At 37.3% G+C, this 51897-nt stretch overlaps 2 protein-coding genes across 2 annotated transcripts; one reads left to right on the top strand and one right to left on the bottom strand.

Annotated features, from left to right (window-relative positions):
- Nucleotides 1–1981: 1981 nt before the first annotated feature.
- Nucleotides 1982–41452, top strand: PFKL (phosphofructokinase, liver type). Its single transcript, XM_026701386.2, has 22 exons — nucleotides 1982–2212; nucleotides 11819–11892; nucleotides 13148–13225; nucleotides 16570–16759; nucleotides 18665–18830; nucleotides 19079–19123; nucleotides 20448–20556; nucleotides 21968–22063; nucleotides 22372–22464; nucleotides 25050–25175; nucleotides 26406–26470; nucleotides 28598–28661; nucleotides 29839–29985; nucleotides 30267–30337; nucleotides 30721–30808; nucleotides 31161–31313; nucleotides 33432–33596; nucleotides 34870–34931; nucleotides 38162–38273; nucleotides 38971–39070; nucleotides 39953–40058; nucleotides 40446–41452. The coding sequence occupies exons 1-22, from the start codon at nucleotides 2107–2109 to the stop codon at nucleotides 40591–40593; spliced, it is 2364 nt and encodes a 787-aa protein (XP_026557171.1). The 5' UTR covers nucleotides 1982–2106; the 3' UTR covers nucleotides 40594–41452.
- Nucleotides 41453–43413: 1961 nt separating this feature from the next.
- On the bottom strand, nucleotides 43414–51493 carry CFAP410 (cilia and flagella associated protein 410). Its single transcript, XM_026701385.2, has 7 exons — nucleotides 51272–51493; nucleotides 49624–49642; nucleotides 48683–48729; nucleotides 47373–47602; nucleotides 46004–46178; nucleotides 45632–45719; nucleotides 43414–44121 (listed from the first exon to the last, which is right to left on the bottom strand). The coding sequence occupies exons 1-7, from the start codon at nucleotides 51454–51456 to the stop codon at nucleotides 43996–43998; spliced, it is 870 nt and encodes a 289-aa protein (XP_026557170.2). The 5' UTR covers nucleotides 51457–51493; the 3' UTR covers nucleotides 43414–43995.
- Between the last annotated feature and the right edge of the window lie 404 nt (nucleotides 51494–51897).

Genomic DNA, 51897 nt, shown 5'->3' with positions numbered 1-51897 from the left:
GGTATGTGGCTGTAGTGTAAGGGTCATATGGAATAAGAGAGTATGAAAGCTGCCATGATGTTATTATGCTTGATCCTGGTAGTTAGCAGGTGTGAGTTGTTTTGATAAAAGTAAGTTGGTAAGGTCAAGGATGCAGTTATGAGGAAGGAGTGAAATAATGTTTAGGCAAGAAGGCCATAATTTAGGAAAGATGATTTTAAAAAAACAAGAGGCTATCATGATGGGAGTTTGAGGAATGTATTTATATTGTCAAAGATTTTTAGAAGTCTGATATCAGCATAAGGAATGTGCTAACTTCTACTTATCGTGTACTATATATATGCAATATATCTTGTTTTACTTTATTGTCCTTCCATCAGGAATAGCATTTTTTTTAGACTATAAGAAAAAAAACTTTTGGGCAGTGTTGAGCTTCAGAATTTAATGACTGTGGTATAAGCAATTATCCCTTGATGCTTTGCTGGCAACTATGGTTAGTATCCTGAGAGGCAAGGTGAGCAGGGTCTAACTGAGCTCCTGTCTTTAAAACCAGGTGACCTAAGTGTGTAGGGTAAAACAGTGGTGGGATTGAAATAATTTAACAACCGGTTTCTGCCCTAATGATTTCTTCCAACAAGAAGTTCACCAAACTGCTCAGAAACTTAACAACCAGTTCTCCCGAAGTGGTGCGAACTGACTGAATCCCACCACTGGGCTAAATACCAATCAAAAGTCAAAAATACTGTTGAAGCTGACTGTTTTGTAGCATACAGAAATAGCCTAATATTGATATCATTTCTAAATACACTCTTCCCTCCAGTGGATTTCAAGCACTATTTTGGTTTACCAAGGAACTGAGGGTGTTGCTGGAGAGCTTTAGCAGAAGTGGAAAATGTAGCAGTAGATATTGTGAAGAGGGCATAAACCCCAAGGACAAGGACTGCATAGTTTCCCCCAAAGTAAATCAGATTCTAATTCTGTCTTCATTGTGTTTGCACAAGACTGACTCACATGTTTTTCCTTATTGTGAGTCCTTCAAGATAATGAAGGAAAAGAGCCAAAACAGAAAAGATTCAGCATAAACAATTTTCACTGGGTTTTTTGTTTGTTTTTTTATAGACAAGGTTAATGAATACTTTTTCAGACTCCAAAGGTCACTGAAGGTCTCATCATTCTAAATAACTTTAAATGGTTAACAGGCAACTTCCAAAAATTTCACACTGTCAACATCTTCACTGATGAACTGCTTATCTTTATTCCAGTCTCTTTCCTCATCACTTACTGCTAGCTCTGAGCCTAGTGGTTTGTGTAAGCAGTTAGGATATTTGACATCAATGTCCATCATGCTTCACTTGCTCACATTATCATCCATTTTGATGCCTATTTTCTAATGTGCAGCTATCTCTTTGAGGCTCTTTGCAGGCCCTTACCATTTACTAAGTTCTTTTTCTCAAAGTCAAATATAACTGTGAGGGATTTGGTATGTGGGTTATCACTTCTTTGACTATTGAATTTTATTGCATTAAGGTCATTGTTCCTTATCAGTTCAACTATATATTTATTAAATTCTGGATAGTAGTCAAAAGCAGATCTAGCATTGTAGAGCGTATCAACCTAGATCACAATAAACACTACAATAAACAACCCTGGCACAACAAACAGCAAACTCACTTGTGTATATGATGTGAGTAGATCAGAGTAGGACAAGAAATGTATTGGGTAATGTTAAGAAGAAAATTTGAAAGCAACTTAAGAGAGGTGTACAATAGCAAGCATTTGAGGGCCATTCTTGGAAGAACTTGAGATTCCATGTCTTCTCCATCGCACCTACATTATTCCATTTAGGGAGCAAATCCCAGTAGGAGCCTGCTGATAACTACCACCAACCAATTTCTCTAGTTGCAGCTCAGAACAAAACAACACCTGGTGCAGACAAACTGACAGATTACATTTCCACCACTGCGCCTGCGCTGGCCAGGTAGCCCCTCCCCCGGGACGAAGTCATCGGCCAAGACCAAGCCGAGAGGCGGAGCTTCTCGAAGCCGTGATTCCTGGAACGCTGGTGCTGCTCGTGATTTATCTTTAGATTTATTTATTTTTTTTGCACCTCGGATAAGGCTTGGAAAAATGGCGGGAACCGATCTCAGCTCCACGGGGCTGGACCTAGAGAAGCTACGCATGGCGGGCGCCGGTGTAGCGTTGGCTGTGCTCACCAGCGGCGGCGACGCACAAGGTCAGTCGCACCGGTGTCCTTCTGTCGAGCCGGCTCAAAAGCCCTAACTCTGTGCGAGTCACGTGTTGCCAGATGCAACGTGCAGATGAGCGCGGTTAGCACTGAGCACAAGCGAACATGCTAACTAGGCTTGGGCAGTAGAGCCTCTGCCCTATGGAGGTTCAGAGTCGACAACCCTAAGCAAAGTCCGCCCTTGAGGGCCTGTTGCAGAAATCCCCTTCACCAGGGAGTTCCTGCTCCGCCTCCCTTCCAAAGCCTGGTTTTACTAGGCGCCCGCATAAGGGCGCCCCGGAGGCTGGAGGAGGCATCTGCCGTCATCTTGGGTGAGGCGGAGGTTAGCGGTGCCTCGTTCAGACCTGGCGGGCTAAGAGATTCCCCTTTGGACTATTAGGCTCCGTGGCCAGAGCGTCCTCGAATCTGTGACGATCGTGCTTGTTTGACGCAAGCAGCACATTCGCAGAAGGGAATTTCCTCCATGATGAGGCCAAATTTCCCTATCCCACTATTACATTTTTAATGCTTCCAGAACTGGGCTGCAAAAATCTAGGCGAGGACTAGGTGATAAATAGCAAAAAGATGAGGATGACTCCTTTTTTTGTCATTAGTCTTCATTCGGAATTTTGCAACCCCAGATCACATATTACTGCATTGCATTTTAATCATTCATCATCTCCCCAAAGTCAGCTTAATAATGCAGCCCTAATATAGTAGGGCTGCAGAGAATATTCAGGCAGAGTACCTTGAACATGAAATACAAAATTGTATTGTTTGCTTCTATGTTAGGAATTATAGGATTTGAGAGAATAATCAGTAAAGGCATTTTTGGGGAGGTCCAGAATTGGAAAATGGCTTATTGTACAGAGATGTATGTATGGGTTTTGCTAATTTCTGAAATATAAATATTGTGGGATATTTGGTGTCCCCTGATCTTGGTTGTTTTCTTTGAACTATTTCATTACCAAACTAGAAAACCTCAAATTCTTGATTCAATGAGATTTTCTTGAAGCAGGTCTCCTCACTGGACAACTGGGATATGTCAATGGAAAAGTTTTCATTTCTCATTAACTGCATTTGATCTATCACATTATTTAGGGGGCCTAGATGAGAACTATTCCTGCCTGAATATCTTTAAAAGTTAGGCTGATGGTTACTTGTTAAAGTTGATTATATGCACACTAAAACTGGATTTGTAGTTCATTAGCTATATTGACTAATGGTTTTTTTCCTCATAAATATATCAGGGTCATTTATGTTTTATATATATTGTATATACTGTATATATACTGTATATATTATTGTTTCCAGATCAATAGCTTTAGTCCTTCAAGGGATAGAATCTATACTGAATATATAGTGAAGAATATGTGTGACATTGTTGTATGCTGTAATGTCCTTGACAAAAAGGAAAATATAAATTCAGAAAGTATTATTGATTTTTTTGCTTGCAGTTATTAAAATACTGTGCTTGTTATGACAAAAATTCATGTGGGCCAAGGAATATTGAAAATAAGGCTGCATACTCAGTTGAAATATTGGTTATTCGTTTGATTGATCAATGATGCTTAATGATAAGATGTTTCATTCTAAAATTTTAATTCAAAACTTTTAGTGTATGTTAAAAACAACCAAATCCCCTTTATATGTTTCTATTTTTATATTTTCAATCACATCAGTGCTACTATAGTTTAAATCAACAGTGTAACATAGAGAGCTGAAAGAAGTATGATCTACAGTAATGGCAGAATCAGTTTAGTTGTAACAAACTATCATTCCTGGATCTTGTCTCTCTCTTAGATGAGTCTTAGAAAAATGAAATGTGATGGGTGTACATAATGTATGTGTGTGTTTTATTCCACAACATCTGTCACCTTTACATAACCTTTACTTTGTTCTTGTTTTCTACAATGTAATCTTTCTTTTCAGTTATAATGAAACAATCTGTCAAATGTAGAATGAAAAGTTACAACAGATTTTGTCTTCAAAGTACTTCCTATGAATTATAGCAATTTAATCTTTTTTATTTATTCTTTCGGGATAAGAAGCCAAACTTCTATATAGCACAAGCTTTTTAAACAATGTAAAATCTCAGTTTTGTAGATTAACTGGGTAAGAGGTAGCTTTTGAAGCTAAATGTCTGTAATTCATATTATTTTTATAAAGAAAGTTAGAGAGAGAGAGATGCGAGATAGACAGACAGACAAATACTGATAAAGTATGTCTAAATTTTCAATATGTAGTGCAGTTATGCTACTGATATAATTTACATCAATTAGCTGGTATTTAAAGTACTTCAAAAAACTTCCTATGAATTATAGCAGCTTAATCGTTTTTATTTATTCTTTTGGGATAAGAAGCCACAATTCTATATAGCACAAGTTTTTTAAACAATGTAAAATCTCAGTTTTGTAGATTAACTGGGTTAGAGATATCTTTTGAAGCTAAATGTCTGTAAGTCATATTACTTTTATAAAGAAGATTAGATAGATAGATAGATAGATAGATAGATAGATAGATAGATAGATGCTAGATAGATAGACAGACAGACACATACTGATAAAGTATGTCTAAATTTTCAACATGTAGTGCAGTTATGCTACTGATATAATTTACATCAGTTAGCTGGGTGCTTTAGAACCGGGGTTACCAACCTTTTGGATCTCAGGGGCCACCAAACTCATAATTTTATATCCCGCAGACCAGAGACCCTGGGAAAATCCCCAGAAAAGTCTGCAGGAAAATTCCCCACCCCATTTTCCTACCGATCGATCATTCTTTATTTGGGATCGCAGGATACTGTCTCCCCCGTTCTCACAGGGAGAGAGAAAGATACACTTTTGGCTTCATGCAAGGAAAGCAGCAGAAGAAGCAAAAATCTTTCTTTCTCTCCCCCAAATTCCGCCAGAAATGAGTCTTTGTGAGACTTGTCATGCCAGCATAGCCTCTTGGAGCAGGATGCCTTTCAGGGTCCCAAAGTTTAATTTTGGCGGAGTTTGGGGGACAGAAAAAAGACTTCTGCTACTTTCCTTGCGTGCAGCCAAAAGCAGAAGCTAAAAGAAGTAGCCCGGTAGCCAGGTAAGGTGCATGGGGCAAGTAGGACAAATTCCCCCCCTCCACCCTTTCCTCCCTCCCTTCACTACCTCATGTTGTTCGCAATGTAAGTGACGCAAGTCTTGTGTTCCCGCGAGCCATGTGGGCGGCACAGCCTTGTGTTTCCACGCATCCTGGATTAAATTTTTTTGGGGGGGGTGCCATTTTTCTGTGGACCACCAAAATTTTCTCACAGACCATCAGTGTTCCTCAGCCCACTCGTTGGCGACCACTGCTTTAGAAGCAACATCATGTCCAAATATTTGGGTTGATATCCAAACTACAATTTTGTCCATTCGACCCAAAGAGCACTAAACTGAGTATAATCAAAGTTTATCAAAATTGGAAATAAAACACATTGATTATTTTAAAATCAGTGAACAAACTTCTAAGATTCTTCCCATAGTGAGAGGAAGAAATTGAGAAGAATCCAGCCGAGCCATTTTCTTTAACAATTGTTGCCTCCCTTGGTAACTCTTTCTTCAAAGCTCCTTTCTATAGGGTACTGTGGTAAGTAGAAAATGGCCATGGAGATGGAGAAAGTCTTTGAAATACCAATCGCCTTCTTTTACCAGGGGAATACATGGTGTTTCCAGAAGTTAGGACAATCAGAATTACTGCTAGATGAAGTTCCCTTTTTTCCTTTTCCTTTTGTATGACACGCCTCCTAATCTCTGTTGTTGACATTTTTTCCACATTACATGGAAATGTTCTAGTGTTAAGGACAACCAACTATGGAGCTGGAAACAGCAACCTACTTCAGAGGAAATCTCCTAACGCAAACCAGGACAGATTTGTAACCATAGGTTGCAATATCTTTTATTTGTATGGTATAAAACATGTGCTGCCTTTTCAATGGGTGTTTTGACTATGAATTATATCAGCAATTCTGTCTATTCCAGTGAGGTTTGCAGCAGATCCTTGAGATAAGAAAGTGGCAAGTATCTCCCAAATTCACTTCCATTGCCATTCTCTAACTTCATTATTTTATATATTCAGAATGCCACTCAAGAGCTACTCTAGAGGTTGCTGTTGGTTTATAATTTGCAATGTAACAAAAGGGGAAAGTAAGTTTTGAGAATAATCATTAACTGTGATTTAAATAAAAATTTATATTTAATATTTTTATCTCAGTCTCTGCCACTTTTTTGCCCTGATTATGCAGCTTTTCCTGACACAGCAGTCGAAAATCAAATACGATCTTTGCCTTGTAAAAAAAAACTGTATACCCTTATCTTCAATTCAAGATTGAGTAAAAGAAGGTAACATTATCTTGACCATAGAAGTAAGAACTACCTTCATTAGAAAGAAATGCAAGTAGGGCAGCAATCAAGATTACATAAATGGACTCCTAGTCACAGTATCTGACTGGAACATTGCTGGTTTCAGAAAACTGTTAGATTTTGATCCTAGATCCAAGTGTGTCACTGCATCTAAAACAGGCTATTTATTCAGTCTTGCCTGCAATGATTCATCTGCCTGAGTTGAGTTACAAGTTATTCATCCACATCTAAGCCTTCACTGTGTCCTGAAAATTGTTCAAGTTTTCTATTACATTCTTGACAGTGGAAGAGAAAAAGGGCTGGGTATAGTCAGGAAAGTTGAGAGATTTGATTGAATTTCCTTATGATCAAGTAAAGGACAACATGATAACCTTTGTTCCAGAGGTGGTATTCAGCAGATTCTGACCAGTTCTGGAGAACCAGTAGTGGAAATTTTGAGTAGTTTGGAAACCGGCAAATACCACCTCTGACTGGAGATTTTACAGTATCTTTCCCATGCCACACCCACCAAGCCATGCCCACAGAACCTATAGTAAAAAAATTTGAATCCCACTGATGCTTTGTTCTAATCGTCAGGTCCATTATTGATGCCATATAGCCAACCAATTTCAGAACCAATGCAGAAATGCAAAGAAAGCAGAATGTGAAACTTGCAACCTATCCACATGAGCGTGAACTTCCTTGTAACAAAGTAAAAAATAAAAGCAGCAGGTAGGCAGTTGTAAGCAGAACAAGCAGCAGAGCAGAGTTCAGAGTTAATTTTCAATATCTCTGAAAAACAGCTGACCATGTCTTTGGCAGTCTTAGCTCCAGTAAAGTCTGATCACACAATTCTTTGAAGGAGTCTTGAATGAGATAAAATAAACCATTAAACTAATTCCTATATAAAAATAAAGGCTACATTGGATTAATTTATTTTATGATTGGAATTTAGGGAATTCTGGAATTATCTTCACATTAATTGTTATTTTGGTTCTGTGACTAATGCTGCAACCATTTAAGCCTAATCTAATATAGTTGATTAGAGTCACTAGTATGTGACCTTATTGGCCTGGGCCAATAAGTTATTCCCACCCCCTCCCATTCTTTTTGGATTCAGTTGGCTTCTGAGATTCATGCAGAGGATAAGAAAAGTTTGTTTGGGCAAAAGAAACAAAAAATGTTTCATTCACATTCAAAATTTTGGTAATTTTTTTAGAGTAACCTACTCCTGTGATCTTAGATATGATGGTTAAATGTTTTATAGATAACAATGGGTAGGTGTCTCTATATTCCTTCTTTCCTTCTGCACTTCATTAAAAATGTTTATTGGTTTACCAGAAGAGGATTTAGGGTAGTCATTATAACAACTGCATAAGCAGAATGCTTTTTAATATTGCTTTCTATTTGCTTATTCTTTTGAGATCACACTTAACAATGTAACAAGCTATAGCTCAATGTGATAAGTTGGTTAGTTATCTAGAATTTGATCCATTCATAAACCTCAGTCTTAACATGATTGACCAGCCAAGGGATGCTTGGTTACATGCTATACACAGAGAACATAAGAATGTTAACCTAAGGGCACTGGCATAGGGATCAAAGACAAAGCAATTTGTACCTGCATTACAAATAGAGTTTCCTATCATTGCTGTTGGATGAATCTCTTGTAAAGTTGCTATTTGTTTGGATTGTAAAGCACTGGACTTATCACCCACCTGTATAGAATAATCAGATGGTTTTCCACATACAGTTAGAATCTTATGGTTTTGTTTTAATGAAAAACAGATAAATTGTTTCTTTTGCATACAGAAAAATCGTTTGTAATAAAAATCCTATGTAGTTATCAGTACTGGATTACCATTGGGGAACCTGAATTCTAGTTCTCACGTTAGCATGAAAGCCTATAGCGTGACTGGGCCAGTCATACTTTCTTCATTCTAGACTGAGGAACTGAAAACTATCTTAGAGAAAGATAGTGGCAAGCCATTTCCAAAAATATTGCCCCCCCTCAAAAAAATACAACCCATGTGGCCCTAGCTGTGTAATTGCCAGGAGTCAAGATTTACTTGAAAGACAGTAACAACATTGAGGGGTCCTTGATGCCCTCTGAGCTTGGTTGTTTTCTTGCTAACAGTGATGATGTTACCTAGTTTGGGTAGTGAAACAATCATAAGAAAACTATCAAGCTCAGAGAACACTAAGGACTCCTCATTTCAACCATGAGCTACAAATATTATAATTAGTAATAACAGTATTTAATTCACTCATGTGCACACAGTTTGCTGCTGTGTCAAAGTAGGATATTGATATTTATTGAATTGCATTGTTCTTGTGAACCCTTTGAGAAGACTCAATTCTCAAAACTTTGCATTTAGACTGAAAAAAAATATTTTAAAACTGTAAGTATTCAACTATTTTCATGCCTTCCTGGAAGTGTTTAAAATGCAAGTAAAAACACAAACAAACAGCCCAGTCAAAGAGGATGGAGAAAAGTTGACAGTTCATTTGAAGTAACTTGTGTTTTTCTGAAGCGCAGAAGTATGTATTTGAGGAATCATCCTGTGGAAAGCCAAAATAAGCCTTGTTCTCTTTGTAGTTGTTTTTCATGTACACTTCTGCTATCATCTAGACTCTTTTGTTAATTTATGTTGTTGTAACTTTCTCCAATCTGGTGCCATTCACATGTATTTAACTATAATTAGCAGATAATCACTTCTAGAAGACTGTGGATTGGGAAAATATGTTCCAAATGGTAAAGGACAAAGTATGTAGCAGTGCTGACCAAACACTGGAGGGGGAAAGGGTCTGGAATCCGGATGGAGAGAACTGACTTTGATCCAATCCTGGCAAGACAGAATGGCTAGGGTTTGCTCAAGGTCATCTATGCACTGACTACCAACCATTTGGTTTACTGCAATGCACTGTACGTGGGGCTGCTCTTGAAGACCAAATGGAAACTTTGACTGGTTCAGAATACAACATTCACAGTGGTGGGTGCTCCTGGATTTAACCATATAATACTTCTGCTGTGAGAGCTGTACTGGCTTCCAGTTTCTTTCTTGGTACAATCCAAGATGCTGGTCATCACCTTAAACGCCCAGTATGGCACAGGGCCAAGTTATCTGCAAGAACTGCTTTTCCCTAAGAACATCTTCCCGTCCTATAGGTTAGATAGGGTAAGCAGGCTCTTAGTCCCTCTCCTTTATGGGAGTCAAGAAGCAAAAGCCTCCTTTTCCACAGAAGCCCCTCAGCTATTCTACCTCCTGAGCTTCCGTGGGCCCCTACCCTCCTTGCTTTCTCAGAGCGCTAAAGACCTAACTTTTCCCCCAGGCATTGAGATAAGATTGGGTGACTACATATTGGAAGCTTGATTTGGCAACAGGTTTTTGTTTTCAATGTGTTTAATTTTTAATACTTTTAATATGCTTTTTATGTTTTTTTCAATTTTTGATTGGGAGCCATCCAGTGTTTTGTTCTAAGCTGGGTGGCTACATAAAAGCTTTCAATCAATAAATAAAAGTAAACCGAATTGATATCAAAATATATATAAAAGGAAAATATTTTTCAGTCAAGGTCAAGTAAGAATCAGCATTGAAATGTAAATAAAAGGAACAATCTGCATCCTGCAGTAGTTATTTTGTAAAGGAAAATAATCCTTTTAGAAGACTTGTCTGTTTCAATTTCCTGCTTTCTAATAAGCCTTTCCATTCAGATAAAAAAGAGTAGTGATTGTGAGGATATTCCATTTTAGAAAGTTCCAACCTGAAGGAATTAAAGGGAGTGGAAGAGGGTTTAGAGACTCCTTCTGGGAACCTGCAAGAGTTTAAGACAGCACAACTTGCATGTGTCTGTGTCTGTAGCACAACATAAAGGGGGAAAGGCAAACGTTTCATTCCTCTGCCCAGGGTAAAACATAATCAGCACAGCTGAAATGTGTGATATCAGTGTCAGAAATTGAAACAATATCAAACATGTTTTTTTATAATTGCATTATGTAATGAATGAAATTTCAGAACAAATCACAGTCATTGTTCATCAGATAACTGAGCCATTTCATTGTACATTGGTCCTTTGCATTATAAAAGCAATAAAAGCCTTCCTTGAAAAGGCTAAGACTTTTCAAGTAATACATTTGGTGTATTTGGACCTTTTATGAAAGTAGGATTACCAGATCTGGATTAAAAATATCCAGATGACCTTGAAATGGCAGCAAAGAGATACAGAAAACCCTAAAGGCTTTGCTGCCATTAGTGGTGGTCTGGATTTTCCAGCCCAAATTTGATAGTCCTAATGAAAGGTAGCATATAGACAGCAAGTTTTACTGTTATACTGATGGTTTAAGAAATAGCATGTGATGTTCTTTGATATTATGTTATGCATCTCAATTTCACTTACATGATTCACTTACAATTTCACTTACTAATATTAGTGGTCTCTGCGTTGCAAATGGCATCTTTTTCATCATTGCATTTCTGCTACCTACTCTAAATATTGTTGCTTTTGTTCTAGTTAAGAACTCTGCAGATGGAATGGGTGGGAGGAAAAACTTTCTCTATTAGTAATGACAGACTTATTTTTTTAAAAAATGAAAGTTGGATCTGTTTCTTTGAACTTTATTTTTTGTGAGTTACTTTTAGAGTTTCTTTTCTCTCTTTTCTCTTTTCTCTCATATTCTCCCAAATGGAAGAAGTACAAAACCCCAGTTTGGGTATTTTCTACTAACAGCTAAACATAAATAAAAGTATATTAACACAATTAACAACAAGCAGATATTTTACTCATAAGGGACCCATGCTGTGCAATTTCTGTGGAATTTCATGTGTATTGTTTTATTCCCTTACCAGATACTATTCTTTACTTTATTATCCATTATTAACATAAGACAATACAAGTGCTACCCTGTATATGCACAAGAAGGCAATTCTTTCACTGCTGAGAGTATAAGAGTATTCAGTGTTATGTATTCCTTGTATGTTGACATTCATATCCTGCCTCTGTTCAGTTACAGTGAAGTGCAAATTCCCTGTGTAGCATCTAGAAAAAACGAAACAAAACCAAAAAACCCTGAATAGGAATGTTTTTACAATACTTTTTGTCTTCTAGAGGCTTGAGCTTATTTCCAGCAATTGTAACTGCAACATTTGGAGAATGCTACTTTTGGGAAGGGTGGGGATGTTTTTGTATAAACCAGCAGAATACTGCACCAATTTGTTTGAGACTCAGATCATAATTTAGCTTGTATTCATCTTTCCAGGTATGAATGCTGCTGTTCGAGCTGTAACACGCATGGGAATATATGTTGGAGCTAAAGTGTTCCTGATATATGAGGTTCACATTTTTTATTATTAAAAAAATTCATCTGTATGGATGGGTGTGGAGATTTATGGAGATTTTTTTTTTAGATTGCTGAAGTTTTTTGGGAAAATGAAAGGATCAAAGGGATGGAAAATGGAAATACTGGTATAAATATTTTTACAATGGTGCAGAAGTTAATTAATTCTGAAAGACCTATCAATATAACCTTAGGAAGTTTAGGAAAATCTACGAGAGTTAAGAAAAGATTGAGGAACATCATTGACAAGTTAAATAATGTTTTCACTCTTTTGATAACTTCTAACTATAATGTAATATAAATTATTAACGTGTTTCTCCAACAATACGGCCTCCCCCAATAGGAAGTCCCAGCATGTTTTATAGGCATGAAATGAAATTAACCCCCCCCCCCCCCATTAAGGCCTATATTAAAACATGCGAAATGGGGGGGAATGGTGGGGGGGCTTTCCGTTAGGAAGTACTTTTGTTGCACACCCGGATATGGTGCTGCCTGCGTTGACCCCGATACAAAGTGCCCCACCAACGCCGAGGTCAACATCCAAGCCGTCGCTGCCCCCCCGAAGATGCAAGGGGGGGATTAAGTCACCCCTGAAAAGATGGCCTAGCCATTTTTTCGGGGCTCAAAAAAAAAAAATAAGACCCAGCCTTATTATATGAGAAACATGGTAGGCAGTTTTGGCATGGGGAAGATTCAAACTAAATATAGCTAAACTGGTAAGGAACATACGGCCCTCCAAATGCTGATCAAATCAGAACCAAACAACATGTTAACTAAGCCACACACTCCCTGTTTCTGACAACAGGCTACTTGTTTGCTTAGCTGCTTTTATTTCCAGACAAATTGTCCATGATTTTTTTCCATACTTCAGCTAGCCTTCATTAGCTTCCAGCAGTCAGTCAACATGCTGCATTACTACATTGGGTGAACCTTGCTATTGGATATTTTCTTGATAATAGGTATTTATTATATTTTATAATGTTTTAATTCAAGATCTTTCCCCCATTTTGTCAGTCTTTTGCCTAGTTGCAATTTTATGAAAAGCAGTTAGAATTCATGGTGGAGCAAATTAGTATACGTCCAACTTCAAATTTTGTTCCTTGTAGCAACCTGCAGTAAATTTGAACAAAAAGGTAAAACCAAGGATACTGGGATATAGATAATTTCCTATGTTGCAAATTAAGTTTAAAACAGTTTTCTTGATAGTACAGTTGTGGTGTTTTTGCAAAAACATTCTTTTTTTCTTCTCAGGGTTACGAGGGACTAGTTGAAGGAGGGGAAAATATTAAGCAAGCAAATTGGCTCAGTGTGTCCAATATTATTCAGCTGGTAAGACTAATCTTTCCTAACATCTTATTCTGTAATTAGACAGGTCTTACGTTCATTTCTGTTGTGGCTGCATAAGCCTTTCACGATACACAGCTCTGACTTAACTCTGAGTAATTTGGATTAAATGTAAATTTCTAATTTGGGTAATGATTGATTCCCATTTTCAGGAAGAATCAAAAATAGATGCTGTACTAGGACATAGTCAGTGGACTCAGTCTCCCTATCTGTTGTCCAAATATTCCGTTCTTATCAGTCAGATCACTGTGAGCTGCCTTGATTCTCTCATACCTTCCTTTGCCTTCTTTTAATAACAGTGCTCCTTCAAATTTTACTGAATAGGATATGAGTCACTTTTATTTTCAAAGCTTCCATGTTATTAAGAAGAAAAGGAATCTATTCAAGGAAGAATCTATAGTACTTTATATGAGTTCAGTACAGGAGAAACAGTTATGCCTCAGCCAATTAAATAGGTACTAAACATATGCTGTTAAGCTTTATAATATTGTGACTCTTCGCATCTGTATGACAAGAGATTAATAACTACCTTGTATTAGCCAGGAATGCCCATAATTGTGGACCAGGAATCATGGCTTGATTAATATGGTGGACTATGATACTAGTGTGCACATTGCTTTCTTTCATACAATCACATGATCTGGGAAGCAAAAAGCCCTGCTTTATGTTGAAATAGGGACTTAGTGGATTATTTAACCACAAAACACAGAAATTTTAAGCTAAAAATTAATACTGGCTTAAAGCTGATTTGCAATCCTGATTTGTTAGATATCTTCCCTCTCCAAGTTCCATGATTCAGATTTAATGGAAAACAATGTCATTTTTCATATATTTATTCCTTTAAACAAAACTAAGGAGCAAAAGGACTGCAGGCACTGATATGCCATATGTTCTTATTAAATCGGGAACCTTAAATTTACATCTTTCTGTGACCATGGCTGTAAAATCATTCTAGACTAGTAATGTTGGTTCAAGCTAATAGAAGCTTTTCAAGAACTCAGGTAGAGAGCTTGTTCAGCTTTGCTATCTGGGAAAACCTTGGTAATGAATTGAATCTTACAGGGCTCCTTTCATGTAAACTTTACTGCAATTTATGTAAGAAAGGTTATTTTCTTAGGAAGATCTAGGAAATGTCTTTCATTAAGATTATCCAGTCAGATAAAAATTTTAATCAGTGGGTTTCAGGTCTTTCCTGTTTGATGTATCCCACAAATCTCCTGATCACAAGTGATGTGTTGCTTCTCATCCAACTTTCAGAGCAACCTATGTGATAGTTCTCTTGCATATTTATTTGTTTATTTTCCTCTTTATGGTTTTCCCTTTGTCCCACTTTTGGGAAAAAGTGAGCTTGATGCATAGCAAGAGCAATTGGAAGATAATAAAATAAGAGAATAATATTAGTTTTGATCTGTCCCTTCAACCCTAAATGAAAATGGCTTTTCATGTACTGTAAATTTTTGTATGATGTAGTTCTTCAATTTTGCATTGACTTTTCACTTTTTTTCAGATCAAGCAAAGGAAGTTATATAATAAGTCTTATAGGGTTTTTTTTTATCGGAATCCTCCCTCCTGCCACTTAATGTAGGTGTTTAAATAGTACAGATTAATATCCCATATCCCCATCCTCACTATGGTAACCAAATATCTTAGTTCAACTTTCCCAAATCCATTTAGCATCGTCCAGAGAAGCTTCTATTGAGACTGACATTTGCCTGGATCACTGAAATTCTTAGAATTGCATCCTCAATACTTTAAAGTGGTAGTGGTACAGTGGTTAGAAGGCAGAATTGCAGACTGATTCTATTTTCTGCAAGAAATTTGATCCTGACGAAGGGTTAAGGTTGACTGATCCTTCTGAGTAAGGTGTCCAGTGAAATGAGGACACAGATTGTTGGGGACAGTATGACGACTCTGTAAACCACATAGAGAGGGCTGTAAAGTACTATGATGCAGTATATAAGTCTAAATGATTTAGAAATTGCTGTCCCTAGTGACATAACCCTAAATGTGTGTGTTTCATTGAAAAATGGAAAGATTTGTCTTTGGTGAACATTGTAAGATTACTCTTTTCATTTAAAAATGTCAACTCCATATATAGGAGCTAAGGATCAGATTGGATTGGAATTGCTTCTTTAATGGACCTGACTGTCAGAATGTCTTTGAACACTTTGACCCACTTCACTTACAAAAGTGTTATATTTTTCCTTCTTCTTAGAGCCTTTCCCAGTTTGACTGGTATGTTTTCTTTCTTGCAGGTAACATTCTGGTGTTGCATGTTTCTATAGGATGGTTCTCTCTTTGTCTTCCTGTACTGCTGATGCAGCTTCTGCTACTAATAAATACAGACTTGAGCAAGGCTGCCAAGTCTGTGCCATTTTTTCTTTTATGTGCTATATAAATTATCCCTGAATCTTTTCTAAATGAGGATGTTTAATAGTTAAGCCAGTTTGATTTGCATGCTTTAACTGGTTTTGACAGCAGTCCAATTTAAAAAATAATAACCTTTCTTAGCAACATGTTCTTCCACTCCTGACTTCAGTATATTTCTCTTCAGTTTACCAGCATTGTAACTAATTAAATCCACCATTTTTGGCACTGATTTGTGTTACAATAACTAAAAGCTTCAAATCAGTGGATGTAGGTTTATTATGTTAATCTTCAAAGGAGTTATCCTTTTCTTGAGCTGAAGGAGAAAGTGTTCAGAAGATGGCTGTTCAATGACCATTATGTTCCCAATACCAGGCAGCAGCAGCAGCAGAATCTGCTAGGTTCTTTGGGCATAGCAACAGAAAAGTGGGTTAATTAAGAAGTGTCTCTGATGGGATGAACAGAAAGGTCAAATGCTAATGTAACAACCCTTGTTCTTACTTTCCTTGCTCAAGACTACCAGAGCTGACATCGCTCAGTGGCACATATCACTGTAATAACTTCCTGTTATCATTCCAAAAGCCATCTGCTTGGGGTATCAAAGAGAAACAAATAACTTCCTCCAGAATTTAGTATATTTTCCATTCAGCTCTGCAATGTATTGGTATGTCAAAAATGGTATCTTGTGAGTGACCGCACATTATCACTGATCCACACAATGTTAAAAAATATAAAAATGAAAAAAATGTATGTTTTCTTTTTATAAATTCGGGGTTTGTGCTTCCAAAACAAAAACATATACCAACTTAAACCTGTTCAAATCTAGAGCCAGAAAGCCTTTTTGTTTCTCCCTTTTATAAAACACCAAAATTGGTTTCCCATTGGAACGCATACACTTTCAAAACCATTTTTTCCTGTTAATCTCTGCAGTCATCTCATTAGTCTTTCTTTTCTATTTAAAGGGAGGCACTATCATTGGGAGTGCCCGCTGCAAAGCTTTCACCACACGGGAGGGCCGCCTTCAAGCTGCCTACAACCTGGTACAGCATGGCATCACTAACTTATGCGTCATTGGAGGGGACGGCAGCCTGACTGGTGCAAATATCTTCCGCTCAGAGTGGGGTGGTCTTTTGGAGGAACTGGTCAAAGAAGGTAGGCATAAACATGCTCTAACATCATACTATTGGTGCCAGGCTGCGACCTGCATTTCATGTTATTGACTCTGAAAATGAACTTGGATGTTGAGAGCCCAAAAACCAGAAACCAAACTGTTTCTAAGGATGAAAGGTAGTACCAACTCGTGTGTTTATTTTGGTGTTCAGTCACTAAGTCGTATCTGACTCTTTGCGCCCCCATGGACCATAGTTAGTTAGTTAGTTCACTTTCAACAGGACAATGAAATCCATTTCAGTAGGAAAAGGTGATTTAGAATTGCAGTGTTGGGGAAGATCATACTGGGTTGCAGCACATGCAAAAAAAGAGAGATCTGGATGCCTTGGAGCATAAGCTGGGCGAGAGCCAACTGTGTAATGTAGCTACAAAAATGATACATGTGCAATCCTAAACTACATCAATAATCGCTAGTGGTGGCTAACCTTTTTGGGCTCCTGTGCCAAAAATTGTGCCCGTGCTTGCATGCTCACACTCACGTGCCAGCATCCAGAAAGCAATGCGCATCCCATACGCATGCGTGTATAATCCCCACCCACCTCTGCCGCCCCTTTACCTATACTGAGCCTCACAGCTAATTTCCAGCCAGTTTGATGCATTTTTCAGCCTCCCAAAGGCTTGAGGAAGGCTTCTGCAGGCTTTGCAGGCCGAAAACTAGCTCCGTTTCATCACTTCCGGTATTTTCGGAAAAACAGGATGAAAATCAGCTGTGAGGCACGCACATGCCCAGTGAGGTAAGTTTGCCTACAGCTCGCGTGCCAGCACAAATGGCTCTGCATGGCACCTGTGGCACATGTGCCATAGGTTCGCCATCGTGGCTCTAGAGTTAAGTTCAAAAATAATCACTGTTCTTCTTTGTTCTGCTTTGGTACTTCCAATCTTGGGCACAATATTTTAAATGGTGACCAACTGGAGCCTCCTTGAAAAGAACAACCAAGATGACAAGGGATCTAGAGGGAAAAAGAAATGATGAATGGTGGGACATCTTAACTATGTTTAACCTGGACATTTTTGGGGGGAGATACTGTATTATCTGGAGGACTGTCATAAAGAAGAAGGGTCGAATTTTTCAGAGTTGTTCTGTAATAGGAAAACAAACTGCAGTTTGAATTATAAGAAGTGAGATTTCAGTTGGATATATGGAAAACATGTCTGTGGTAGTAGCTGTTCAATAGAGTAGATTGTGTCAGGAAATAGCAGAATCTTCTTCACTGGGGATGTTTATAAACAGGCTGGAAGATCATCTAAGTTAGCTCTTCAAAGTAGGCCATCAAAACATATTCTGTGAAATTCTATTTTTTTGTTGTAGGGTCAAATAACAGAATCCTGAAAGCTAGCCAGGAAACCTTTCTATGCCAAACAGCATCAAGGCAGGATTATTTTGAGTTTCTTTCCATTGGTTTCAGTGTCTAAACTGTATAGTAACTTCTTCAAGCCCCTCCTTAATGATTTGTTTCCCCTACCTTCCTTAGCAATTTTTTCAGCTTTTCCCAAGATCCACTCTAAATTCCTTTACAAATGGTCCAGAATGCTGTAATTCTGGATTCTACCACTGGCCAAGTGAATTCCAAAATCCCTTCCAGACCTATGATTTTATGACTTTTTTTAAAAATTCCTCATTTTTAACATCATTGAATCTGTAGCTGATTCTTTTTTATAATCAGTTGCACCCCCTTTGCATGTCTTTATACCATAAAACATATAATGGAAGTAAAAATAAAAGAAATAAAATTAGTCTTCATTTCTAATGAAATACAAACTTAGTGAAATCAGTGCTTTTATGACATATGACAGACCATGACAGATATGACATGTCTGTTCTGTTTCTGCAGCCAAGCTGTTAATTAAAACAAAATAGTCACAACCGCTTGTTCTTTTTCCATCCAGGAAAAATCACTGAGGAAATATCTCAGAAATACCGCCACTTAAATATTGTGGGCCTTGTGGGCTCCATTGACAATGACTTCTGTGGCACTGATATGACCATTGGCACTGACTCTGCCTTGCATCGCATCATGGAGGTGATCGATGCTATCACTACAACAGCTCAGAGGTAAACACAATATTTCTTGTATCTTTTCTTCACTGTCATTGTCACAAGCACACGAAGAGTGGCTAGTTTTAATGAAGCTACTTCCTTATTCTCTCTGTAAAGTGAGGGCTTTATTTTGTTTAATTTCCTTTGTCCCCTTTCCCCCCTTTCTTCATATTATAAAAACAACTTATTATTGTAAGGCATACGTATTGTCACCTAACATAGCAGTGGGTGATAAGCTCTTGCTTTCTAATTTTGTTTTGCAGCCACCAGAGAACATTTGTGCTGGAAGTGATGGGAAGGCACTGTGGGTAAGAACTGTTTGTTTGTTGAACTGAGAAAAGAATTAACAGTTTCCTAGCTGGGGAGGACTAATCTAAAAAACACCCTCCTATTTGCATTATGAAATTCCCGCCCCTCCGCAGCTCCATCTATTCAGTCTTCAGGGCAATTTATTACACTTTGAAAAACATTAAAATATCAAATATTGACTACAGCTCAGCCTTCAGAACTATCCTGCCGAGCATCCTTATTGAAAAGCTGACTGACTTGGATTTTCCCTCTTCCATCTTCAACTGGATCAAAGACTTTCTGAGGGACCAACCACAAACAATGAGGGCTGGGTCTGTCACATCCAGCTCCCTGAAGCTTAGCACTGTCTCCCCACAGGGCTGTGTGCTCAGTCCCTACCTGCACGCACTGTACACACATGATTGTGTATCGTCTGACCCATCCACATTAAGTCCACAGATGATACTACCATATTGGGTCTCATTACAGGTGGAGACAAAACAGAGTACGGGGAGGGGGTTCAAAAATTATCTTCACGGTGCCTAGAAAACAACCTGCACCTAAAAGTCAGCAAGACAAAAGAGATGGCGTTAGACTTCCAGAAGAAGAGAGAGGAACCCGCCCCACTTTACAATTGAGGGAGGCTGTGTGGAGAGAGTTTCCTCCTTTAAATTCCTGGGAGTCTACCTCAGCGAAGATCTTACCTGGAAAATCAACACAACCCATGTGGCCAGAAAGGCTCAACAGAGACTCCATTTCCTTAGGGTCTTGCGAAAAAATAAAGTAGAACAACGACTGATGACTTCCTTTTACCAGTCCACAATAGAAAGCATTCTCATATATTGCATTACGGTGTGGTATGTGGCTTGACAGCCACAGATAGAAAGACGTTACAGAGGGTGGTGAGCACAGCACAAAACATTGTGGGCTATTCCCTGATACCACTATATGACATTGCTAGGGCTCACTGCCTTAGAAGATTGAGAAAAATTCTTGGGGATGACTCACATCCCGGTCAGCACTTCTTCACTCTCCTGTAGGAGATACAGAAGCATAGCCTGCTGCACCAACAGGCTGAAGAAGAGTTTCTGCCTGTCAGACTTCTAAATGGAAAGTAACTTTATGTCAGCATAGTATGATAGACTTGCAGGACCTGCACATTGTGCAATGTGTAATAAGATTGGGACTGGATTAGGGACTTCTGTCCTCACTGTGAGTTGTGTTGGGGAGGGGGTGCATGAAGGGAGGCTCAGCCAATCTCATTGTACATATGTTGTACTCTGACAATAAAGGTAATAATATCAAAGCTGCCATTCATAATATGACATTATTCTCTTTTTCCAGATACCTAGCATTAGTTTCAGCATTGGCTTCTGGAGCTGACTGGCTTTTCATTCCTGAATCACCCCCTGAGGATGGCTGGGAAGATTTTATGTGTGAACGGCTTGGTGAGGTGAGAATTAGTAATATCTGATACTCAGCTAAATAAACCTATCTCATGCTAGACCAAGGGTCTTCAAACTTGGCAAGTTTAAGACTTGTGGACTTCAGCTTCCAGAATTCCTGAGCTAACATGACTGGAGGAGGAATTCTGGGAGTTGAAGTTCACAAGTCTTAAAGCTGTCAAGTTTGAAGAGCCCTGTGCTAAACAGAGTTTGTAGAATTCAATTTTCCTACAAAAACCTTCATAAGTATCATTGTGCAATCTGGCTTTAAAAAAAACAAGATTGTTTTTTATATAAAAACAGGTTGCTGTCTATTTGCAAAGTATCAATGACTAGCATTATTTCCAGGAGTGACTGTGGACTCCCCCCATTCCCCATGAGACCTATACAGTTTCTTTAAGAAATAATAGCAATTAGCAATAGGACTTAGATTTGTATACCTTTTCATAGTGCTTACAGCATTCTCTGAGCAGTTTACAAATGTCAGCATATTGTCCCTAACAATCTGGGTCCTCATTTTACTGACTTCAGAAGGATGGAAGGCTGAATTAATCTTGAGTCGATCAAGATTGAATTCCTGACTCTGGGCAGAGTTAGCCTGTAATACTGCATTATAACTGCTGTGCAACCATGGCTCCTATACAAATAAGATATGATTGTAAAAATTTGGTCATTTTTTATTTAAAAAAAAGACAGAATACACTAGAAACTATAGGAAAGATCTGCCCTAGTTTACTTTTAGAAAAATTGGTTTTTATAGGAATGTCCAAAACTCATAGATTTGAGAATGGAATGTTCTGAAATACTCAGGAACATTCTATTCCCTCTCTGATATCTTGCCATTCCAGGGCTGATCCAATATTTTCCAGAAGTAACAAGCCTGTTTTGGAGCCAGAACACCTCTTGAACATGTGAAGGAGTATTTCTGGAATTTGCCAAACCTGTCCCTGGAATGGCATGGTCCAGAAAAGGTATGGCATGACCTAAAAGAGAAAACTTCCAGTGTTCTCTAGAATGTTAGGGGTTTTAATACTACTTTAATTCCTTGAGCTTTTATTCCTTGAGCTAACAGTGCACCCTAAAAAAAACTAACTTTTTAAAGGGACAGCTGACAGATAAAGAGTTTGCCTGGATAGACTCTGAGGGATGCTTACTTTCTTGGATTTGAATAGTGTGCACAGTGCGACAGACATAAATTGTTGAAAGAAGGATGAGAGTTGAAATCTTCCAGGTTTGAGGTTTAAGGTATAGGAAATTCAGGACCACTTAAGTGTGGTCAACTTTGCCTCCATTTTTTCTACATGTACGGACTATGTTCTTGTGTGGTTAAAAATCCCGGTTGTTGATATTAGGATTATGACAGCCTCTTGCCTTAGAGTTCATCTAATTGTTAGGTTTCTTATATTTTTATTTGGATAGTCACGAAGCAGAGGATCCCGACTGAATATAATCATAATTGCTGAAGGTGCCATAGACAGGAATGGGAAACCCATCACTTCTAACTACGTGAAGGAGGTAAGAGACAAATTCATAGGTTAGAACCAGACATTGAAAACACAACTTAGGGATAAAAATATTGATTCAGGGTCTTCTAAATTCTGGAAATAGTTGCATAGACGATGTGTTTCTTTGATTTTTTTTTCCAGCCCCTAAATCTATATAAAGTTGACAAACTCAACATGGGAAGCTTTAATATAGATTGTCTTGTAAAAGCTTTTGATCTACAGCAGTCTCTGTTTTTATTAAGGGGAAGGGCGCATTGTCTTGGTGGGGAATGGAATAATGTAAAATGCCCCATTCTTTCCTCCCCTTTTTTTAATCAGCTGGTTGTCAAACGCCTCGGCTTTGACACTCGTGTAACTGTGCTTGGGCACGTGCAGCGTGGTGGGACTCCATCTGCATTTGATCGTGTCTTGGTAAGTGTGATATTTTTACAGACTAAATAATGGCCACATAATGTGTTGCCTGTTTAAGTTTCCCCAAATTTGAAATCTCCCTCATGTCTGTTCGTAACCTCCCAAGGAATCATGTATGACAGCTTAACAACCTCTAGACAAGGAACCAATGCTGAGGTTAACTTTTTGGGTTCTGCTCCATGGTTTTCTACTTTTGGAATAATATATTTCAATTTTTAAAAAGAACAGTTGAGTAGTTTGGTTTTTCCATATCTTATTTTGCAACCTGTGGGTTTATTTGATACTACTAGATAGCCAGAACTTACCCAGTTTCTGACATAATTTGCTAGTTCCCTCCTGGGTAACCTTGCTTACTGATCCTATTCCAAGAAGAAGCATTGACCTGAAGTAAAGGCAGTTATATCTTGACACTTACCAAGGTCATTCAGGGAAAGCTAATTTCTCCAGTTACATGTCAAATTCCAGGATAGCTGTCTAACTGTCTCTCTCTTCTCTCTAAAAAGGAGTTGTTTCTTGGCTGTGAAGCAATACATCAATAGGGGTGAAAATAGTTTAGACGACAATTGTCGTGAAACAAAGACCAATGCAAAACTCAACCAAGCAGGAGAGAATTACTGTGTGCCATAAAAAGTACTTGCCATAAAATGTGTGATGTTTGAAAAAAAAATTACATTTAATTGCAGAGAAAACTGTGAAAGTTGTTTTTTTCCCATCAGCTCCTATTATGAGCTTTTGTTCTTTAGTGATTCATGAACTAAATGACTCCCCAAATGTTTTACAATTTACCAAATGTATTAGCAGGAATCCTACCCTGTGCATAGCAGCAAATTATATGCAGCTACTGCTCAATCTCTAGCTCACTTTCTACCACCGCAGAAATAATATGTGTAGGCTTAGACCTCATGGTACTTCTAGTATTTGTACTTTGTCACTCTTTTCTCTTGAATTTAATTTTAATTTACCTTTTGTTTATATGCCTACATAGGATAATATATCAATACCATTCATGTATTTTCTGGTCTTGGACACAAGGCTTTTGATGTCCCCATTTTACCAGTGCCAGCATTATGACAGCAAAGTTTCTCCCTCGGATTGACACCTTTGGGAATTGGTTACGGCTCTGCAGTAGATCACCCATTTCTAAGCACAGCTGGGTATTTTCAGAAGAGTCTTAAGTGTAATTATTCTCCTTGGCACTGAGCCATTTGGGGGGAATTCTTAGGAAATCACATTCTGAAGCTATTGTAACCTCTGTCTTAATGCAAGGTTTCTACCATATTTCATTAGTTGCTGGTATCTACCACACCCAGTCATGAAGGCATTTAAGATCCATTTTTCTTGCTGAGAACTCTCTAGATTTTGTAATTTTAACACTCGCACTAGGAAAACCATGAAAAAAACAGTCTACCTCTTCTAAAAGACTTACACAGTTCCATTTAGGACAAAAAGAAGCAAAGACAAAGAAATAAAGGACACTATCCTCCACTCCTCAAGTTTCTGTATAAAGTGGGTATTTAATTCCACCAGTTCCCTTCATTTTCAATTTCAGCAGCACCACCATTGCTGGATTCACCAGTTTGGATTCTCTTGTCTTCCTTGAATCTTTTTATATAAATTTATATGAGTTATCTAAAGCTCCCTTTTTTAGTCTCATATGACTATTTTCCTCCTCTTAGTTTCCGTAGCTTCTTGGTCGATTCATTAGCCATTGTTTTTTCAAGGCTGGACTTGGCACTGCATGTCTGCAAGCTTTCTGAAATCCCAGTCGACTACCCACCTATAGTTCAGAACAGCCTACAATATTGCAATGCCAAAAACAATACGATCCATGCTTCAGTCTCATTTTCTTCTTGGCCAAGTACCTTGACTATATAATTAAGCAAATCCGTAACAGATAAGCTCTTAAGGTTATCACTTTCATCTCCATCACGCTGTCAGGATGCCCTTCTGCAGCTTTCATACCCAAACACCAGTTCTTCATGGCTTTCCAATCAAAGACTGCTACCTTCTCTTACATTAGAAATGGGGGTTCTGTCCTTGCATGCTTTGCAATTCCACAATCTAGCAGCTGCTCTTGATCTTGAGCTCTTGTCCACTCTATGTTATTCCATATTGAGTGTGGAATATTGAGTGACAACTATGTCTTTGAAGCTTCCTCTGTTTCTTTTCAATATGTTTTGTCACATGAAACCAGGATTTGGTATACCAAGCAGTTTTTTTTCTGGTGGTTGGCTCTTCATCTACAAACCTAGAAATCATTATAGACCACTGAGGATGCATCTAGCCTTGAGACACATAGCATGACACATAGCATGAAGGTTCTAGAGAAGAACCTTCTCATATAACAGTTGATTGGTCTCTGTCAAGATGGCAATGCCCATTGTAATTTAATTGCAGCACTTATTTCTCCTATCCCTTTCTTCTATTTTAATATTTTTTCCTCTATACTTCTCAGCCTTGAAGCTGAGTAGTTGTTGGTTGTTCACTGCACCATCACTGCATTAAGAAACTCTGGTTCACAGCTTAACATTCAACATCAGTACTAAACCAACCTGCTTATAGCAAATGCACTTGTGTACTCCTAGAGCAGCAAAATGGGTATGGAAGCAGTGATGGCATTACTGGAGGCAACACCAGATACTCCAGCCTGTGTGGTGAGTCTCTCTGGGAACCAGTCAGTGCGCCTACCTCTAATGGAATGTGTGCAAGTGGTGAGTATTTCACAGGAACACAGAAGCCAAATAGGATAGAATGCTGTGGGTTTTTTTAGCTGGAGTGGGAGGTGGGGAGGAGAAATAAATGAAGGAGATAACGAGGTTGAAAATTCATGTTTCTGATTAGATTCTAGGAAATCAGGTTTCTCTATATTTGAAAGTCTCCAGGTTAGAGAAAAGTAGTCTTAACTACTCAGGGTATATACAATATATGGCAATTCTGTTGATGTAATTGGAATATGCATCTAAGATACAATACCTAAAAGCTCACTTTTCACTTGAGAAAAGTTACATTTTTTTTTTGAAAACAATGTGATTGCTTTTACAGGAAATAGGGACTACGAGATAAAGGATTGATATCAATAAGTACTGTAACTATTTCTCCCAAGTCCTAGGCTGTGAATCAGTAATAAAGCATCCATAAGGCAGGGGTGAACAGGATAAAGACAAGCCTTGAATAATGATTAGACAATAGCAATAAAGGCTGGGATAAGGTTGCATCTTCTTTTCTTATCTTCATTTGTTTATAGTTTATAATAATAAATAGCATTTTTGTGAACTTCAGTATTTGTTTTTGTTTCTGCAAAATCATATAAATTTAAAGAAATGACAAAACAATGCTTCTTTAAAAATGAAAATATCTTGCAGGCCTATCTTATTTGCATAACTTGTCACAGTCATTTAAATTGTGGTATTTGGGTGTAGTGTTTTAGAATTTTGAGTACAGACTCATATCTTATGAATCATTCTTGATTTTGTTCCAGGAAGGAGACTGCCTCTTTTTTTTGGCCTTGCTCAGGATTTCTTTAAAGTAGGGGAAATTAATTTGTGACCCTGAATCCCCAGCAGCTTATCCCAAGATGTCCACTGGGGAAGAATGTGAGAGTTGTTATTCAGCAAAACCTGAAAGCATAGTTTTTCAACCTTGACAACTTTAAGAAGTGAATTCCCCAGCCAGGAATTCTGGGAATTTAAGTCCACACATCTTAAAGTTGCCATGGTTGAAAAACACTGGTGTAAAATTTTCCCATCCCTTATTTAAAATCATTTTTCCATGTGTTCCTGCCAATCCACAAACTTTTTCTTGTTCCTTGCATGTTTTTCTGAGTGGACTTAACTTACTGGTTCTTTAATTGGAATGAGCAGATAATTTTACTGCATACGTGGATTACCTGTTTCTTTTGTGACTCCTCACAAGAACTTCCCTGTGATTCTTTATTCTTGTAGACCAAGGATGTCCAGAAAGCTATGGATGAGAAAAGGTTTGATGAAGCTATCCAGCTCAGAGGCAGGTGAGAGCTATCTCTCAATCTGAGAGGAGAATGAATTTCTTTCATCTGCTTGTGGAAGTATGAATTAGAAAAGACAAGGCAGAATATCTTCAGTATACTGTGGATTGTAGTGCTGTAAAAACAACCTGGTCTAGGATTAGAGAAAGCCAAACTTTGTGTTATGCACAGAAGCCAGTTGAGTGGCTTTGGACCAATAAGTTTATCTCAAGATCGGGAAGAAGGTAACAGCAAATAACTTCCAAAAATGTTACCAAGAAAATAAGTCCATACAATCATCAAGAGCCAAAAATGCTAAGTAGTATTGTATTGGCATCATGAATGCCATGTGGAAAGAAGTTACTTGCAACATAGAATCCTGTTGTCAGTGGTCATTCTTATCCTTTCTCTTTCAGGAAAGGCCTATATTTCATAGCCTTCAACGTGCTTATCTAACTGATTATTTGGTTGAACTTTTCATCTCTAGTAATTTTTCCCTAAATAGTTTGTATATTTCTGAAAATATTGGTATTTCCAGAGTTTGATGACATGGTTTCTTATGTGAGTTCGGAATTATTTTAGTTATTTAAGGCACATCAGAGACTAAACAGTAGAAATTGAATGATTTGACTTATACTGTTGTCACTCTTTCAAGTAAGCGTTTGACGTCAAGAAAAGAACTTCAAGCTGGTGGCATTTCCTGTTTCCACTAAGAAATCTTTAAAGCAACTAAATCAGACTGAAAATTGAGATGATTATCACCCAGAGTATTTTTTAAAAATGACATAACTTATTAAGGAAATGACACATTGTAAACTGAGTAAAATCAGGTAGTAATTGTTTCCATACTCTTAAAATGCCCTTGCTGGGAGTCTTGAGAAGAAAGAATCAGAGCCTATTTTTTGAGAATATAAGTAATGTTCTTTAGTATTGCTTATGTAAATATAGTCTTAAAAGATTAAGTACTTTTTTTCAGCAACGTGGTGGAAAAGTCACACTAAAGATGTGAAAGTGATTTTCAAGGAAAACCTGAAATGCATAGAAATTACAAGAACAGATTCAAACATGCACATATTGGGGGGAGGGAAGAGGGGATTAAGCAATGAAACAAACATTGTAACACAATATTTTGTATACTTCTGGTATACTAGTGTTCTCACCACAATGCAGAGAGAGAACTGAAGTTGCATCATGACATCATGATAAATGTTTTATAATTTTGCATCTCACACAGATACCACTCTGTTCATCAGTTATGTTATCCCATGATGTATTTAAAAGCATTCCTGAGCTTGATTATTAGGAAATAAATACTTTCTCACCATTTAGATTAGGACAGATGCTGCCTAGTCTTCTGAAACCTGTTACCTTTTAGATATCTTAGAATCATATCTTTCAGGAGTGCCACTAACATGACCAAATAGTTATAGGTTGATGAGGGGCAGACTATGAAATACAGCAACTAAATGAAGTATTTTGCTAACAGTTTCAGTCTGGAAACCAAACTTTGGAGAATATACTGCAACAGCAAAGTTAACAGTCTCTATCAGAACAAATGTTTGATTAAATTTAAGCAAGAATGGCCCCCTTTTTATCATGTATCACATAACTAGGCAAACTCAAATACCCTTGAATACAGTTTTTAAGGGGAAAATAATGTATGTAAAGAGAGGAATTGGATCAATTTCAGTATTTATAAATATTTTGATGCAATAATTGGTACATTGGGAGACAATTTAGAATTACAGTTTCTTAATGTTTTCACTGATTTTTCTCTTTTTTAAATCTTATTTTTATTTTTCCCATTTTTTCCTTACATGATTGTGCAACTATTTTTGGAACAATGATAAATAGTGGGAATATCAATATTAATATCACATTTAGACATTTATAGAAATGTTCAGTTATTTCTTAAGATGATACAGTGAACCAATTCTATATAATTAATGCATTAATAAAAATGAATTTTAAATTGTATAATTATAAATGCTGTTTGTTTATTCATTGATGTTATATTATTTATCCATCATCTTTCTTCTTTTATATAGCTATTTATTTTGTTACTTAAGTGTTCTAGCAAATAAATTACTAATATAAAAAGAAAAAATACAACCAAATGGTAACCAGTATGATTGTAAAATTATTTCACAGAAGCTTTGAAAACAATTGGAATATTTATAAACTACTTGCACACCAGAAGCCAGCTCAGAACAAGGTGAGAAAAGAAAAGACCACATGTTATCTGAGTGCTTGGAGATAGGAGGACTGGTGGCAATGCTCATGTATGTTACTGACACTTAGCCATAGCTAAATGTAAATAGAAATGCAATATTTATGTTCTGTGTATAGATTTAAATAACCCTCTCCCTAATGACAGTGACTCAAGATTTGCATTATTCTTATTTCAGAAAATATTTAATTCACAAGTGGAAGAAAAGTAAAAATAACTGTTTTCTAAATTAAATACACTTGGTAGTACTCAATATTTAGTCAGAGAACTGACAACTGTTACTACAGATAGTCCTCAGCTTATACCTATTCAAAGCTATGATGGCCTTGAAAAGGGTACATTAGGTACATAGAGGGCTTTCAGCCATTGTAAAGTTGTACCACTCTCCCTGTGGTCACATGATCACATTTTGGACACTTGGCAATCGGTGCACATTTACAACCAATTGACAAATACCCCGCTATCGTGTGATTAACACTTGCAATTTTCTTTGCCGCCTTGCCAAGAAAGTCAATTGGGAAAACAGCAGGGAAAGTTTGCAAGTGAAGGAGAAAGGGAGGAGAAAACATTTCAGTGGGCTGCAGAACAGTGCTGAAATCTTAAAGATTTCAATTCCATTCCTGCAGCCCCATGAAGGAATTTCCATTCGTGCACAGAGGAGAGCTGAAGTCCTTCATCTGGCTGCAGGAACATTTGAGAGCGAAAGGGACTGCCAGGAGGATTTAAGCTCTACATGGAACTAAAATCTTTCATCAGGCAGGTCTTTCAATCTGTCTGCTTAATGACCTGGGAGAAGGTTTAACATTTGCAGCCAAAAGTACCCACACTGTGGTTATTGAGCAAAACAGTCATATTGCATCTTGCTTAATAACCACTTCACTCAATGACTGAAATTCCAGTCCCAACTGGTTGTAAGTCAAGATCTGTATGGCATATGATGGCCTTCCCTTTATCATTTTTAAAAGGTCTTTGTGGGAAAAGGGGGAAGAAGATATATATGAGACAGTGTTGCTTCTTCTGCTTCAATCCTGAAAAGACTTGGAGGAATGTTGAGAAAGATAGCCAGTTTTTATTTTAAAACGCATCCCTGTTAAAAGTTCATCAATCACTTTAGTGTCTTCAAATTCTGCATAGCTTGCTAATTGTCTTTCCTTTCCACCAGAGCAATTTCAGCATTGCCATACTGAATGTAGGTGCTCCAGCAGCAGGCATGAATGCAGCAGTCCGATCAGCTATTCGTGTTGGGATTTGCCAGGGTCACACAATGTATGTGGTGAATGATGGTTTTGAAGGCTTAAGCAAAGGACAGGTAAGTCTTGTTCAATTAGGCAAATCTTTCTTTTGAATGTCTTCTTTCTCTGATGTAAGAACAATTAGACATCAATGTTCCTTTTGAACTTTATGAATTCTGAATGCACCACTTAGAGTTTTAAAATTTCAGTTTAAAGGATTAAAAAAATTATTGTTAACAATTCTCATACAATATAATATTAATCTGCCACTGGTTTGTATGGCAGAAAACTGGTGGTGCTTGATTTATTTGAGGTTGATAGACCAAATCACAACAGACTTCGTTATTTGCTCTTGCAGGTCAGAGAGCTGTGCTGGCATGATGTTGGAGGGTGGTTGGGCCGTGGAGGATCCATGCTGGGGACCAAACGGTTAGTGCTGTCAAAACCAATACATTTCTCCATACAGTTAGAGGATATGCAAATTACATGGTCAGCCCTTGACCTTATGTAAATTCTATAACCTTTTCCTGCCTCCATGAAAGCCTTGAATAATCTATCACTATTTAATTTATTTTTGAGCTGTTCTTGTAATTCAAAACCTTATCTTGCACCTGCTTTTTTGATGTGGAATTGAATTGTTTCAGTATTTTGTTTTTCATACTTTCACTTGTGGAGAAAAATGCCAATGTATCAATTGCTTCCATAAATAGGTGTTTAATAACTGAAGAATCTCAGAACATAGCTTTTCCACATGCACATTTTAACTGGAAAAAAAACTTTGTTTAAAACTTGCTTTATTATTGTTTTGCCAGAACTCTTCCAAAGACATGCATGGAAAAGATTGCTGAAAATGTTCGGAAATTTAACATACAGGCCTTGCTGGTCATTGGAGGCTTTGAGGTACAGAGAAACTGGTTGAGTCATTTCAATATGAAATGAAGACTATCTCTTTTCACCTCACTTCACTTCACCCCAACAGTTTTTCTAAACAGACATATTTGCAGTATTAGTATAGTGTGTGGATAGAATGTGTGCCTATAACTAAATGAACATTAGTGAAATAAGTATTCTACACAGTCACTCTTACTTTTTAACCAACAACTGTAATTTTCTCAAATTTAATCTCTGCATAATATAAGCTCAGAATTCAAAACTTCAATCAAAGTCAAAATCTTTCTTCTATACTCTTTGCCCTCCAGTTCTTAGACTCCCTGCTGTGGCTTAGACTTCCAATTTGTTCTCCCTTTTGCAGGCATATGAAGGAGTATTACAGTTGGTAGAGGCTCGTGGGCAGTATGATGAGCTTTGTATCATCATGTGTGTGATACCAGCTACCATCAGTAACAACGTTCCTGGCACTGATTTCAGCCTGGGATCTGATACAGCAGTCAATGCTGCCATGGAGGTGAGGCTGGGGTTATTGCAACTGTAAATTCCAGGGAATTAGGGAAGATTGGCAGATGAGTTGTGTAAATATCCTTACATCAATGCATTTCTTCTCTGTAAATGAGCAAAAAAAAGGAGAGGAACATGGCGTAACACTGAGACTCATAAATCTGATTTGTAGACATCCTGCCCAGACGTTCATTTGATTATGAACTTTCAACAGATACATTATATTTTCAAGTATTTTCCTAAAAGTGTATAAGCTAATTATAACTATTTTCAGGAAGCTCGTTTCTCTCCCTGACTGCACAATTCAAAGTACAGTTATTTGGAGTATTCCCATTCATATTTCATCTTCAGTAAAACAACCATTTACTAATTGTTTAAGTAGCAAAAATGTTATAAAGTACCTGACTGGCATGTTTCTATAATTCCTCTTTAAAGCCAATTAGCTTAAGAACTATTCTATTTTATGATCATGAATAAATTATTTCTTGTGAGAAGAAAGTACTTCCATTGTAATTACTTTTGATCTTGAATTCTAACTCTTATGAAAAAAGGGAAAAGTTTAATCTACTGCTAATCATCAACTTATGACCACAATTGGGCCCAAAAATTTTATTGTTGACCGAGACAGTTGTTAAGTGAGTTTTACCCCATTTTATGACTTTTGCCACAATTGTTAAGTGAATCATTAACATTGTTAAATTAGTAACACAGTTGTTAAGTGAATCTGGTTTCCCCATTAACCTTGTTTGTCAAGAAGGTCACAAAAGTTGATCCTGTATCCCTGGGACATTGCAACCATCATAAACATGAGTCAATTGCCAAGTGTCTGAATTTTGATCATGTGAGCATGGGGATACTGCAACTGTCATAAGTGTGAAAAATGGTCATAAGTCACTTTTTTTAGTGCCCTTGTAACTTTAATTGCTTAATTATGAGTGGCCTGATCGCCATCTCAGAGACCTTTAAGTATTCTCAAATCACAGCCACTTTCTTTATACACAGTTTCAATCACAGTCTCGATAAGAGGAAGAAACGGTGGGTTAAAGTGGAAAGGAAGTTAAGTGTTTCCTTATTCTTAGTATTTGCTGGATAACTGTAAGATGTTCTGACCAAGCTGGGTTCCCAGAGAGCAAACCCAGACAAACCCAGTAACTCAAACTTTCATAGCTTTAATCTACAAATAAACTTCTTTGTAGATAAAGGATGGCTTGCAGCCAATTAGTCCATTCAGAAAAGCCTTGACAGAATTCTTCAGATAAGCCAGTAGTATCTCTATAGATAATGCTGGGTCCTTAGAGCTTCTTAGAACGTTTTTGCCTTCTACAGAGCAAAAACCCTTTGAAACCAGGCTTATATTCCCTGGAGGGAGGGGCCGTTAATTAGTATTCTTACTCCCGAGTCACCAGTGCTGCTGTTCTATGAATCATCCTGCACTCCCCTCACTACTACCGGCTAACCAAACATAAGAGAAGGTATCTTAAGAAAACAGATTTCAGGCATTGGGCCAAAGAATTCAGTCTCAGTGTCCAAAAGGCATGGGAGAACTGACACTAATAAGATAAGCTGGCAAGAAACATTTCTTTCGTTACACAATGGATTCTTCAGTGATGTTCACACAGTTTTTATAATTTCATACCTACTGTGATTCTATGTCTCTGTATCTTTTTCTCTGCTCTCTGTATTCTCTTTGTAGAATACTGAGTGATAGGCTTTGTTTTTCAAAACCCTGCATACAAGTAGCACTTGACTTACAACCATAATTGTGACAAGAATTTCAATGACCATAAGTCATTATAGTCAAAAGTCGAGTTGGAACCAGTTTTACGAGTTTTATGAGGGTCTTTACATTAGATGTGGTAATCCTTGAGAACTGGAAGCATAACTGGTTAGATCAAGCTGTTTCCCCCCTCACATTTTCTGGGGGTAGTGATGATAACTGATACCATCTATCTCAGTTTCTTCTGTTGAGTTTGGGAATGCTGTGCTGTGAACTAAGCCAGGTTTGCTCTTGTTAAGCAATTGTGTATCACTTTAGTTGCATGACTTGCAGTTTATAATCACAGTCACTGTTTAATGCCTTCTAATACCTGAACATGTAATTCCCACCCCTTCATTTCTTGCCATTTAGAGCTGTGACCGCATCAAACAGTCTGCTTCAGGTACCAAACGGCGTGTCTTCATTGTGGAGACTATGGGGGGTTATTGTGGCTACTTGTCGACCGTGACTGGAATTGCAGTGGGAGCAGATGCTGCTTACATCTATGAAGACCCTTTCACCATTCATGACTTAAAGGTGTGCTGCTACAAAAAAATGAAAAGTGATGAAAATACATGGAAACGTTTCTGTATATTGTGTAGATATCATTATGTGCAAATGTAGAATATCATATGTCAGGTTGTTCTGCTTATGAACTATATGCTCTTCCCTCCCTTCGCATGTTGCAATTCCCACTATGTAGTTTCTGATGCTCAGCAGTACATATTTGGCAGTATAATGTGCATTTTCCCAATAAAATAAAACTGTAATACAGGAAAATCCTGGGAATACAGGAAGATTAAACCTGTGCAAGGTTTAAATGTTCTTGTTTTACACTTATTTCAACCACTCTCACAGTTAAAAGGAAAAGGTAAAAAAAAAATATGTCCCCAGTCTGGTAATATCTCTCTGGATCTTGGAAATTGAAAAGTTGGGGAAAATAATTCCACAATGTGACTCCTACTGCAAAAGATTACCAACTGTACTATATGAATAGTATGTACTGAGATATGTGTACAGTGACTCCAGATCATAGCACCAGGCCCCTACCATGAAATGGGTGCCAGCTATACAATGTTAATTGCATTCTATGAGAAGAAACAGGCTACTTAAATTTGTTCTCTAGTTTTTTAATGCCTTGCCTAAACTGACTGTTAAATGATTGTGTCTACCCCTATTAGTTGACACATACATGAAAATACTAATTTAGCATCAACATGGCAACATGGCCATTAAAATCTGTGATTAAAATCAATGGAATTTATATTATTTAAGCCTATGAGGCATTTTATACCCCTAGATGATAGTTAAATATGGGTGAAACTATATTGTTTTTTGTGATAAATCTGTGATTAGAGTTAGTAATTGTATAGAAAAACAAGATATGATCCACGGGTCAGCGCTTCTATCATTTTGATTATTTCATCATTTGTTCTGAACTAGGGCCACGTAAGCCTGAAAACATTGGATCTAGATTTATTTAGTTAAGAATTCCATAGTTGCCACTGTAGTTTATGTTCTTAGTGATAGATGAGAGATGAGGTTCCTGGATTCTTAGAACAAAAATACAAACAGGATCTGAGTTTCTTAAATTTCTCTTTAACTTTTTTGGCAGATCTATACTTGTTAAGATAATTGTTGCACTGATAACTAGTCATTGTGTCCAACATGAACAAAGCATTTATTATCTAATCTTGTTCTATGTAGCTCAGAAATGTCATTTCCTCCTCCTTTTGTCTAAATAACTTATTTTACTCTTATCAGCAGAAAAATGTTCCAATAAAAACTATTGTAATTTTTATCTTGCCAGGCGAATGTTGAACATTTGACTGACAAAATGAAAACAGACATTCAGAGAGGTCTGGTACTCCGGTAAGTCATAGAAATATTTTAACAAGGACATATTGTCCTTTGAATTGTCAAAGAAGATGCACATTCCTATTGCAATATGAAAGAGTGGGAACTTTGTACCTTTTTAAATGTATTGTAAGTCAAGAGCTATGTGAAGGGAGTGAGTGCCGTGTAGAATGACTTCCTTTTTGTTGAATCATAACTGAACAATGATTCAACAGAACAGAAGTCATTGTAGCCTCTGAAGTGTTGTAGAGAAATTAATAATTTTCAAACCTGAGAAATTGGCTTTGATCGGTAAGCATCTAGTAGGCTGCAGAGAAAAAAGAATTTCTCAAGTGCAAAAGCTAATGCAGATTGCACTGCTGTTATTCAGTGATTTATTTGCAGGGGTGGGATTCTACCAGTTTGCACCTATTCGCTAGAACTGGTTGTTAACATTCTAAACAGTTTGGAGAACCGGTTGTTAGAAGAAATTACTGGCCTAATCCTGTAAGGAAGGTAGGAAGGAAACATTCTGGGGTTACTTACAGAAACTGCCTCTCCGTTAACCCTTATTACATTCTTGGCAGGACTAGACTTCCTGTCTCTGGAACTTCTCTGGAGTTTTTTCCCCTCCTTTGCTGGTACATTGCTTGTGTGGAGTGACCATTCAAAGTTACAATGGCATTGAAAAAAGTGACTTACGACCATTTTTCACACTTATGACTGTTGCAGCATCCCACAGTCATGAGAGGCCAGGCGAGGAGATGCGTGCCTCAATGTGAGTGATATTGAGTTGGCCACACCCAGCCAATAACATGACCACCAAGCCATGTCCACCCAGTCACATGACCACCAAGCCACACCCACCACCTAAGTCATGCCCACAGAACCAGTTGTTAAAAATTTGAATCCCGCCTTCCATTTTTTAGAAATGGCGGTTTCTATGTACCAGCAAACACTGGAGGAAGGAGAAGGAGAAGAAGAAGAAGAAAAGGAAGAAGCCATCTTTAATGGACTAAAAAGTTTGATTAAGAAAGAAAATGGGAAGGGAGGAAGGGAAAAGGAGAATTTAAGATTTAATAAAACAACCAAGAAAAAGAAAAATAGGATGAAAAGAAGGTACAATGTTAGAAAGCAATTGAAAAGAGAATTACAACAGAGAGGGAAACTTAAAAAGGGAGAGAGGAGAGGAGGGGGCAAAAAGACCAGATTGGAGAAGAAAGGGAGGGAAAAAGAAAAAAAAAGCCACGGGTTAGGACAAGATTTTTTTAAAAAACGTTTTTTTTTAGAGATGAAGGATGATAGATAGCTTATAATTAAAGAAGATTCTGCAAGAGTGCATAAGATAGTATTGTAGTATTTGTATTTGGAACAGTTTATTGGAATATTTAATGAAATATTAATGTTTAATAATGATGGATGTTGATATTTGATTAAATATTAGGAGACTTGTTAAATGATTAATGCTTAGTTAAAGTTTAATTTGTTAGTGTTTTAATATTACTGTAACTTTAGTATTTTATTTTTTCTATTCTAAAACAATGTACTTATCAGAATTAGAATTAGAATAGAAATTATATATTTAATTATACTATAAGTTTATTATTCTTTTATTTTAAGATTTAATATGTAGAAGGCACTAAGCAGAATCAGGATGGAAATTATGTATTATTTTAAGCTTTATTTTAGGAGAAGGCGTCATACTTCAAAAGCGATTACAGGGGAAATTTTTTGTTAAAGGGAAGAGATACATAGATGTTTGGTAAAGAACGGACAAAAGACATAAGTATAATGACTTTGAAATAAGATGAAATAAATAAAATATAATTTAGAGAGTGAAAAGATGGGAGAAGTTATATAGAAAATACAAAATGGTTAATAAGATATGAAGGGTATATAAGGTGGGTATGAATTTGATTTAGGTCTGTCAAAAAGATGTAACCTGGGGCCAAGTCACTTTTCAAAAGAAGTTTTATGTTTTATGTTTAGTGTGTAGATTATCTATGTTTGATTCTAAATTAATAAAATCTCGGAGAAATGAAATTAAAGGGAGAGAAATTGGGAAAAGATATGTATAAATGATAACTAAGGAGGTTTTTTTTTCTCCAATGTTTTGCTTTAAGTGTGATAATGTGGAACCATGCTTTAAAGAATAATGCTTTGTTTGTCTTGTTGAAGTTTATGGGTAGTTCTTGAAAAGGAGGTTTTATACCTCTATGTGTTATGTTTTGTTTGTCTTTAAAAATCAATAAAACTTGTTCTTAAAAAAAAAAAAAATTTGAATCCCACCCCTGGTGGTTTGCTTTATTAATAATATACAAGTGGACCTGGCTTACCCACTGCCACATTCAGCAACTGTTTGAAGTTACAACAGGTTCCGAAAAAATAACAGCAATTAACTTTGCCCACACACAATGGAAATACTAGCTGTTTGCCCTGTGTACTTTTCATGTGCATTTCCCATTCCAAAGGGTGGAGGAATGGGGGGGAAATGAAAACTGTAGTAAAGTCATAAGCACAGTGTGGTCAGATGAATTTCCACTTAGCAGCCACTTAATAACAGAGTTGCTAGTCCCAATTGTGGTTGCTAAATAAAGGCTCGCTGTTATCCCTCCCTTTCTGATATCCTGAAAATGTGCTGTATTAAAATTCCCCTCATATACTTGGTAAAGATAATGTTGTTTGCAGGCCAGTAAAGCTGAACAATATCAAATTGGAGGATGCCATTGGCCAGTTCCTTGTATATTGTTGATGGGGTAATTTTTTAAAATAATGATTAATTTTTTATATTTTGTGGTTCGTAAGTGGCTCTTTTTAAAAATCTTTGCTTCCCCTGACATTCATACGAATTTCAGTTTTAAATATTGTAACATATACTACGTGTATATCCCAAGAGAAAAAGAAAAAGTTCAGCATAAAGCAAGTAATAAAAAATACAAAACAAGCAATGAGATGAAAACTTACTTGTCTTCAGAAAGTTAAGAATTAATAATTCTGCTGATGTTCCATGTATTCAGTATCATTTTCAAAGAAAAGCCCTGCATTTTCTTGTTTAGGAATGGGGAAACATGCATCAGAGATCTTTCTTATGAATTAAAAAAGCAGAAAGATTCATGGATACACTAAAAGAGCCAAAAATACACTAAACTTGCTACAGTCAAATTTAGTATTCAGAAGTTAACATCTTTAATTATTTTCTACATTGCCTTTTTTTTTTTGCAAGCGATGCAATTGTACTTGCTTACATTGTCTTCCTTTTTTTTTAGCAATGAGAAATGCCATGAACATTACACCACTGAGTTTCTGTACAACTTATACTCCTCAGAGGGGAAAGGAATATTTGATTGCAGAATCAATGTTTTAGGCCACCTCCAACAGGTATGTTGAGCCGAAGTTCATGAGATTGCATTAGCATTTTGAGGAGGCATAGAGTAACTGATTTAAAATGTGTAGGGGAGGGAGTAACTGCAGACATTATTTGATAAAGAAGTCCTTATGTATTTATTAATGCTTACCTGCCATTCCAGTAAAAATAAATATGAGAGGCTTATACTGATATTTACAGTATAAGATGACGTTAGAAATGCAATATAACCCATAGTTATTAAACATCTCTTGTTCCATCTGCAATTATCAAATGGAACCACCTACTCAAGAAGGAGGAGGAGAACAACTGAAACTGTAACCCCCTCTGAGGCCTTCCTGGGCAATCCCGAACGATACCATGATTCATGGCACTGAAGGCTACTGTGAGATCAAGCAGGATCAGGAGAGCCATACTCTCCTCATCCCAGGCCCACCACAATTTATTAACAATCGGTGTCCATTGTCATCAAGAAAATACATATTTGGTAAGAGTTTCCTCAGTTCAGGGCTGTAGAATTAATAGATATTTACCATCTTGCACCTGCCTACTCCTTGCTGCTTTTAACCATTTCCCATTTTTGTAGAATATATTTGCAAAAAGGCTTCTGGGTTAAATGGTTCCAGCCAACTATACATCAACTCAGCTTCTTCCTACAACAGGATTGGCATAGCTGTTTTTTTGGCTCTACTTTCACTTTCCTATCTCTAGGGAGGTGCTCCAACCCCCTTTGACCGCAACTATGGTACCAAGCTGGGTGTAAAAGCTGTTCTGTGGATGTCAGAAAAGTTGAAGGAAGTGTACCGCAAAGGTGGGTCATAATTATCATCTCAGTTATAGAAGATATTGATGCCATTGCATCCTGTAACAACAGAAGATGCTCAGAGCCTATTGGCAGAAGGAGGTGAAACAATATGCAACAAATAGCATGCTCCCAAGGGAAACTTGGCTCTTTTATCACTTATGGACTCCCAGAATTCCTGAGTGAGCCATAAAAGGTTCCCCATCCCTGGCCTACTGGTTTTTCAGTTGTGGACTCCTACATTTGTATATTAAACAGTCCCATTCAAGTCAAAAATTGATTTCCCCCACAACTGAAAAACCAGAGTCAAGTTTCCCTACCCCTGGTTTAGGGGATGTGTTACTGTGGCAACTTATGAGGCACCTTATCTGTGGTTGGTTGCTCTGATTCTTGGCGATCTACTTGCTAAGAGAGATTTCCAGTGTCTTCCAATTAAGGGAATGAGGAACTTAATCAAAACTTGAATTCTATCATTTACAATATTCTTCTATGAAGTCGACTTGAAGTACATCCAAATTTATGGCATATATAGGTTGATATATTTCAGCATTTACAGTTTCTTGCTTTGTCCTTACTGCCTATTTCTGCCTGTAATTTCTGTTTTGTATAGGGCTAATCACCTTGAAAACTATTTTGTGGAAATACTTGCTCTCAAACAAAGCTATTGATTTATCATTCTTATCAGAATGATTATCATGAAGCTGGTTTTGAATGGGTAAATAATATAATTATTTTCCTTGAAATTAGTGCAATGGTTTAGGAAAATTTCAATCATATGGTAGTTGTTGCAATATCCAGAATTACATATCCAGATACCTCATGTAAAACTAAGGTATTTATGTGATGAGATTATTTTCTTGCATTAAAAGTAAAAATATTCTGTTTCTCTAGGCCGAGTATTTGCCAATTCTGCAGAATCTGCTTGTGTCATTGGCCTACGTAGGAAGACTGTGTCCTTTAGTCCTGTGACAGAGCTTAAAAAGGTCACAGATTTTGAGTAAGTATATTGGTGGAGTATCAGCAAAATTCTGTTGAAGGATCACTGATGTTTGAAAGTATGGCATATAGAATGTCAGATAATTTGTTCATTCATTGGTCAATTTTCTTTCTGTCTGCTGATGTAGACATGATACATTATTCCATTTAAAGATCTTCTCAGAATCGTACTACGTATATTGAATCTAAAAGTGAGCTGTGGTACTTCTTGACTATTATATATTTACTTTTCTCTTCAGCCTGAAGGAATGTACAGGTCTAACTGGTAGCTATGCCCATGACTTAGATATTCTGAGATTGTTTGTTAGAGAGGCATGGCATGCCTATATTTAGAGCTGCTTTGTACCTATGCCAGACTGGTATTCATTCAGAGTTTGTTTTTCTGCAGACACAGGCTTCCTAAGGAGCAGTGGTGGCTGAATTTACGCCTTATGCTGAAGATGCTGGCCCACTACCAGATTAGTCTAACTGAATATGTGTCTGGAAAGATGGAGCACGTCACTCGGCGTACACTCAGCATTGAGAAGGGATTCTAGCTAGTCTTCCCTTAGCCATGTCTCTGATCAATTCTATGTAGTTCTCTCCCTTTCTGGCCTTCTCATGCCTTTCAAGTGCGAAGCTGATGCCACTGTAAGCCGACAAGAGTGAGGCCAGAAGACAGCCTGCCTTTGTTGCAGAATTACTCCATGCCCCGACAGGTTCTTTCTTGCTCACTGAGGAGCATGGATGGGTTCACTTATCCTTCCTCAAGCCTCTTTGTTGCCCCTTGAAGTAGAGGGTGTAATACCGGACAGAATGTGTTCCTATTTCACAGAGTTTTTAAAACATTCCTACACTACTTAGAATTATGTACTGCTTACCAATGGAGGGTGTGCTACCTCTAGGTGCTTATTGTCCCGGTGCCATGAAGAATGCAAGTTTTCAGAAAGGGCCTTCCTGTAATTTGGAGAAAATCGTTTCCCAAAATGTCTCCTTGGGAACATTCTCTAAAACAACCAAGAATTCCTGTTGCCATCACTATTGACAAACAGCAAAGATCTATCTTGGCAGAAGGAACTTGCTTGCAATAGAGCAGCAAACAGTAACAGAGGTCTTTCTTCCCATCCCTCCTTCAAGGTAGTTCATGCTGACCAGGGAAAGGTAGCATTTCTGAGTGCTCAGGGGGAGTTTCTGGTATGCCATCATTTTCCTCAGAATACCTTTCTTCATTCTGTCTGGCTTATGTGTTTAATTCACTATCCTGGCTGGTCTGTGATGATGGCACAGCTCTTGACTGTGTTGTGTCTGTACCTTTCTGGTGCATTTCTGTGAATCCAGTGCCCTGTATTGCCTGTTTGTCCATGGCATTGCTTTCTGTCCTGTAGAGATATTAAAACACGCACTGAATCAACTGTGTATATGCTCAAATTGTTTTTTGTTGGAGACTAGCCTCAGATCTGCAAGTTGTAATATGCTAACCAGTTTTTAAATCCATACATGATTGTATTCATACATGAATGTTCTCTGAAATATCCTTGCTAAGTAGTGTTGAATAAAAGACAGAAGGCAGGATAACTTATAGCTATATAAGTTAGTGTATACATTTTCATATTAAGAGACATTAGAATTTAAGATGCTGCCTTTGTTCAAAATTCAATTATTTGATTTAACTGGAAATTGTCTACATTTCTGTTATTTTAAAATTGGTGTTTTCCATTACTGCAATCTGATCCTTCTAGTTGAAAATGTAAAGTATGCACATGCTGTGACATATGTTAATATGACACTGGCATGCACTAACATAACCTCTTACATCTCAAATCATCTTCAGTAAGATAGGTGCCAATCCTCATGACATACCTGATTGTTAGGTGTAAAACTTTTGTTACATGGAGAATTAAGAAATTATGAGAATTTGAATTAAAGTATAGTAGATTTGGGGAAGGGGGCAAAGGGGAAAAAGAGAGAGAATATACTTGAGACTATAGTGCACCTCTTAGGGACCTGGGTATAAAGAATAGAGCAGAATTTCTGTTAAGATTACAGCAAAGTTGTTGGGCAAGCTAGTGTTGAAGCACTTTTCTTACCATGTTAAAAAAAAGCTGGTTGGTTCAGTTGCTCATGCTATAGCGAATAAAGACAACTTCACTAAGCAACAAATAAAGAGTTCATGTCAAAAGTTAACAATTTTCTCTTTAGTTGATTTACAAATAAATCAACAAGATCATCATGAAAAGCAGTGATGTTAGTAAAGAGATCCACATTGAGGCAGTTCCAGTTTAGAAAATTCAGCTCAGCTGCTTTGAGGGTTTTACTGCTTATCTATACAAGTGCTATCCGTTTTAATTTTTTTTTTGGGGGGAGGGGGGGAATTATCATTGTTTATTCAGGCTTGCATTCATGAAGATAGTCTAGGAACTTGAATACCATAATTTCTTTAATTAGAAAAAAATCACTGCATAGTTCAAGAGACTTCTGTACTGGGCAACTAGCCAGCTGAATTAAGTTAGATTTCTTTGCTGGGCTTGTGTAAGAATAAGTAGCTCAAGACAAGGAAAGAATGTGCTGTGATAAAACAGCAAAACATCATAAATTTTCCAACATTCTTAGTAGGTTAAACACATTGGCAAAAACGCCTTTAGCAGTTTTAGGACACAATGTGTGGAATACAAACCTCTCATGTTCTGAAACAATCTGAGTTTTCTGCTGTTCATGCTGCCATCTATCAATACACTGTTTCTGTCATACACCCTGTTCCTATTACATTTTATTACGGTATTTTTCCCAATACAGCCATTGTTATCTTCTGTATAATGCATAGGAAAGAAATTGATTTTCATATGTGTGGTAACATTGGCGGAGAAATGTTGTTTTAGCAGAAACAAGAAATCCCATGTCACAAATGGGAACCTGCTGCAAACCAAGCTAGTTACGACCAGATAATCCTATCCATACTGAGATAAATGCTGATCTGGATCAGTGTTCCATAATCAGCAAAAAGGTATGCAATTTTTAAGCACAAGTCATTAGACAAACAATGTTCATGGAAGGAAATTTTTACCTATTTCATAGCCTAGTGGTGTTCCTGCACTAGAAGTAGCTTGACAGACTAGAGAGGCTAAAGGATCCGGTATCTCAAATAATACTGCACTGGATTTTGCTCAGCAGAGTCTGATGCTGCTTCCTTATATAATCACATTGATATTGTACCTCCTCCCCTCCATGAAGCTTTTATTTTTTAGAAGACTTCATGGACTGAAGGAAACCTTCAGATTTGTAAGACGTAAATGTAATGTAAGTGGAACTATATTGCAAGTGATACTTTTCTTCATAAATTTCAAGCTACTTAACAGAGGTGGAATGATGACAGCAAAGACTTGGCTTCAAGCTTTTAATTTAAACATTCAATGATTTTCGTTTTATGAATTTTAACTTTTTATGAAATTCTGGTTCTGAGGCTAGGATTGTCAAACGCTAATGGAGGAGGAAAAGGAAGAGACATGACGATATGAAGCTTAGACTTGCTCCAATATTGGGATATTAGGGAAGGCCAGCAGGCTAACCAAGTCAGATGTATCACAGGTTGGTCTGACAAAGGCATGAGTAAACAAGTCTAGGCATGATTCTTCCAGCAGGAAGGCACTAGCAAGAGATGAAGTACATCCTCTTCCAAATGATAAGAATTTTTTGTCTACAAATAGACGTAATCTATATGTGCTTATTGCGATCTCTGCTGCCAGCCATTGTGGAAGGTGGAATAATTGTAAAATGTAGGCACATAAATTGTAGATGAAAAAATTACTGTAGAACATGATTCTAAGTACATGAAACACAAGATGTGCTTGCTTTTTTTCTGTACAAAATCCTCCATTCTCACGGAAAGTCCAACAACACACAACGGATGCTAGTAGGACTGGTGAAATAAATTTTGCTGATCCACAAACAGTTCCTTGGATGTGCTATCGATCCTCATGAAGTTCCTTTCTCTGCAAGGCTTGGAGTTTGTGTCCAACTGTTTGATGGACGACTTCTAAACCCTCTGAATCCAGCTCTTCTAGAAGTAACATGATGGCACTGAGGATATTCTGTCAAGGCGACAAAAAACAAAAATCAGAGCAGATCATAGAATTAATTACTGTGCAGAAGCAGCCTAGTCCTATTATTATTACTATGGGTAGTCCTCGACATATGACCACAATTGAGCCTAAAATTTCTGTTCCTAAAGTGAAGTGAGCTTTTTTCCCATTCTGTGATCATTCTTGCCATAGTTGTTAAGTGAATCATTGCAATTGTTAAGTTAGTAACATGGTTGCTAAGTGAATATGGCTTCCCAATTGACTTAGCTTGTCAGGAGGTCGCAAAAGTTGATCATATGACTCTGGGACATTGCAACTGTCATAAATATGAACCAGATGCTAAGCATCCGAATGTTGATCACGTGACCAGGGGGATGCTGGAACAGTCATATGAAAAACAATTTGTAAATAACCTTTTTCAGCACTATTGTAACTTACAACCATTTGTTTAGAGACCGTTCAAAGTCAAGGACTACCTGTACCTCATTGTTTTTCTCCAATCTGTTCTCACATATTCAAGCAAATTATTCTTTGAATAGAATTGAATTTCACAGAAGATAGATTTATTAACAGCACAATACAATTGGAACAACTGTGGCAAAGGAAAGCAAACAAGGTACCGACAGTAATAGGGTGCAATTCCAAACAAAATCTTGAGTATCACTTGAACACCATTATTGACATCATCACCATCAGTCAATTGCAAAGGGGAAGTTTACTTGGAACGTCTTACATCCTGCAATAATAATTTTAACACCATCAAATAACATCTCTATCTCATGTCTTTGGGAACGACTCAATAGGTGGATAAAAATGCCAAAACCAGTCTAAACATCTGTCTGACTGCAATCACCCATAATGATGATAACTTGATGTATATGACGGTGAAGATTTTATCAATGTCGATGGTATTCATGTGGTGCTCCAGATGCTTTGGGATTGTACCCAAGGCATTTTATTACAACGGATACTATCTTTGCTTTCTTTTGTCACAATCATTCTCCCTGTATTTGCAGGTCCTTGTATTTTGTTATTTCTTCCAGTCCTTTCTCTTCTATTTGGCTGCCTCCAGGTATTGCGAAATTCACTATCCATATTTTTTTTACTTTCTTTTTGACAATTGTTAAACCTGGGGTGTTATGTGGCAGGTGCTTGTCTATCCCAAAGCACTTTAGTTCCTTCATTTTCTATTACTTCTTCAAAGTTCCCACCAGTTCTTGCTTGTAGGCAACTGGTGTTTCTTGTAGATATTCCAATGCATTATTGTTGCTACTTTGCAATACCATTGTTTGTAATGAGTTGTCTTGTAACAGCTAACTAGATGGTCACTGTTTCTTCAGCTTCTTTACATTTGTTTTCTGTTGCTTTCTTTTCAATTTTTTCATTGTAACAATACAGCTAAGCTAAGCTGATTATTACCTGGATTTTATACAATTGTTCAGTGCAAGACAAATACATCATATGATCCAAAATACACAGAACTATGGATTTTGGGGATGGTGAAGACTCTTATACTCACCCATTTTGTCTGGTTACCACCTACTTCTTTGGCTGAAAATGTATCTTTTGGAGCAACAGGCTTCATACCAAGCTGCTCACGGATTTTACTGTACAGGAGGAACATAAATAAAAGAATGACTTTAATGCAAGGTTCTATTAACAAGTAACTTGCAAAGCACTATATTTAAAGAGGGACATATAGATGCACCAAAAATTACATGTTTCTGCATACTTAAAAATCATGGAATCCCTTCTCATATTCCAATTTATTGGTTTACAAAAGTGAGAAATAGTTTTTTTCTCCAGATTGAACCACATGTTGGACAAAGTATTCTTCATAAATTAAGTCCAGAAAATAAATGCTAACAACAAATAACAGAGCTCGCCTCACTTTGTCTCCTCAAGTTCAGTGCTGAAGTTCATGAGTTCATTTTCTGTTGTACATTCTGTCGTGCTGGACTCAGTGTTAGAGTATTGGCAGCAGCTGTCTACATCTGTTTTAACTGGGGGTGTTGTTATCTCTTCTCCTTCTACTAGTGCATGTGACAGTTCTTCCTCTGTCACCACTATACAAATCAAACAAAAGCCAGAGGGAGCAGTATTACTTATTTATTCTTACACTGTTTATAATCCATCCAGAGGTGGTATTCAGCAGGTTCTGAACAGTTCTGGAGAACTGACAGCGGAAATTTTGAGTAGTTCAGAGAACGGGAAAATACCACCTCTGATATTTTACAGTATCCTTCCCCTACCGCAACCCACCAAGCCACGTCCACAGAACCAGTAGTAAAAAAAAAATTGAATCCCACCACTGAATCCATCCCATCCTAGAGGACTCTCAACAGTTTAGAGCAATAACATTAAAAAAAAGGTATTCTAAGCAGATTCGTCATAGCAATAGCACTTATATAGTACCTCATAATGTTTTAAAGCACTCTCTTGAGCCCCCTCAGAATCAACTCCAGACTGTAGGCAGTGTTAGCCTGCATTATTGCACTTTAACTACTGCATCATCAGGGCTCTTCATATTAAATTGAAGCCTATAGTATGTTTGATACAGTCAATATATTTGATGTATTTATTAGTACAAGAAGGCTCCTTTAATTATAAAACCTTTCGCTATATACTATTCTTCCAACATAGTTAATTTTGTGAATTGATAACTGTAGAAATTAACGGATTTTTTCATATTTGAATCTAAGAATATATTAAAGAATGCATTTATCAAAAATACTTTTCCATTAATAAACGGGTCCCAAATTTTATAAAACTAGAGAAGGAATAAAGTATGAGAAGCCAGAATTTGTTGGCAATTTTTTAAAAAAAATTCTGAAGTTTAAATATGCATTTCAACAGCAAATATTTATTTACACAAGGAAAGAATAGCATGGGCTTAATTGTAAGCTATGTGAAATAACATTAATACTCTTAGCTCCATATAATGTGAGCTCCGTGGAGTTCATTTTGTCCTAGTCCAAAACTCCCCCACAGGAAAGACTGAAAAAAAAATAGCCTAATTTTCTCTGAGGGCTACAGATGGTACGCTGGGGAAGACTGCATACTGCTCAAAGGTTGCCCACCAGGGTATTAAAGAGATATCTAATTGTTCTTGGCAAGAAGTTGTTTTCATATGAAACAATAAATTAATACCCTCCCATCATTAGTTCAAAGAAATATTAATTCAAAGTTAAATCTCATTTTGCTACACAATTCTTAAGCATCTCACACACTACCACCAAGAAATGTGCTGCTATACACACTCTTATTGTCCAGCTTGTGGAGACTAGGAAGGTTACGCAGAACTGTCATTCTGTAGCGGTGGAGATCAGAGCCACAGCAGGGATTCTCAGACATCCAGAGGATTCTCAGGCGGGGCAGTTTTTTCAAGTGGAACAGCTCATGGAGGCTTGATATACAGTTTCTCCTGAGGTAAAGCTCAGTTAGCTTCTCGCACTGGTTAAAAGGTTCCAGACTGTAGATATTATTTGCACTAGAGAAGAAAACAAGGCCAGCATTAACAACTACAATTCTTTGTGCAACATAAAATCCTGGGTCAGCTGGATAAACATGTGTTTGTGCCCTTTCTTATGATTCTATAGAACATCTGAAAACATGAACAATAAGAGGACAAAGAAAAATAGCTAGATCATTACATTTACATTATCCATTATATTTTCAACATTTTAAACCAGAATTACCACTGGACTGCACACACTGATATTCAAAATTACTCAATTCCTAAGAGAGTACAAGTCTTGAGTGCTATTATTACTGAACCTAGACAAAGAGATTGGCTCAGTAACTAAAATGCATTGAATAAAAAGAAAGTAAAAGAAGATAAGTCTGGATCCAAGTACAGAGCTATGATAATATGCACTTATGAAGTACAGAGAGATCAGGGGTCAAAAATAAATTCCTGACACGATACGTACATACACACATAGACAACAAATATGAAAAGAGATAAACAGGGTGTTCAAGAATTATTTGAATGATGGATTGTTAATTTGTTAATGAAATGAAGAAGAAGAACTTTATTGTCATTGTACAAGTACAACGAAACTGGATGCACCCCAGCAACTGTTCGCAATACAATAAAACCAAAGCACTTAAAAATGAAGATAAGAAAATGAAGAGCTGTAATTTACTTGTGATCTGGTGTTATTAAATAAAAATAACAATAATTTAAAGCATAGAAAAGAGGGTATAGTATAGCTGAAGGAGTAGGTTGGGCACATAATGTAGAAACATGAGACTATACAGGCATGATCCAAAAATAAAATAATACCACTATATGAATTTTACTGAACAATTATATATAGAAAGAAGTTTGAAATTTTTGCTAAACTTAAAAATTCAAGACAAATTCCTTGTGTGTCCAATCACACTCGGCCAATAAATAATTCTATTCTATTCTATTCTATTCTATTCTATAAGACACAATGATTAAAAATGCACAATGCCTGAATGCTTAAGAGGTAGCAAGGATTTCTTTTCAGGTTCCATGTTGAAAGAAAAACCACTGATTTTCCTTGGCTTTTATTTAGTCAACCACCATTCTCACACATACCTGAATGTAACCACCTCAACATTAGGAAGCTCATGGCAGATTGATATCTAGATGATTAAAAAGAAAACAAAACAAAATATTAACAAAAAATCCACCTTGCAAGGAAAAGGAACAAATATATGTAATCGATAAATTAGAAATACTGTATTTAAGCATCTGTAACAGAAGCTCCATATTACAATAGATTCTTATGTCAATTGAAACCAAAATGCACTGAATCCAAATATCTAAAGAGATCAGTTGAATTTATAGTTTTTCTATTTCAAAGAAACCTACATTATTACTGGGTGCTATTTTCCAGAATTTAAAAATGGTATTATTTAGAATAACATTTCTCAACCTTGGTAACTTTAAGATGAGTGGATTTCAACTCCTAGAATTCTCCAATCAGCTGAGGAAGGCTGAGGTCTCCTGAGAATTGAAGTCAACGCATCTTAAAGCTGCTAAGGTTAAGAAAATGCTCTGGAATATAAAAGCAGATTTTTTTTAACCTTGATATGCTAGGGCTTGAACCCATTCCAAACATACATTATGACTTGTGTTTTCCTGAATGACAGTTCAGATATACAGTGCAACTGAAAGTCTGTTGAAACTGTCAATCAAGCAAGGTAAATTGGTGATATAACATCTCCAAATGATGAGTCAATCCCCTATCTCACTGGCACTTTCAGCATGAGGTACTTGTAGCTAAAGGTGGCTCAAAATTACACTACTGCCAGCTCCTCGGCTCTCTAATATCTACTTTTCCAAAGAGAAAGAGGCAAAGAACCTACTGAGTCTTTGCTTTTTCTCTGGATTTAGTATCTTTTGATTTCACTCAAGTCAGAAAATAGCTAACAACCATTCACAATCCTCTACTGGGAACAGATTATGAGAGAGAACCAATACACCAACTATTATTTTCATTTCTTACATATTAGAAACTTAGAAATGATACTTACATCTGAAATACGGCTTCCCCTAAAAAAGAAGAACATATTTAAAAGACATGTATAAAATAGTATATTAATTAAAGCGATATTCACACTACGGAAAGCCATACATGGAGTAACAATTAGAACCCCCTATAAATGCCCTTTGTGTTTGTAGTGAGCAGGCCTACTTATGGCTTACTATATACATTTTGCTGACTTCTCTGCAAATATGCCTATGCTTATATGTGCACAAATACTACTCCATGCAAATTTCTTTTGAAATTTCCAATTCTGTAAAAGAATTCCTATCTATGTGCAAATCAAACTATCCGTAACCATACTGTAGCTAGGCCAACAAGTACGTGTATGATAATGGGAGAGAGCAATTCCAATATTTCATGGGGAACCCTACATTTCTGGAAAGACGTTAAACAGAAACAGGACCTATAGACAACAGTGCTGTAATCACAGCAGAGCAGTCACTCTAGTCTTTATCCCCAGAAAATCTATAATTTGAATGAATGAAAGCAGAAGTCTCTATTCTGACTGATTTTACAATGTATGTAACAATTTGGAATGTAAGGCATTTCAGACTGAAGAAAACAAAACAGACAGGTGCAGATAAGTGAAGGGTATTTTTGGATGATAACTTCAAAATATTTTTGGAAGGAAGTGAAAGAACTGCTATTGTTGAGAAAAAGAAGGAAAAGAAAAATACAGAGAGATATAGTAATAAGACATGTATGTTATCTAATTTCAAAAAGAAAAGTATGTAAATTTAAAATAAAACCATCAGGAAGAAGCCAAAAAAGTCTTATAAACAGTCTGCAGACATCAGGAAGATAATTAGGACAAAAATACGACTTCAAGTAGCCTTTTCCTGAACAGTAAAAACTGCGTTTCATCACAAATATGCAACCATGGAACTCAAAGAGGAACAGCTGAGTGATGGTCAAGCATAATAGCTTATATTAATCAGCCTGTATTTGGCCAAATTCTGAATATATTTAGGGCTGTTCCATATACAGTACTAGGCAGGTCCAGATGACCTCAGGATAATGTAACTTTACTCATTTTGAAAACGGATAAATGAACCCAAGGTAAATTTTTTGGCCATAGCTCCCCCCTGGACCAAAGTCAAGTTTTGGTGTCTTTTTTTTATGCCACACACTTGATCAACGGATGCAAGGGAAAGAGAAGTGGTGAAGGAAAACAGGCTATGAACTGAAAGGTAGAAAGGAGAGAAAGAGGGAAAAAAAGAATGACCAGATAATGAAGTGTGATTTTTAATCCTGCAAAACACAAAATAAAGATATTGAATTGGGATATAATACCCATTTCAATTATTAATAATCAATATTTTTACATAGTGGTTTTAATCGTTACTGGGAAGAACTCTTTCGTTTTTCAGCCACTCTGGATTTAGAAATCAGAAGAGAGTCTACAACGATTTCAGGAATTCACTTTTTGCTGGGCAAAGCCTTTAGCATAATTGTGCAAGGCACACTTTTCTCACCACTAGACCTTTCGGTAAACAATCTCGACTTTTCGGTGCCCATTGCGAAGACAACGGAGCAAACAAAAGCTTCCTTGCTGAAACTACAGCGACCAGCATCCCAACCACCACGGCCAAGGGCCGTGCAGTTAATATAAAAGGCCACCTCCTCCTCCTCACCAGCAATTGAGCTTGCGGACTCCCGCAAGGCTCGTAGCTTTCGCTCGAGACAGAACCGCCTTACGAGTCAATTTCATGGTCCCCGCACAACCATCGGACTTCTCGGGCCTCTTGGCTAAGGTTGGCTCGGGAACTTCCGACGCGTTTGCCACGACGACTCCAGGCGCAGGCGCCATCGTCTCCATCCCACTCCCAGCGGAGAGTGGCAACCAGAGGCGGGACTTAACCGTCTAACTCCCGTCCCCTCCTCGTGGCCACGCCCTTTAACGACGGCGCACAAGCCTGAGCAACCACTGCAGGGGCGGGGTCAGTTGGAAGCGATCCCCGGAGTTGAACCGGCCAAGCGGGCAGGTTTGTTTTCTGTTGCAGTCGTGGGGCTCCACGGAGGGCTTATCCGCTGAACTGTTGCCCGTGATAGCTTCCCACCTTACTTGGGCATTATTTGTGTTTCATAATAACTGTGAAACTAACTGACTGAAGCAAAAACATATGGACTACACAACTCGATCAGGGCAAAGCAATAGACGCAATCTACATAGACTTCTGTAAAGCCTTTGATTTAGTGGTACATGACAAACTACTCCTAAAACTTAAATCTTACGGTATCTCTGGACAACTGCATAACT

This window comes from Pseudonaja textilis, chromosome 4 (assembly GCF_049901715.1).
Source record: "Pseudonaja textilis isolate UNSWEBS1 chromosome 4, rPseTex1.2, whole genome shotgun sequence".
Taxonomy (NCBI): domain Eukaryota; kingdom Metazoa; phylum Chordata; class Lepidosauria; order Squamata; family Elapidae; genus Pseudonaja; species Pseudonaja textilis.
This window is presented reverse-complemented; position numbering and strand designations above follow the sequence as displayed.

What these genes read in the sequence shown, in the direction of transcription:
- PFKL (XM_026701386.2), top strand. Translation starts at nt 2,107, where the DNA reads ATGGCGGGAACCGATCTCAGCTCCACGGGGCTGGACCTAGAGAAGCTA. An exon ending in GTGATGGGAAGGCACTGTGG is followed by an intron (nt 19,124 to 20,447) that starts GTAAGAACTGTT and finishes CTCTTTTTCCAG; the next exon opens with ATACCTAGCATTAGTTTCAG. An exon ending in TGGTCATTGGAGGCTTTGAG is followed by an intron (nt 30,809 to 31,160) that starts GTACAGAGAAAC and finishes TCCCTTTTGCAG; the next exon opens with GCATATGAAGGAGTATTACA.
- CFAP410 (XM_026701385.2), bottom strand. Translation starts at nt 51,456, where the DNA reads ATGGAGACGATGGCGCCTGCGCCTGGAGTCGTCGTGGCAAACGCGTCG. An exon ending in GTTGAGGTGGTTACATTCAG is followed by an intron (nt 47,603 to 48,682) that starts GTATGTGTGAGA and finishes TTTCTTCTCTAG; the next exon opens with TGCAAATAATATCTACAGTC. An exon ending in ACTGAACTTGAGGAGACAAA is followed by an intron (nt 45,720 to 46,003) that starts GTGAGGCGAGCT and finishes CCTCCTGTACAG; the next exon opens with TAAAATCCGTGAGCAGCTTG.